We start from the raw sequence: 72,089 nt of genomic DNA, 5'->3' as shown, positions 1-72,089 counted from the left end.
AGATGTTTTTGCAGGGAAATGTACTATGGACATGTGGTCGATGTTCAAGGATCTCTTGCAGGATGTTAGGGATAAATTTGTCCCACTGAGGAAGATAAAGAAAGGTAGGGTGAAGGAACTATGGGTGACATGTGTGGTGGAAAATCTTGTCAGGTGGAAGAAGGCAGCATGCATGAGTTTTAGAAAGCAATGATCAGATGGGTCTATTGAGGAATATAGGGTAGCAAGAAAGGAGCTTAAGAAGGGGCTGAGAATAGCAAGAACGGGGCATAAGAAGGCCTTGGCGAGCAGGGTAAAGGAAAACCCCAAGGCATTCTTCAATTATGTAAAGAACAAAATGATGACAGGAGTGAAGGTAGGGCCGATTCTAGATAAAGGTGGGAAGATGTGCCTGATGGCTGTGGAAGTGTGCGAGGTCCTCAATGAATACTTCTCTTCGGTATTCACCAATGAGAGGGAACTTGATGACGGTGAGGACAATATGAGTGATGTTCTGGAGCAGATTGATATTAAGAGAAAGGAGCGTTGGAGTTGTTAAAATACATTAGGACAGATAACTCCCCGGGGCCTGACGGAATATTCCCCAGGCTGCTCCATGCGACGAGGGAACAGATTGCTGAACCTCTGGTTAGGATTTCTATGTCCTTGTTGTCCACGGGAATGGTAACGGAGGACTGGAGGGAGGCAAATGTCCCCTTATTCAAATAAGGTAGTAGGGATACTCCGGGTACTTATAGACCTGTGACTCTTACGTCTGTGGTAGGAAAGCTGCTGGAAAAGATTCTTAGAGTTCGGATCTATGGGCATTTAGAGAATCATAGTCTGATCAGGGACAACCAGCATGGCTTTGTGAAGGGCAGGTCGTGTCTAACAAGCTTGATAGACTTATTTGAGAAACTGACCAGGCATATGGATGAGGGTAGTGAAGTGGATCTAATCTACATGGATTTTAGTAAGGCATTTGAGAAGGTTCCGCACGGTAGGCTTATTCAGAAAGTCAGAAGGCATGGTGTCCAGGGAAGTTTAGCCAGTTGGATTCAGATTTGGATTGCCTGCAGAAGGCAGAGGGTCATGGCGGAGGGAGTACATTCGGATTGGGGGGGGGGGTTGTGACTAGCGGTGTCCCACAAGGATTTGTTCTGGGACCTCTACTTCTCATGATTTTTATCAACCACCTGGATGTGGGAGTAGAAGAGTGGTTTGGCAGGTTTGAAGACGACACAAATGTTGGTGGTGTTGTAGAGTGTGGAGGATTGTCGAAAATTGCAGAGAGATATTGACAGGATGCAGAAGTGGGGTGAGCAGTGGCAGATGGATTTCAACCCGGAAAAGTGTGAGGTGGTTCACTTTGGAAGGACAAACTCCAAGGCAGATTACAAAGTAAATGGCAGGATACTTGGTAGTGTGGAGGAGCAGAGGGATCTAGGGGTACATGTCCATAGATCCCTGAGAGTTGCCTCACAGGTAGATCGGATAGTTAAGAAAGCTTATGGGGTGTTAGGTTTCATAAGTCGAGGGATAGTGTTTAAGAGTCGCGATTTAATGATGCAGTTCTATAAAACTCTGTTTAGGCCACACTTGCAGTATTGTGTCCAGTTCTGGTCGCCTCACAATCGGAAGAATGTGGAAGCATTGGAAAGGGTACAGAGGAGATTTACCAGGATGCTGCCTGGTTTAGAGAGTATGGATTATGATCAGAGATTAGGGGAGCCAGGGCTTTACTCTTTGGAGAGAAGGAGGATGAGAGGAGACATGATAGAGGTGTACAAGATATTAAGAGGAATAGATAGAGTGTATAGCCAGCGCTTTTCCCCCAGGGCACCACTGCACAGTACAAGAGGACATGGCTTTAAGGAAACGGGAGGGAAGTTCAAGGGAGATATTAGAGGAAGAGTTTTTACTCAGAGAGTGGTTGGCGCGTGGAATGCTCTGCCTGAGTCAGTGGTGGAGACAGATACAGTAGTGAAGTTAAGAGAGTACTAGACAGGTATATGGAGGAAGTTAAGGTGGGGGGGGGGGTATATGGGTGGCAGGTTTTGCGGGTCGGCACAACATTGTGGGCCGAAGGGCCTATAATGTGCTGTACTATTCTATGTTTTATATGTTCTATGTTCTATGGAATTCTGTGCCCAGGGAAGCAGCTAAGGTTTCCTCACTAAGTATATTTATGATACAGTTAGATAGGTTTTTACACAGAACTAGACAATAGACAATAGACAATAGGTGCAGAAGTAGACCATTCGGCCCTTCGAGTCTGCACCGCCATTCTGAGATCATGGCTGATCAATCTCTATCATTACCCAGTCCCTGCCTTGTCCCCATATCCTTTGATTCCCCTATCCATCAGATATCTATCTAGCTCCTTCTTGAAAGCATCCAGAGAATGGGCCACCGTCTTCCGAGGCAGTGCATTCCACACCTCCACAACTCTCTGGGAGAAGAAGTTTTTCCTCAACTCTGTTTTAAATAACTGACCTCTTATTCTCAATGAATAAGTACCCTCTGGTACTGGACTCTCCCAACATCTGGAACATATTTCCTGCCTCAATCCTATCAAATCCTTTAATTATCTTTAACGTTTCAATCATATCCCCTCTCAATCTCCTCAATTCCAGTGTGTACGAGCCCAATCTCTCCAATCTCTCTGCGTAAGACAGCCCTGCCATCCCAGGAATCAAACTAGTGAATCTACGCTGCACTTCCTCAATTGCCAGAATGTCCTTCCTTAAACCTGGAGACCAAAACTGTACACAATATTCCAGGTGTGGTCTCACCAGGGCCCTGTACAAATGCAAAAGGACATCCTTGCTCTTGTACTCAATTCCCCTTGTAATAAAGGCCAACATTCCATTTGCCCTCTTCACTGCCTGTTGCACTTGCTCATTCTCCTTCATTGATTGATGAACTAGGACTCCTAGGTCTCTTTGTATTTGCCCCTTATCTAACTCTACACCGTTCAGACAATACTCTGCCCTCTTGTTCCTGTTTCCAAAGTGGATAACCACATTTATTCACATTGAATGACATCTGCCAAGTATCTGCCCACTCACTCAGCCTATCCAAGTCTCCCTGTATTCTCCTAACGTCCTCTTCGCATGTCACACTGCCACCCAGTTTAGTATCGTCAGCAAACTTACTGATATAGTTTTCAATGCCCTCATCTAAATCTTTGACATAAATCGTATAGAGCTGTGGTCCCAATACAGAGCCCTGTGGTACCCCACTAGTCACCTCCAGCCAGTCCGAGAAACACCCATTCACTGCTACCCTTTGCTTTCTATCTGCCAACCAGTTTTCTATCCATGTTGAAACCCTGCCCCAATGCCATGAGCTCTGATTTTACTCACCAATCTCCTATGTGGCACTTTATCGAATGCCTTCTGAAAATCTAGGTACACTACATCCACTGGCTTATCCTCGTCAAACATCCTTCTTACACCCTCAAAAAACTCCAACAGATTAGTCAAGAGAGAGAATTAGAAAGAGAATTAATGGTTCTGGGGAAAAGGCAGGTAGATGGAGCTGAGTTTACGGACAGATCAGCCATGATCTTATTGAATGGCGGGAAAGGCCCGATGGGCCGGATGGCCTACTCCTGCTCCTATTACTTATGTTAAGTTTGTCCCTGCCTCCTGTCATATGAATCTCAAGTTCCATTACTCAATAGTATACACGCATTATAAACGTGTTTATTTCTAATGACCATATCATGTGTGTCTCTCGTCTCTGAACTGCGTTGGTGATTTCCGTTGTGAGTGGACTGCTCTCCTGAGAAACACGGGTCTCTCTTCTCTGAACAGCCTTGGTGATTTACGTTGTGAGTGGACTGCTCTCCTGAGAAACACGGGTCTCTCTTCTCTGAACTGCCTTGGTGATTTCCGTTGTGAGTGGACTGCTCTCCTGAGAAACACGGGTCTCTCTTCTCTGAACTGCCTTGGTGATTTCCGTTGTGAGTGGACTGCTCTCCTGAGAAACACGGGCCTCTCTTCTCTGAACTACCTTGGTGATTTCCGTTGTGAGTGGACTGCTCTCCTGAGAAACACGGGCCTCTCTTCTCTGAACTGCCTTGGTGATTTTCGTTGTGAGTGGATTGCTCTCCTGAGAAACACGGGCCTCTCTTCTCTGAACTGCCTTGGTGATCTCGTTGTGAGTGGACTGGTCTCCTGAGAAACACGGGCCTCTCTTCTCTGAACTGCCTTGGTGATTTCCGTTGTGGGTGGACTTCTCTCCTGAGAAACACGGGCCTCTCTTCTCTGAACTGCCTTGGTGATTTCCGTTGTGAGTGGACTGCTCTCCTGAGAAACACGGGTCTCTCTTCTCTGAACTGCCTCGGTGATTTCCGTTGTGAGTGGACTGCTCTCCTGAGAAACACGGGCCTCTCTTCTCTGAACTGCCTTGGTGATTTCCGTTGTGAGTGGACTGCTCTCCCGAGAAACACGGGCCTCTCTTCTCTGAACTGCCTTGGTGATTTCCGTTGTGAGTGGACTGCTCTCCTGAGAAACACGGGCCTCTCTTCTCTGAACTGCCTTGGTGATTTCCGTTGTGAGTGGACTGCTCTCCTGAGAAACACGGGCCTCTCTTCTCTGAACTGCCTTGGTGATCTCCGTTGTGAGTGGACTGCTCTCCTGAGAAACACGGGCCTCTCTTCTCTGAACCGCCTTGGTGATTTCCGTTGTGAGTGGACTGCTCTCCTGAGAAACACGGGCCTCTCTTCTCTGAACTGCCTTGGTGATTTCCGTTGTGAGTGGACTGCTCTCCTGAGAAACATGGGCCTCTCTTCTCTGAACTGCCTTGGTGATTTCTCCTGTGAGTGAACTGCTCTCCTGAGAAACACGGGCCTCTCTTCTCTGAACTGCCTTGGTGATTTCCGTTGTGAGTGGACTGCTCTCCTGAGAAACACGGGCCTCTCTTCTCTGAACAGCCTTGGTGATTTCTCCTGTGAGTAAACTGCTCTCCTGAGAAACACGGGCCTCTCTTCTCTGAACTGCCTTGGTGATTTCCGTTGTGAGTGGACTGCTCTCCTGAGAAACACGGGCCTCTCTTCTCTGAACTGCCTTGGTGATTTCCGTTGTGAGTGGACTGCTCTCCTGAGAAACACGGGCCTCTCTTCTCTGAACAGCCTTGGTGATTTCTCCTGTGAGTAAACTGCTCTCCTGAGAAACACGGGCCTCTCTTCTCTGAACTGCCTTGGTGATTTCCGTTGTGAGTGGACTGCTCTCCTGAGAAACAAGGGGAACAGCCGCACCCTTTGGTCTCAAGGGGCCACTTTGTATTCTGACAGGATCTTTTTGTTCAGGTTTCCCAGCGCCTGCCGCCTATTCAGCATCGCATCACTAGCGGTTCGCTGACTGTCATGCCCAGCCCGATTTCCAGACACCCCCCGGTCATTCCCAGGCAGCGCCCGTGTCAGTCTGCTCCATTGATATCTCTCCATTTCTAAAGGCAAAGGTTATTGTCTTTTACACCGGCCGACAGGATTTAGTTTCAGCCACCCCGAACATGGAGAACAGACGCTGACCGGAGCACCGCCTAATCTGGGTACAGGCGTGTCTGGATTTGCTTCAGGACCGGGAGAGGGTAGGGGAGGTGGAGGGGTGCCGGGCTGGATTTACCCCAGTGGATATCTTCTCCCCGGACCCTATGCCCCTGAAAGCGGAACTCACTGCAGAGCTGGAAACCGAGCCCCGGCTCCTCACCTGTCCTCAGAGTCGATGCGGCTGAGAGGCTCAGCGTCCGAAGACTGCCTCCGGATGACGTTCCCATTCTTTGCCACTGTGGCTGTTTATTCGTCTGTGTGTGTAGTTCTTTTTGTTCTTATTGATTCTGTTATAATTCTTTGTATCTACTGTGAGTGGCAGGAAGATAATGAACCGGAGACTCATATTGCGGTGTATATACGTACCTTGATGGGGAATTGATTCTGAACTTTGAAGTCTGAACATGATTTCCCTTTAGTCTTCCCCTCACTCGGCAGATCAAGCGGACACCCTCCCGTATACAGATACCCTACCGGTGAACTCCAGTTCGTCCAAATGACGAACACAACCCATCCTCCGTCGCTTCAGGCTCCCCCTTGAATCTTCGTGTTGTTGGATAACCGAATCCATCTAAACAAGCGAATGCCGGACCTCTCCACGTCATCATTCCCAGCCATTTATTCCTTTATCTTTCCCGTCAGTCTGTGCGATTCAGTGACCACACGCAGGGGAACGGGTTATTGGTCGGACAATGAGAAGGATGGGATAGACCTAGAGGGGGCGGGCAGAAACCCGGTGGGGGAAATGCCCACATCTGTGTGGTAACAATCCGTGGATGTGAAAGAAGACAGTTCAGCCTGGAGAGTCTGGGCACAATGCAGACGGGAGCCGGCACGGACCAAACAGGACAGTGGGCCCAGCAATGACAGAGAATTCCTATGAGAGAGAGACAAAGAAAGACTTTGGACTATAGAGTACTTCTTGTTGAAGGTATCTATTTTCCCGACTTGAGTGTCATTGCTCAGGCCTGTAAATATTCCGCTTAACCATGCAGGAATCCGTGGCACTAAAGGAACAGCGAGTCGGACAGCAGGAACGGCTCAGTGTTAGCGACGGCCGATACTGCAGGCGTCGTATCCATGGTAACAGACATTGTAAGTTGGTATCAGATAAAATGAGCGAAGATGAACCTCCGTCAGGAACGGTGGATGGAGCGTCGCCTCCACCGGGAACAAATGAATGAGGGTCAAATCTACTGGGAAAAGTGTATGGAGGGTCAGTCCGCCGGGAAAATGGATGGTTGGTTAACTTCCAACGGGAACAATAGATGGCTGGTCACCCACCGGGATTAGTGATGTGGAGCAATTGGACGGATGGTCAGCCCGGCGAGATCAATGGTTTGCGGGTCACTCACAAAGAACATTGGATAGAGAATCAACACCACATGGATCAATGGCTGAGGCTTCACTACCACCGGGAACAATGAATGGAGGTTCAACAACACACGGGTCAATGGCTGAGGCTTCACTACAACCGGGAACAATGAATGGAGGTTCAACACCACATGGATCAATGGCTGAGGCTTCACTACCACCGGAAACAATGAATGGAGGTTCAACGCCACACTGGTCAATGGCTGAGGCTTCACTACGGCCGGGATCAATGAATGGAGATTCAACACCACACGGATCAATGGCTGAGGCTTCACTACCACCAGGAACAATGAATGGAGGTTCAACACCACACGGGTCAATGGCTGAGGCTTCACTACCACCGGGAACAATGAATGGAGGTTCAACATCACACGGGTCAATGGCTGAGGCCTCACTACCACCGGGAGCAATGAATGGAGGTTCAACACCGCACGGATCAATGGCTGAGGCTTCACTACCACCGGGAACAATGAATGGAGTTTCAACACCACACGGGTCAATAACTGAGGCTTCACTACCACCGGGAACAATGAATGGAGTTTCAACGCCACTGGGATGGACGGGTTCTGGTCAACCCTACAATAGATGGAAGGTCAACCACCGGGTACAAGGGATGGTTGCTCATCCCTAACGGAACGAATGGATGCAGGGCCACCACCATCAGACATTACAAACATTAGCGAATCGCTGTAATTTGTAACCTTGCTTGGTAATAATTGAAAATTGTGGGCGCAGCGTCACCGTATCTGGGGACTGAGGAGAAAGTGGAAACTCCCCATTGACACTGAGAGGACGGGGTCTCCGACAGAGGGCAGTGTGGGGGGAGGGTCACTGTTCCCGGAGATTGCAGGATGATGTCATTCACCCGACTCATTGACCTGGGGGATGAGATTTCCGTCACCGATGGGAGATGGAAATACTGCGTCACGTTCCCTGACACGCGATCGAAGGAGTGTGACAACGCTGACTGTGTGGACACCGTAGCTGTACGGTCTGTCGATATTCAGCCAGCTGCGCCACCTTAGGGAAGAGAGGGTGAAAGTCGGGAGCAGCGGGTCTGACTGTGAGCAGGTTTGTGCTTCGTTAGGGTGTTGCTCTGTTAATGAACCGGAGTACTGAAATGAACGGATATTTCACCGCGCTTTTCACCTGCTCTCGGAATCTAGACTGAGTGACGGCGTAAATGAATGTGTTCGTGCAGCAGCTGAAATTCGTTAGCAAATATCCGGCATAGGCGGAAATAGTTTCCGAGTCATTCCCCTGTGTTCGTATCCCGGTGATGTGATGGTAGATAAATTTTGCAACTTTCGTCAGCCAGCGGAGGATGAAACTTCCGGAGAGGGTGAAGAGCAAAACCACAGACCCTCTGCAGGCACTCCATCTCCGGGTCACTGCTGTCCCCCCCACCCCCCCCCCCCTTGCTTTGACCCCTCAGCTCCCTACGGACCCGACTGGCCACTAAAATGTGCCTGACTGTCAGAGCGTTGAGCAGCAGAATTACGCCGAATGAAGGAACGGAGTCAAAACGATGTCACACCAGTCATACGCCACCCACGCCGGTTCAGTGAAGTAACTTGGCTTCGGATAACAGAGGCATGGTGCATTGTTAATGATCTCTCTGCAAGTGAAGTAGAGTGGGCCGTTTTTCAGACAGACCAGACCGCCAGATGGCGCTAGAACCACGGCCGCCGTTCTCCCCGTGCAGGACTTTGTTTTCAGTTTCCGACAGCAAATGGCAACAAACCGATCGTAGGTGAAAGTGACGGTGAACCAGACGGAACAGTTCACGGCAATGCGGGACAGGACACGGAGAATAGTGCACACAGAGGGGACGTTCAGGAAACAAACGGGAAAATAATGATAATTGAGTTGATACAAAACGACTTCCGTGATGATAACCAGTAGATCCGCCGCTGCCATGGCCACCAGATACCGCGTGGTGCAGAAGGAGAGGCAATAGACAATAGACAGAAGGGGCAGGAGTAGGCCATTCAGCCCTTCAAGCCAGCACCGCCATTCACTGTGATCATGGCTGATCATACACAATCAGTACCCCGTTCCTGCCTTCTCCCCATATCCCTTGACCCCGCCATCTATAAGAGCTCTATCTAACTCTCTTTTGAATGCATCCTGAGACGGCCTCCACTGCCTTCTGGGGCAGAGCATTCCACAATTCCACCACTCTCTGGGTGAAAAGATTTTTCCGCATCTCTGTTTTAAAAGGCCGACCCCTTAATCTTAAACTGTGGCCTCTAGTTCCGGACTCACCCATCAGCGGGAACATGCTTTCTGCCTCCAGTGTGTCCAATCCCTTAATAATCTTATATGTTTCAATCAGATCCCCTCTCATCCTTCTAAATTCCTGTGTATACATGCCCAGTCACTCCAATCTTTCAACATATGACAGTCCTTCCATTCCGGGAATTAAACTTGTGAACCTACGCTGCACTCCCTCAATAGCAAGAATGTCCTTCTTCAAATTTGGAGACCAAAACTGCACACAATACTCCAGGTGGGGTCTCACCAGGACCCTGTACAGCTGCAGAAGGACCTCTTTACTCCTATACTCAATACCTCTTGTTATAAAGGCCAGCATGCCATTAGCTTTCCTCACTGCCTGCTGTACCTGCAGGCTTACTTTTATTGACTGATGTACAAGAACACTAGATCTCGTTGTAAAGGCCGCACTTCCCCCGGGACAGGATGACAACCACCACTAAATTCACTGGAGAAAGAGAACTGAATGACTTTTAACAATGTGATTCGCAATCAGGCACCCGCAACTTAATCGCCCTCCACTACCCATCAAGGGTAAGGCTGAGTTACTGTTCACCTCAGATTCACTGCTATCGGATTCCAATGATTCACCGATCACGAGCGGTAAAGAATTTCTTCTGATATCCGTCGTGAACAGTGTATTCATTCTTCTGAAATTTTGCCTCCGAGGCCTCGACGGCACGGTGCAGGCAGGATGCATACTCCCTGCACCCAGACTCTCAAGTGATAGAATCCCACAATGTTGTGCCGACCATGTGAACTCAGACAGAGATTATTTGCTATTTTTGCAAATATTTTATCTTGCTCAGTGTAAATAAATGCACAGGTCATTGTTTGAATGAAGCAGCTTCGTGACGGAGCGTCCAGTCCACGTGATCCAATTCCCGTCACAGTACAGCCACGTCAGAAGCCAAGATGGTGAACATCCCTCTATTGCGAGCCGGTATTTCTTAAGCAAAGAGCACGTTGCACGCGATGCACCGCTTTTTGCCTCATAATGTCGAGACGAGGTTGGAGTAGGAAAACATGACTCTGACAGGGGGATAAATGTTACTTGCTGAGAATATCAACTGACCATCTCTGACTTTAGCTGGTTGCCCTAGTTACACGTGGACAGTGAACAGTGTTCCAGGCGAGCTGAGATTTGGCACACGAGAAATTTCCAATATATTATGTAAATCGCTATTTTGGTAGTGATTCGCTTTATTTTTCGCCGTACAGTACATTTATCCACGTTATTATTTTAATTGCCATGGATTTTCGCACACATCGAGATTCACTAAATTACACTGGATCATCCCAGTGTCCTCAGAATTCTCCACATCGCCCAATTACACCTCGCCCTAAAAAACAGGAAAAAAAAAACGTGCAAGCAATTATCCACATCGGCCAATTTCACCTCGCCGGGAACGCCATTAAAAATAAAACCCGTCCTCATAATTCTCACATCTCCCAATTTCACCTCGCGGGAACACCAGAAAAGAATAAAACGCCCGGTCCCGACCTAATCGACATAACCGATGCAGTCTATAATCATGATAGACGGAATTCAATTCTGTGCGGTACCGCACATGTGATTGTCTGCTACCCTAAAACGGAATAATTTTATTGACAACATCTGACAACGATTGTTCAAAAGCCAACTCACACTTCACTGTCTTTTCCACGGGGAAGTTTATACGGGATAATACTTATAATTTCATACTTTATAGTGAATAACAGATGGTGCAAAAAATGAATAAAAGGGTGGGGAGAGTGGTGGAGAGTGAAGGATAGGGTGGGTAGAGGGGTAGAGAGAGGATCGGGTGCGGAGTGTGGGAGAGAGGAAGATAGGGTTGGGAGAGGGGTAGAGAGGGGAAGATATGGTGGGGAGAGGGGTGGAGAGAGGAGGATAGTTGAGGTGGGGTGGAGAGAGGAGGATAGGTTGAGGAAAGGGGTAGCGAGAGGAAGATATGATGTGGAGAGGGGTGGAGAGAGGAGGATATGGTGGTGAGAGCGGTGGAGACAGGGCGATAGCTTGGGGAGGGGTGGAGAGTGGAGGATAGGGTGGGGGGAGAGAGGTGGGTGAAGAGGTGTAGAGAGAATAGCGGACAAGGAGGGAGGGGAGGAGGGAATTGAGGGAGAGAGAGGCTGAGGGAGTGGGTAGTGAGTCTCAGCTCTTCTCCTCATCCTCTTTCTCCCCTACCCTCATCAATCTGATCCCTCCCGCTCGACCATCCCCCTGCAGAATATGGTGGTGATCCACGCCAACCAGCCCGCACCGCCAGACATCGCCTCTGCCTTCTACGGCAGGCCGGCGCCCACTCGGCCCAAAAGAAAAATCAAGGCGGGATTTTGGAGACGGAGCGGGGAGGAGGGTATCGGTGCTAGCCACATTCCTCACTTTGGGAACCCCCCACCCCCCAGTACCAGCTCCCTTGTTACGATTCGCCCTCTCGCACCCTCGGCATCCCGTCACTCTTGAAATACTCCGCTGTCTACTCCCTTGCTTTCCCCTCTATCACCACCCATCTCACCCTGGTTGGCGGCCATTTTCTGATGGTTACCATTGACAACCGCTCTCCCAGCATCGTAGAATGGAACGCACTCTTTCCTCACCTTCCACTCACTTCCCTCCGCGGTTATTCAATCTCAACTCCTCATCCCACCTCTCCATCTCCTCCTTCATCTCTCTCCCAACCCTGCATTTAACCTTCTGCCGATAGCCATTTTGTGACAGTGTGAGACCCTGCCTCCCACCTCATCCACCAGGAAGAGCGTCACTCCCTCACACTCACCATTTTGTCACCCATCTCATCACTCGCAAACCCCTTCCCTCCCTCCAATCTCCCCATCACCTCGATACTCTGCATCGTATGCTGGTTGGCTGCCATTTTGCTATGTCAAATTTCGCCTCTCCTCATCGCTCTCTCTCTCTGTTACCGAGTAAGTCTCTCCCCTACTGACCCCATCAGCCATGACACCCTTTCCCCTCTCTGACCCATTGCCCTTTCTCCCGCCGTCCACAACATCCTGGGTAGTGAACATTTTCTGACGGGAAATTTCGCTCCCCCATCCAATCCCTTCCCTCTGATGTTGAGTCAGTTGCTCCCCATTCCCCCGTCCACGCACCCCGCTTTCTTGCAGCTCGGCTTATTTCCGAAGGAAATATGTAACCACTCATCCATCCTCCACTATTGAAAAAGTATCTCTTCCACACCCCCCATCGTGTTCCTCCCCACCCTGCCCTATCACACCGCTCCCTCCCTTCCCATTACCTCATTCCCCTCCCTCAACGTTTCATCACTTTCACTCCCTCACCATCCCATCACTCTCGCTCTCTTCCTATCTTTTCACTCCTCCTCAACCCGTCTTTATCGGCTACCAGTTTGTGACAGGAGCTTTCTCCCCTCCCCTTTCCGTCCCCTATTGAATACTTGACATCGCCACGCTCACCGTCTCATCAGTCCACTCCTCGTCCCATCACTCCTCTTCCTCCCAAACCCTTCACCCTCCTCCCCCAAATCCACATATATATGTGTATGTGTGAATATCTGAGATATATACATTAGTTTATTCAATGACAAAATTATTGGCCTTAAAACATATATACAATGCCCAGGACTGTATTAAACTCAAATTAAAATGCTGTTATTACAATCAATAACACACTCGATCCCAGGATAGTATCCATGGACACCGCATGTTCCTTCTCCATAGATTCTGTGTGTGACAGTGGCCATTGTATGTCAGTGTCTCACTCCATCCCTGGCGGCCATATTAACCAAGGATTCGCCCATTTTAAATCAGCGCGTCCCTCCCTCTCTTGTGCTCACTTCTACCAAAGCCGTCACTCCCTCCCCAGCAGACATTTCAAGTGAAGCGCCGGACATCCCCTCCCTCCCGGAAGTTCAGGGAATCTTCCGCATATTGACAGTGGACTCCTGACGCCCGCAATTTATATACTATATCCCGGAAATGGTTTTTTTGAGAACGAGAGAGCGAGAGTGAGAGAGAGAGAGAGAGAGAGAGAGAGAGAGAGAGAGAGAGAGAGAGAGAGAGAGAGAGAGAGAGAGAGAGAGAGAGAGAGAGAGAGAGAGAGAGAGAGAGAGAACGAGAACGAACGAAAGAACGTCATAGCAGAGTATTCCAAATAAAGAAAATATAAATCGTACTTCACCCCAGACTACAGTAAAGTGTTCCCCTGCTAATAGGAATCAAAAATAATGACCGTTTCAGACCTGCCGGACGGGGTGTCGTTCAGTCAGTACATCTCTCCCTTTTTATCAGCAAAATAAACGTTGCTGACGGCCGTTTTCAAGCGACGTCTCACCCCCTCCCTTCCCGGCGCTCACTTTAAATAAGTTATCACAACCGGAAAGTGCCCCGTCAGACAGTTTAAGCAAAGCAACGGCGATTTTATGTTAGGGCAATAGGTCATTTTACATCGACCCATTAGCCCCTCTCTCTTCTCAAAGTGTCACTGTCTCCATTTCGGCCATTTTTCCCGATGCGTCTCTCCCTCCCTTTTGGCCATTTGAATTCTGTCCCTCACTCTCTCTGTGTCGGCCATTGTAACAAAAGACTCAGGGGCTATTTCAGGTTGGGCCGCCTCTCCCTCTGATTTGTCACCTCCTGGTGTCCATTTTCTCTCGGTGCATCCCTCCCTTCCTCCCTGGAAACCATTTTCAAAGCGCGCGTCACCCCCTCCCGACTGACAATGTTATATTGGCGTGTCACTCTCTCCCTTGTATTCATTTTATATTCTTGTTTTAATACTGAAACCTATTTTTAATCAGCACATAAATCCGCCCCCGCCCCCCCAACTCCGGGTGATAATTTCCAGTCTGTGCACAATCCCCACCCTGTTGGTCATTTTAACTCTGCTGTCTCTCCCACTCTCTTGTCAGTGTATCACTCCCTCCCGGCCGGCCCTGAGAAACAAGGTGACCACGGTCATCTTAATTCTGCCCATCGCCCCCTCCCTGGCACCCATTGTCACTCAGCCCATCACTTTCTCCCTGGAGACCATTTTCAGTCAAAATTTCACTCTTTTCCCTGTGACCATTTTAATTCCTTCTGTCGTTCATCATTTTCATTCAGGAGCCCCTCCCAGGACAGACACACTCGACCAACCTCCACTCGATTGCGCAGACTGTTTATCACAAATAATAATTATATCACAAACAATAGAGACTGACCCGACATCCTCACCTCCGGATCCTGTGCGTCATCACTCCGAGTATCGTGGAGGGAGGAGGATACAGACACCAGGGAACGTGTGCGGTATTATTCCCGGTGTCGATACAGAGAGCCGACACCGTGTGCGATAAAACTCTCGGTGTGGAGACAGAGATCGGGAACCATGCCCTGTGTCACCTCCTGTGTGCTATGTGGACACCGGGAACCGGGTGCAATGAATCTCCCGGCGTGGGGACACGGAAACCATAACCATAAACCTCTCACACACGCACGCCCCCACACCATCAGGAAGGCGATCATACCATCTGCCAGAAGTGAGAACCTCGTCAATTCCAAAAAGTCGTCAATATCCACACGATCCTTGACTTTCCTTGTAACTAATAAACCTTCGGCGTTCTCGTCAAGTTTCAAGAAGGTATAGGCCCCACTGGGAGTTCGGACGATAGGAGTGAATGGGAAGCGGTGCAGACGGTGCGGTTAAATGGGAGGGGGCGGGTCCCCATTGGCAGGTAAACGGTGGAAGTGAATGGGAAAGGGTGAGGTCTATTGGAAAGTTGGAGGATACAAGCGAATGGGTAGGGGTGCGTCCCATTAGGAATGCGGATGGTTGAAGTGAATGGGAAGGGGTCGGGTCCATTGGCAGTGTGGATGGTGTAAATGAAGACGTGCTGAACATCCTTCAGTCAGATTCTATACACCGTCTCCGCCAGGAGATGAGCATCGTCAGTGTTACAAAGCCGTCAACATCCACACCACCCTCAACTTTCCGTGTGACTAATAAACCCACCGGCGTTCTCGTCAAATTTCCTAAACCCCGCTCCGAGTTCTGTCAAACACAGATTTCCAGGATCCCATTCCCGTTGGAAATGAACTGAAAGGCGTCCCATTGGGAGGCAGCTGGTGGGAGTGAATGGAAAGGGCCAGATCCCACTGGGAGATTGGACGACAGGAGTGAATAGGTAGCGGTGCAGACAGTGGTGGTAAATTGGAAGGGGCGCGGCCCACTGGGAGGCAAACAGTGGGAGTGAATGGGAAGGGGTGGGGATCCATTGAAAGTTTGGATGATACAAGAGAATGGGTAGGGGTGCGTTCCGTTAGGAATGCGGATGGTTGGAGTGAATGGGAGGGGGTGTGGTCATTGGGAGTGCAGATGGTGGGAATGAATGGGAAAGAATGGCATTAGATTGGAATCGTGGTCCGTGTGAGTGGACGGGAAGGGACGGCGTCCTGTGACGAGTGCGGACCGTGGGAGAGGACGGGAAGGGGTGGCGACCCGCTTTGCACAATTATCCTCAATTTCAATTTCATCCTGGACGACCTCTCGAACCTAGAATTCAAGTGTGATTGTTAACCGCTGTTTATCAATCCCATCTGTACTCCCGTGTCCGTTGGAGTCCCTTACCACCCACTCCTAGTCTGTGCACACTGCATCCCTCCTCGTCTCTACGTATATTCATTGTGTGTGTGTGTGTCTGTGTGAACACAATGGTAGTCTCCTCTGTAATCTCTTTCTACTCAAGAACAACAGACCTTTTTTTCCCTGTGTCTGTCCCCGGGATTGTCTGATGGGACGGTGTGAAGGGACAATCACTGCGTGTCTGACCCTGGGAGTGTGTGATGGAATGATGTGGCTCAACGCCGATATTCCTTCCTCCATCCCTATCGTACTTGGGATCCAAATGAAATCACATCTGACATTACAGTCGATTTTAACTGTTTTAACGATTTTAACAGTTAGCCATGATGGGGGTAGTGTGGAGATGAGATCCTGGGGACCCAGACTCTGAAACGCTGCTGTACCAATGTGAGGAGCCCAGACCCATTACTGCAGTTCATCGGGTGCTGGGGGCAGCAGTAACCCCAGGTCACTGTTTCCCCTCTAAAGAGACTCCAGTCTGACGCCAAGACAGGAAGTTACAGCCGTTTATTGATTTCATCATGGCAAATGTAAATAAAACTATGTGTGAGCTGCTGACGTGCGGGAGTAAATAAGCTGCTCCCGACTCACACACAGTCACACACAATTAACTGACCGGCGACAATGAGTGACAGTTTGAATAATCAGTCCCGTTTCTCACAGTCACTCTGCATCGGGGATCCAATGATTAGAAAATCACACTTCGGGGCCATCAGAGATCGCTGTAGATCCAGGGTTACCACTGAGGTATTTCTCAATTTAACATCATTATATTGGCCACAATGCCAAAAGCACCGTCCTCAGCAAAGGGAGCAAAAGGATTCTCTTCCCAGATAATCCCACCCCGGGACACCGGTTTCGCAGACTGAGCTCTTCCTGTCCTTGTCTTACGTGGGGGAGTCTCGAGCCCGTACATCCGGTGGAAACTTTGATAACAGACAGAAATACATCACTGTGGGATCGCTCCGGATATCACAGAGCGTGATACTGGAGCCAGTTCTGTTAGAAACGTTGGGATTTACACCTCACGCGCAGCCATGAAAGCAGAGTGCTAGAATTAAAGGGGAGGGCGGGGATTCGGCCGGAAGTTTACATTTGTCAGATGTTCACAGGTTCACTCTCAGTCCGGGTCTGAATTCTTGCACAGAGCTCAGTTCCTTCCCTCTGGTGTCACTGAACCGATTGTACCCCAGCCTGAAACAGATGGGAGAATAAAGATGAAATAAACAGATTACACAACAGTGTCAGTAACAGGGGACCGGGGTTAATATTTCAACAACACTCACAGACAAATATCACCAGAACATTAACACAAACACTCACTTGATCCGCTCCAGACTCGGGAGGGTCAGTATGAGGTGGCGGAGAGTGGGGACAGATCGGTCTGTGAGCAAGTTTGATTGCAGGTCCAGCCGCATCAGTGATGAGTTTGTACTGAGAGCGGAGGCGAGATCTTTGGCACCAGAATCTGTGAGACCGACATGAAACAGCCTGGAGATGAGAGAGAGTGAGGGTGAAGGGGACGGAGAGACAGCAGACGGTACAAATACCCAATGTTTATCAGTAACAAAATTACTGATCACATTAATGCTCAGTATCAGACACCCAGCGACTGTAAACCCAATCTCCCACAGTCTGGTACTTACTCCAGTTCCTGTATTTTACACTCCGGGTTCCTCAGAGCCGAAGACATCAGTTTCACTCCTGAATCTCCCAGTATATTACCACCCAGGTGGAGCCTCGTCAGTGATGGGTTTGTACTGAGAGCGGAGGCGAGATCCTCGGCACCAGAATCTGTGAGACCGACAGCACTCAGACTGCAGATGAGAGAGAGTGAGGGTGAAGGACACAGAGAGACAGGACACGGTACAAATCCCCAGTGTTTATCAGTAACACAATTACTGATCACATTAATGTTCAGTGTCAGACACCCAGTGACTGTAACCACAATCTCCCACAGTCTGGTACTTACTTCAGTTTCTGTATTTTACACTCCGGGTTCCTCAGAGCCACAGACACAAGTTTCACTCCTGAATCTTCCAGTTCATTTCCCCCAAGTCTAAACACAGAAAGACAAATTGATGAACAAAGTAATTCAAACCGTGGGTCTGAGGGAATTTCTCTCACTCGGAAACATTAAACACTTCAGTAAATCACTGATCGGAGTTCCCATCACTGTCAATGTCCCTCACTGACCAGCTCCAGGGAATTCACCGAATGTCAGTAATTTAGTCTGTCGGTGTGACGCTGTAAACTCCACATATTCTGTCCCATTCCCCAATGGTTAGAAAACGGTTCCTGTTGTGACAGGGTTGGGAGGGGCAGGGATGAAGGATGGGAGAAAGTCCCACAGTGAAGAAGATTTGTGAATGGGAAAGTGTCGATGATAGATGGTTAGGAGAGACCCCACCTGAGGAGAAAGGATAGGAAGAGAAAACCTGCAGGAGGAAGTTGATGGGGAAGAGAGTTCTCTCAGGAGGAAGGGAATAGGGATGAGTAGTCCCACAGTAGTATACCGATAGGAGAAGATAATCCAATAAAATGAGATGATCCAGAAATAGATTGCAAGGGAGGGGTGAGGTCCACAATCGGGAGAGGAGATGTGCCCATGGTGTCTGGATGTCTGGTAGTGAGCACAGTCACACAGGTGGACTAATGGTGATAGTCACACGTGGGGAAGGGCAGGGGAGGACAATCTCACAATAGTATTTCTTTCCTTCTCACAGGGACAGTCTGCTGACGGTCTCTTGTCCCTCACCGGGAAGGGAGTGTGAAGCTCTGACCCACCTGCTGCAGTCAGTGTCGGTCTGGGTGTCAGTATCAGTGAGAAGGAACATTGTCAATGGACGTGACACAGGCAGTGAGAAACACGGGCATTCCTGTGATTTACTACCATTAAACCACTGGCTGTTGTTCACTGATCTGATGAAGTCTCCAACATCCCTTCACAAGGAACCACAGAAACCTCGTGACCTCCTGTCCTGTCCTTAGAGAATTACTGATTGACCCCCTGCGCATTTGCCACAACTCTTTACAATCTGTTTTAGTAGAGTTTAACACAAATTCGTTTACATTGAAACAACAAATTGGAACAATTTCGCGGTTCAGAGTGAGAGATAAATCAAGTTACCTCAACTCCTGGCACTTGTGCAGCCCGGGTCCCAGCCGCTGGATTCCTTCACACTGAATGTTGCATTTCTGCAGGTCGAGGTGTTTCATTGTATCACAGAGTCCGATGACATGAGACAGGACGGCGCAGTCAATCGGGGTCAGTGTCATTCCACTGAATGAAAGTGTTTCCACAGATCCCAGTGCGGCCTGAGCCAATCCACGATTCTGAGACTCAAACAGGTAGTGCAATGTGTTCAGGAGGTTCCTTTTACCAGCTTCACTCTCTGCGTTTCCACTCTGGCGTTTAACCTCCTCCTTCACCCAGTCAATCACCCGGCAGGTTGTTTGATGAGGAAATGGACCCAGAAACTCCTCCAGGCCCCGAGCTGTGATTGGGTTGGAGAGACCAGCTACAAAACGGAGAAATACCTCAAATCGCCCATCTGTTGTGTTGTGGGCTTCAGTGAGGAATTTCAGAATATCTCTGGGATGTGGATTCAGGAACAGTGCGACTGCAGCTACAAACTCTTGAATGGTGAGGTGTGAGAATGTGTACACCACGCTCCGGGCAGAATCCTCTCTCTCAAAAAGCTCCATCAGGAACCCGGACAGGAACTGGGAAGGCTGCAGGTTATAGTTGATCAAATCTCCATCTGTAAACACAATCTTCTTCTCGGACACTCCTCTGAAGGCCATCTGACCAACCCTGAGAAACACATCACGGGGGTTCTCAATCTCACGGCCGTGGTTTTTCAGGATGTTGTAAATATAGTAGGAGTACAGTTGGGTGATGGTCTTGGGAACTCGCTGCGGGTCCCTGACTCTTTGTATGAAGAAGGGGCCCAGTGCCAGAGCGAGGATCCAGCAGTAGGAGGGGTTGTAGCTCATGGTGTACAGGATCTCGTTCTCCTTCACGTGTTTGAAAACAGCTGCTGCTACCGTCTGATCTTCAAAATGCCTGATGAAATATTCCTTCCGTTTCTCACTAACAAATCCCATGATTTCAGCCCAGACACTGATCTCAGCCTTTTCCAATAAATGTAACGCAGTGGGACGGGTGGTCACCAACACTGAACACCCTGGGAGCAGTTTGCCCTGGATTAAACTGTACACAATGTCAGACACTTCACACCACCACTCGGGATCTGGGCACTGGTGTTTGGGTTCTGTATCTCTCCGACTGTCAGCAAAATCGATTCTGTATTTGAATTCATCTAAACCATCAAATATAAACAGCAATCCCTCTGGGTTCCTCCAGACCTCTCTCAGGATATTCCCAAAGTAAGGATATTGATCCAGAATCAGTTCCCTCAGGTTTATCCTGCAGTTAATAAAGTTTAAATCCCGGAATTTGAAACTGAAGACAAACTGGAACTGTTGGTATATTTTCCCCGTGGCCCAGTCATAAACAATCTTTTGTACCATTATTGTTTTCCCGATCCCTGGGACTCCGGCCACTGCTGCCGAACTCCTAGATTTGGTTTTACTCCGGGAATAGCTGCTCTGGAACAACTGATCAGTCCGGACTTTTTCCAGCTCGGCATGGAGATATTTATTTCTCCATTTTTCATGGGTTTTGCCTCTTGCCAGTAGTTCATGTTCCACCAGTCTCCGATCTCGAACAGTAGAAATGATCGTGAGCTCAGCGTATCGATCAACCAGCTGGAAAACCTTCACCTTCTCCCTCATCAAGATCGTGTTCACTCTCAGTTTTTCAGTTTGTGCCCGCAGAGTTTCCTTGTGTTTCTGTTGAACATCTTAAATGGCAAAAGAAATAAAATGATCACCAGATTAAACTTGTCAAAGACACAACTTGAAAACTGCAACCAGATCACTGTAGTGATATTGCAAGAATTCAACGTTCCTACGGCTGATGGTGTGGACAATAAAACCTGTTGCAGAGACCAAGAAAATATAAGACTAGGGCAATCTAATATTCAGCGATCACTGAAGCTGAAAGTTCCCACTCCTCATCGTTATCTCCTGGTACTCTAACCTGCCCAAACGCAAAAGCCCACATGTAACCTCATCTCCTTCAGTTCAGCCATTCTGTCTCTCCACACTCTCCAAATCTCCACTGATACCCCTGGATCTGAAATACAATATCCATTCCCTTTACTGTTGAATTTGTTATCCGGGGTATTGCACGCATAATTTGGTACAGAATGTGAAAAATATGGCATAGATTCTCTGTGAAAATCCACATTGAATATGCTGGGCAACTATGCTCACTAGTTCACTGCAAAGTTTCCTGTTGCATTGCAAATATAGACGGATGTTTTGCAATGTTATAAATAGAAAATGCTAAACAGGAAAAGAAACCGTCTTACAGATTGGAAAAATATTTTGTAGGCAGCTGAAACTATGTAGCAAGAGGAGGTCATAAACATGTATGTCCCCCTGTCAATTAGGTTAATGGGACTGTGGTCAACCATGACAGGGTTGATAAAGGGATGTAAAAAAATGGAGTTGTTGGGATGTAAATGCACTTTCATGGATACTGGAGTCTGAGTGTGGCAGATATTGAATTAGATTTCTTCACTTGGACGCAGATTTCATTGGACCATGGCATGTTCTTATTCCCCTTTTGATTTCTGTCTCTGAAACTATGCCTGGATCCATAATATCAATGTTAACATATTAACCAATGACAGTTAGAAACATTGAAAGCCTACAGCACAATACAGACTGTTCAGCCCACAAGGCTGTGCCGAACATGTCCTGACCTTCAAATTTACCTAAGGTTACCCATAGCCTTCGATTTTCCTAAGCTCCATGTACCTATCCAGCAGTCTCCTAAACAACCGTATCGTATCCACCTCCAACACCGTCACCAGCAGCTCATTCCACGCACTCGCCACACTCTGCGTAAAAAAAAAAACACACCACTGACATCTCCTCTGTACCTACTTCCAAGCATCTTAAAACTGTGCCCTCACATGTTAGCAATTTCAGCCAGGGAAAATCCTCTGACTATCCACATGATCAATGTCTCTCATCATCGTATACACTATCACATCACCTCTCATCCTCTGTTGCTCCAAGGAAAAAAGGCCGAATTCCCTCAAACTATTCTTATAAGGCATGCTCCCCAATCCAGGCAACATCCTTGTAAATCTCCTCTGCACCCTTTCTAAGTTTTCCACATCTTTCCAGTATTGAGGCAACCAGAACTAAGCACAGTACTCCAAGTGGGGTCTGCCCAGGGTCCTATATAGCTGCAACATTACCCCTCGGCTCCTAAACACAATCCCACGGTTGATGAAGGCCAATGCACCGAATGCTTTCTTAACTACAGAGTCAACCTACGCAGCAGCTTTGAACGCCCTATGTACTCGTACCCCAAGATCCCGCTGATCCTCCACGCTACCAATAATACTATATTTTGCCATCATATTTGAACTACGAAAATGAACCACCTCACCCTTATCTGTGTTGAACTCCCATCTGCCACTTCTCAGCCCAGATATCCTATCAATGTCCCGTTGTAACCCTTGACAACCCTCCACACCATCCATAACACCCCCAACCTTTGTGTCATCGGCCAATTTACGAACCCATCCCTCCACTTCCTCATCCAGGTCATTTATAAAATTCATGACGACTATGGTCCCAGAACAGATCCCTGAGGCACACCACTAGTCACCAACCCATCTACAAACTCTCTTTGCCTTTTGTGGGCAAGCCAATTCTGGATCCAAAAAGCAAACCCCCATGGATCCCATATGTCCTTACTTTCTCAATAAGCCTTCCATGGGGTACCTTATCAAATACCTTGCTGAAATCCATATACACTACACCTTCTGCTCTACCTTCATCAATGTGTTTAGTCACATCCTCAAAAATTTCAATCAACTCGTAAGGTACGATCTGCCATTCACAAAGCCATGTTGACTATTCCTAATCATATTATGCCTCTCCAAATGTCCATAAATCCTGCTTCTCAGGATCTTTTCCACCAACTTAAGAACCACTGAAGAAAGACTCATTTGTCTATAATTTCCTGGGTTATTTCTGCTCCCTTTCTTGAATAAGGGAATAACACCGCAACCCTAAAGTCCTCCGTAACCTCTCCCTTCCCCATTGATGATGGAAAGATCATCGCCAGAGGCTCAGCAATCTCCTACTTGCCTCCCACAGTAGCCTGGGGAACATCTCATCTGGTCCCGGTGACTTATCCAACTTGATGCTTTTCAAAAGCTCCAGCACATCCTCTTTCTTAATATATAAATGCTCAAGCTTTTCATTCCGCTCTAAATTATCCCTGCAATTGCCAAGATCCTTCCCTGTAGTGAATACTGAAGCAAAGTATTCATTACGTACCTCTGCTATCTCTTCCTGTTCAATACAGAGTTTTCCACTGACGCACTTGATTGGTCCTATTATTTGATGTCTTATCCTTTTGTTCTTCACAGACTTGTAGAATGCATTGGGGTTTTCCTTAATCCTGTTCACTGTGGCTTTCTCATGGCCCCTTCTGACTCTCCTAATTTCCTTAAGCTCCTTACTACTAGCCTTATAATCTTCCAGATCTCTATCATTACCTACTTTTTTGAACCTTTGGTAAGCTTTTCTTTCCATCTTCACTAGCCTTTGTACACCACGTTTCGTGTACACTGTCTCAATGGAATGTACCTATTGTTACGTACCCGTGGGTATCTTGTACATGTCACGTAAGAGTTTTGTTGAAGCTATACTGGACTTAAAGTAGTGGTCTTGTGATGGTGGAGTGACGTCATTTTCCCGCCAGTAGAGGGCATGAGGAAGGTTTTGTTTTACACAGGGTATAAAAGGAGGACCCCTCCCTGTGAGGAGGGGCAGTTCGTGGCTGGATTTGCCATTTTGACTCCATGCCACTGCATGGTCCAATATTATGACGCAGTTTGGTTGAAAGGTGGAGATTTATTTAATGCCTAAAGTTTAAAAGGTCATTGCCGGCAGTTTCAGTATAATACTGCCAGTTAAAAATCAGTGGAGAGTGAAGATTGGAGTTTGGGAGCTAAAAGAGCGAGGAAAGTCGATTTCAACGGTGAAACAGGTTCGACCTTGTTTGATCCTCATTCGGAAGGAATTCGTTGGCTGTCCCTGTGGTATCCCCTGCAAATAATAGCAGAAAGGGTTGGGTACAGTTTTGTAAAGGAAAGGTCAGTGTCTTTAAGCCGTTTCATTTTCATCTTCGTAAATTCTCCAAAAAACTTATAGTTCGATTGGGAACCGCAGCAACACGACGTGAACGAGAAATTAAATCGTATAAAAAGTCTCTCTAATGGACTGTAAGCATTTTGAACTTTTGCAGTACTACTTTGAAGAACCGTTTTTGCAACATCGCTTTAAGAACTGTTTTCGCTTTATTCCTTTAAGAACTGTTTAAGCTGCCGCACAGCAGCTGATTTCCGGTTACGTTAGTGGCTTGTTTACTTTTGTGGGTTTGTTTTTCAGTGTTTAATAAATGTATAATTTGTTATTAAAAAAAACCCTGCCTCACTTATATACTTATTGTTGCTGAATCCGTAACACTATGCAGAGCTCCAGGCAAATATCCCCTGAACATTTGCCATATTTCTGCCGTACATTTCCCTAAGAACACCTGTTCCCAATTTATGCTTACAAGTTCCAGCCTGATAGGCTCATAGTTCTCCTTACTCCAATTAAAAGTTTCCCTAACTTGCCTGATCCTATCACTCTCCAATGCTATGGTAAAAGAAATAGAACTGTGATCACTATCTCCAAAATGCTCTCCCACTGAGAGATTTGACACCTGGCCAGGTTCATTTCCCAATACCGGATCAAGTACAGCCTCTCCTGTTGTAGGTTTATATACATATTGTGTCAGGAAACCTTCCTGAACACACCTAACAAACTCCACCCCGTCAAAACCCTTCACTCTAGGGAGATGCCAATCAATATTTGGGAAATTAAAATCTCCCACTTCAACAACCCTGTTATTAGTATTCCTTTCCAGAATCTGTCTCCCTATCTGCTCCACGATGTCCGTGTTACTGTTGGGTGGTCCATACAAAACACCCAGTAGAGTTATTGACCCCTTCCTGTTCCTAACTTCCATCCACACAGACTCTGTAGGCAATCTCTTCATGAATTCCTCCTTTTCTTCAGCCGTGACACTGTCTCTGATCCACAGTGTCACAACCCCACCTCTTTTGCTTCCTTCCCTGTCCTTCCCGAAACATCTAAAACCCGGCACTTGAATTAACCATTCCTGCCCCTGCACCCTCCAAGTCTCTGTAATGGCCATTACATCATATCTCCAAGTGCTGATCCATTCTCTAAGCTCATCTACTTTGTTCATGATACTCATGACATTAAAATAGATACATCTCAAATCATCGGACCGAGCGCGTCCGTTCTATATCATCTTCCTATCCTCCCTTTCGCACTGTCTCCAAATGTGCTACATTAGTGAGCCAACCTCCCTTTCCTCTATCACATCAGTTCCGTTCCCACCCCCAGCAATTCTAGTTTACCTCTCTCCAGTAACTTTAGTAAACCTCCCTGCTGTGATATTCGTCCCCCTGGTATTCAAGTGCAACCCGTCCTTTTTGTACAGGTCAAGCCAGCTCCAAAAGAGGTCCCAATGACCCAGAAACCTGGGTCCCTGCTTCCTGCTCCAATCCCTCAGCCACGCATTTATCCTCCACCTCATTCTATTCCTATTCTCACTGTCACGTGGCACAGGCAGTAATCCTGATATTACTACCTTTAAGGTCCTGCTTCTCAATTTACTTCCTAACGCCCCGTAGTTTGTTTTCAGGACCTCTTCCCTTTTCCTACCTATGTCTTTGGTACCAAGATGTACCACGACCTCTTGCTGTTCTCCCTCCACTGCAGGATATCTTGGACGTGATCTGAAACATCCCTGACTCTGGCACCTGGGAGGCAAACTACTATCCACGTTTCTTTCCTGCGTTCACAGAATCACCTCTCTGACCCCCTAACTATAGAGTCCCCTATCATTGCTGCCATCCTCTTCCTTTCCCTACCCTTCTGAGCCACAGGGTCAGACTCTGTGCCAGAGGCACGACCACTGCTGCTTCCCCCAGGTAGGTCCCACCCCCCAGCAGTACTCAAGCAGAAATATAGTTAACAGGGACAGCCACTGGGGTACTCTCTAGTATCTGACTCTTGCCCTTCCCTCTCCTGACTATTGCCCACTGAACTATCCACCGAGGCCCCAGTGTAACTACCTGCCTATAGCTCCTATCTATCAGCTCCTCACTCTCCCTGACCAGACAAAGGTCATCAAGCTGCATTGAAGTTAGATTCCCAACTCCTGTCCATTAACGTAATGAACAACACATCTGTTCAAGTAACAAATCTGAGATAAAATCTCAATCAAAACACCTACATTTTGAAGAGAATGATCATCTCTTTAACTGTGAAATGAAAGCCAACTTATAAACAAACTCGGTCCCTTCCTTGCAGAAAGAGTGCAACAACTTCGATTCAGACAGACCGCACACCACTGTGCAGTACTCAGGTGATACAGGAGTAGATAAATCATACAGGGCTGTTATGAATGACAGTGCCATCGTAGACGTGGATTCTGACTTCCCTAAAAAGGAATCTGGATTGCCTTTACTAAGAGCTTGAAGAGGATATAAATTTTAAAGTGTGTTGAGGAGAGATCCTGTTGTTTCATGTAGATAAAGCATCTTAAATATGGAAAATGAAGCTAAGCTTTCTAGCAGTCATGGAAAGGAGAACAGATGGATTGGACATAGATATCCTGACGTTGGGGAGGGATGATTTCGATTGTATACCATAGCACTGATTGAAGGTGATTCTTCACCCAGAAGGCTGGAGCCATTCAAAAGTGAATAGTGGGAGTTTGGTGCCAATGTGGGCAAGAAAAGAGTAAATTGTAAGGAACATTGAAAATCAAGGTATATCAATGGTTTTACTGATAAAAGGTGCTGTTCTCGGATTAAAGCCTATATAAAAAAACAAAGAAAATGTTCTGCGAAGAGTAGAGTAGAAGTAATTAAAATGAATTATGAGACCAGTACTGGACATGGCATGATGATGTTAATGCAAAAGTGCTTTGTGAATATATTACAGACAAGAGAGGTTCAGTGTATCTGGACACTGCCAGGAGTACATTGGAGTTCACTGTATGAGGAAACCTCCAGCGGCGTATTCGGGGTCGAGCATGTATCGGGAAACTCCAGGAAGTGCATGATGCTTCACAGTATGTTAAGATCCAGCCAGGGCTGTCTGCAGTTTTACAGTGCATCAACAAGCTGTCAGAGGTCTGTTCAGTCCATGGTCATAACGTGGAATAAATGAAGTACAGTTTAACATTCATGCGAATTGTGCTGAGTGGGACTCGGGCTGATGGAACTGCTTCATTAATTGTAGGGATACAACACAGTGACAGACCCTTCCAGTCCATGCTCCCACATGGCCCAATTATACCGGTGTGACCAATTAACCTACTGACCTGTACATCTGGACAAGGACCGACTGAGGATAGTCAGCATGGCATCATTTGTGATAGGTCATGTCTAACCAAACTTCTTCGAGGAAGTTACCAGGAATGTTGATAAAGGCCAGGCAGGGGATGTTGTCTACGTGGAGTTTGGTAAGGCAGTTGACAAGGTCCCACATGGGAGCTTGGTCAAGAGATTTCAGTTGCTCGGCATTCAAGATGAGGTGGTAAATTGGACTAGACACTGGCTTTGAGGGATAATCAAAGTTGCCCCTCTGACTCAAGACAGGTGACGTGTACTGCAGGAATTGGTGTTGGGTCTGTTGTTGTTTGTCATCTATATCAAAGATCTGGATTATAATGTAGCTAACTAGATCAGCACATTTCCGACGACATCAATATTGGGGGTGTAGTGGAGACCTAGAAAGTCCATCATGACTTGCAGTGGGATCTGAAACGTTAGGGAAAATGGTTGAACACGGCATATTCAGACAAGTGCGACATGTTGCACTTTGATATGGCCAACTAGGGTCTATACAGTGAATGGTGGGGCACTGAGGAATGTGATAGAACAAAAGGATCTGGGAATACAGGTACATAATTAATTGAAAGTGGCGTCACAGGTAGATAGGGTCATAAAGAAAGCTTTTGGCACATTGGCCTTCATAAATCAAAGTACTGAGTACAGGAGATGGGATGCTATGTTGAAGTTGTATAAGGCAATGCTGAGGTTGGAGTATCGTGTGAAGTTTCAGTGACCTGCAGGAAAGATGGAAATACGGGTCAAAGAGTTCAGTGAACATATTGCACGGACGGTGCCAGGTCTGGAAAACCTGAGTTATAACAAAGGTTTGAATAGATTAGGTCTGTAAACCTTGGAACGCAGAAAATCGAGAGGAGAATTGATAGAGGTTTACAAAGTTATGGGGGGTATAAATAGGAAAATTGTAAGTAAGTTTTTCCACTGACAATATGTGGGTCTACAACTGGAGTCCATGGTTAACATTTTAAGGGGAATATATGGGGAAACTTCTTCACTCAGATGTTTGTCAGAGTGTGAAACACATTGCCAGCACAAGTGGTGCATTCAACCTCAGTTTCAATATTTAAGAAGTTTGGATACGTACATGGATGGAGGTCAGTTGCAGTAGGCAGATTAAGTGGTTCAGCAAGGAATAGATGGGCTAATGGGCCTGTTTCTGTGTTGTACTTATCTATGACTCAATCTTTAGAATGTGGGAAGAAATCTTAAAATCCAGAAGATACCCGCACAGTCACAGAGACACAGTACAAGCTCCTTACAGTCTGCAGCGGGAACTGAACCGAGATCACTGATGCAGAAAAGCAGTACTCTAGCAGAAACTCTAGAATGTCGTCCTAACGGTGGAAGAAATTCCTGATTTTTCCACTCTCAGACAATCTGGGATTTGCTGCTGTATCAACAACCAGCATTGTTGGAATTCACACCACATCGGCAGACTGCCAGCAACGTCTGGGTGTTTCTTGGGCAGCACGACCTTGCTGGGTGTAAATGCCTGAGTGACTCTTATGGCTGAGCAGCCGAAATACTGAACAGAGTAATTTGCACAAAATGTCAGAAATGGACTGAAGTGTTTCAACTCAGATACAAATTCACTGATAGTGATTTCCATTCAAGAACATCCCTTTCCACAAACACTGACAGCTGGACTCCTACTTTCAGCAATCTGTGAACAATCGTTGTTCAACATCATTTCTTTCAAGTAATCAGTGTGAATCGTTTATTTCATCACTCACCCTTCAGTTGCGAGGATAACTCACAAAAGCCTCGGCTGACATTCATATCTTCATATGGATCAGGACCTGTTGACATCGAAAAACTTCCATGAAATTGAATCCAACATGCATTGCGAAATCTGGAAAGTTTCAATCTGATTTAGAGCAGAGTGCATTAATTCACGGTACCAAGTTCCTGGATTTCCTTCAGTATCCTTTCCAACTTTGGTAACTCCTTCCTCACTTTCACAAAGGATTTCCACATCACCCTCCGGGCCTGAGCGCCTTTCTCCATCACCAGGCTGAGGAAGAGTTTGGAACTCTCTGTCCAGTTTCCCCATTCCGCAAGCTTCTTGACTTCCTGTGAAGAACAACAGTGAAGATAGAACGGACAGACACAGAACGATGAGGAAAATATGCTCATTGATGAGATATTCAACTAGTCTCATTGCCCAAGAGCACCGGAGCAACCACTGGTCTGTCTCCTGGTCCATTCTGAAAATCTATGGGGTCAGGAAATGGAACCAAAACACGAACTGAAGACAATTACAAGTCGGTATTATTGTCGCAGAGTGACAAATGAGTGCCACATTTCTTCATAACGCTTGTAGAGCTGTTACATGCTTTTGATGGTGATATTTGATATATCATGATTTATTCATGTTAATATTCATGTTCATGATATTGACTGTCCTAAAGGATCCTCCCGGGTGACCCGGGCTGATGTGTCCTGATCTAAAGTGAATCTCCTGAGTTGGTTATCAGATTCTATATCATGAGTACATTCATACTGTCCTGGAAAAATGGAGCTGGTGAGACACAGCAAAGCTTTACTGGCAGCAAAGAAAACTCTAAATACTCATTCAATAACACTTTTCTGTGCTACCAATTATTGAAACATTTTTCATTTGCAAGTTGTTATTTTTGAACCGAGCTGGTGTATGTGTGGTGCTGTGGGGAAATTCGGCATGCTGGCGTCTTGAGTGTACACTTCCACCACTGTCATTGGTAATGAGAACTTGGGGCCAGATCAAAGTGGCAGGGAACGGGCCCGAAAGCGAGTAATCAGCCAATGTTTGGTCGATATCAGTGCTAGACCAGATCAAAAAGGTTCCGATGCCGCGGCTGCGAGCGAGGGTGTTTAGTTCACTGATTCACGAAGTTTACTCACATCTGCGGTACTGGTCTGGGCTCAAGGACTGGCTGCAGCAGTGAATGTGGCTCAGTGGCCGTGGACTCACTTTCCACGTTGGTGGTCTCTGCGGTTCATATTCTCGGTGTTAATTATTTACTTTTAGTGTTCGGACAATCTGTTCTGTTTATCAAACATTGGGTGTTTGGCGGCCTTTGTTATGTGAGTTTTTATTTTTTAAATGGATTCTATTGTGTTTCTTCAATTTCTGTAAGAAAGTGAATCTCAGGATTGTATACTGTATAGATATTTCGATAATAAGTGTTGTTTGAAACTATGGAATGCGGAAGATAATTTGAGAAACAGGTGATAGGGAAGCTTTAGGGTGATATGGCCCATTTTCCTGTTGTGTGATTCTAATTCTAGGGTCACAACACATTGGCGAAATTCCAGGCACCTGGCTGTGTTCGGGAGTAATGTGACCACATCGATGTTGTAGCCAGGTGTCCCTTCACACACGGCAGCAGCAAACTGGACATTTCCATCGTCCATGAGGAGAAATGAAATTAATCCCAATGTGACCAAAGGCCTTGATGGGTATTTTGATCAGGTTTTCATTTCTAATGCTGATTCATTGAATCACATTTCTCTCAGCATTGTGTTGAGCTCAGCCTATTTGGACTGATGAATTAAGTTTGAATCTGCAGTTCGGATTTTTCTAATTCACTGATTTTCACCCTGGTGGGAAGGTTTTGGTCACAAATTGTTCAGTGATCAATATCATCACTGCAGTGTACAGAAACAAGAGGATGAGCCAGCCTGACCGTTGTCTCTCATCCCTCCTTTCACTAAAATGAACGGGATCCCAGCTGTTACTCCCAATCACCTCGTGTTCCTGTTCACTGAATTGTCCCTCCTGTCTCAACGTCCAGCTGAGTCCTTCTACCCGTTCTTCAATTGCAAGTTTCAGTCTCTCTCGGTAGAAAATAGTCAGGTGGAGCAGCTGATAATCTTCGCACTGCGTCAGGAGATCTGAGATCGTAGATTTGGAATCTGGGAATAGAAATATAAAAATGCAGTACTGTGCAACATGGAGTGGAGAGCGAGTTGGTAAAGATGATGGGGAGCAAATTATGTTGGAAAAGGTGATTATGGAGCATGCGCCGCAGGAAGGGCATGAGACCCGTGGCAAAGATGGTGTGAGGCAGATTGCAGAGAAGGTGGGAGGGGTGTAGGACAGGTAGCAGTAAAAGAGTGCCTGGGGTGGGGTGTAGTGAGAGCATGGACACATTCCGCCCTGAGACACGAGACAAGGTCATTTGATTCCAAACAACTGGATTGTTGATCATTACAGAATATCTCTCTGGTGTTCTTTCCCTTCTCGTTTCCAAACCATGATTCCCCTCGCTCTGCCCCCTTCCAACATTGTACACAATAAAGACCCATATCAGAGTCAGGTTTATTATCACACATGTCACTTTTTTTTTTTGTTTTGCAGCTGCAGTTACATAAAATTACTACAGTATTGCGCAAAAGTGTTGGAGACATATAAACAGCTAGGGTGCCAAAGATGCAGCCAGTTAGAATGCCTTGCATGGTACGTCTAGAAATTTGCGCAATACTGATTTTGGTGACATACCAAATCTCCTCAAACTCCTGATGAAATATAGCCTTCTGAATAGCTGCATCGATATTTTGGGTCCAGGTTAGGCCCTCAGACATAGTGACACCCAGGAACTTGAAACTGCTCACTCTCTCCACCTGATCTCTCTTTGTGAACTTATGTGTGTTCCCTTGTTATACCCTTTCTGAAGTTCTTTGGTTTTACTGGCATTGAGCGCAAGGTTGTCGCTCGATCACGATCTAATGTATCTCGCTCCCGTTCGCCCCTCATCACCATCTGAAAGTCTGGCAACAATGGTTTTATTGTCAGCAAATTTATAGATGGCATTTAAGTTGTGCTGGCTACAAAGTCCAATTCTACATAAATATGAACCCTCCACTCACCCCTCCCCCCTCCGCACCAGTTCCTTAGCTATGCATTCATCTGCCAAGTCATCGTATATTTATCCCCACGCTGGCCAGTAATCCTGAAATTACTACTCTGGTAGTCCTGTTTTCTACCTAGCTCCCTGAAATCTCTTACCAGAACCACCTCACCTTTACTACCTGTGCTACTCGCTCCTTCTGCACTTTTTAAATGATGTGGAACTGAACCGAATCGTCCTTGGCGCCTGGGAGGCAACATAACATACGGGACTCTGCATCGTGCCCACAAAATCTCATCTCTGTTCCTCCGACTAAGGAATCTTCCATCATCACTACACCTCTGTTCTCTTCTGAGCCACAGCAGAAGAAACTGTTCAAGATATTCCTGTATTCTCCAGCTAAGCTTTTTTTTTACTGCATATGTAGAAGTGCCAGCAATGATCTTTCAGGAATTCATTGATTCTGGCATGGCTCACAAGGAATGGCAAATTGCAAATTTTGCTACTCTCTTCAATAATGGACTGGGTCAGAAGAAATGAAATTATAGGCTTGGTCGTCTGAAATCACTGGCTGCAAAAGTTTAGATGTCGATTGTTAAGGGTACTTGATACTCTTAAGGGTACCAAGGGTAGTTGGTTTCGGGTACTTGGAGGCACATGATAAAAGTACACCGTGGTCAGCATCGATTTCTCAAGGAAAAATTGTGCCTGACAAATCTGTTGGAATTCTTTGTAGAAATAACAAACAGGATAGACAAAGGAGAATCCGTGGATAATGTGTGCTTAGATTTTCAGAAGGCTTTTGACAAGTTGCCACCCAAGAGGCTGCTGAACATGTTACGTGCCCACGGCGTTACAGGAAAAGTTCTAGCATGGATTAAGGATTGGCTGATTGGCTGTAGGCAAAGAGTGGGACAAAGGGTTTCTATTTCTGGTTGGCTACTGGCGACTAGACGTGTTCCATAGACATCTGTGTTGGGAACGTTATACGTCAATGATTTCGATGACAGAATTAAAGGCTTAGTGGCCAGGTTTCCAGATGATATGAGGAGGAGAAGGTAGTTTTGAGGAAGTAGAGAGGCTATCCTCGGAACGCGGAAGTACTTGGACTGATTGGGAGAATGGGCGAAGATATGGCATGTTTAATACAGTGTCGGGAAATGTCTGATCATTCACTTTGTTAGAAGGAATAAAAGGGTTGTCCTTTTACTGAATGGAATGAAAATTCAATAACCTGAGGTACAAAGCGGCATGGGAGTGCTTGTGCAGGATGTCTTCAATGTTAATTTGCAGGTTGAGTCGGTGGTGATAAAAGCAAATGCAATTAATTTCGAGTGGACTAAAATATAAAAACAAGTATGTAACGTTGAGTCTTTATAAAGCACTGGCGAGGCCCCACCTTGAGTGATGTGAGGTTTTGGGTTCCTTATCGAAAGAAATGGTGTGCTGACATTGGAGAGGTTTCAAAGAAAGATCATAAGGATGTTTACGGGAATGAGTTGCCATATGAGGGGCATATGAGGAGCGTCTGACGGCTCTGGCCCTCTACACAGGAATTCAGGAGAATGAGGGTGACCTCATTGAAACCTGTCTAATTTTGAAATAATGGATATGCAGAAGATGATTTGTATGGTGGAGGAGTCTAAGAACAGAGAACACAGAGTCAGAATACAGGGACTTCTGTTTACAACGGTGATGAGGATGAATATCATTCACCAGAGAGTGGTGAATCTGTGGAATTCGTTGATATAGGCAGCTGTGGAGGTCAAGTCATTTGGTACGTTTAAGGAAGAGGTTGTTAGTATTCGTGATTAGTCAGGGCCTGAAGCAATAAGGCTAGAAGGCAGGAGACTGTGGCTGAGAGGCAAAATTGATCAGACATGGTTAAATGCTGGAGTGTGCTCGTTGAGCCAAATGACCTAGTTCTACTCCTGTATCTTATGGATCGATTCAAAACAGATTAGTATGAATTTATTCCCTATCGTGACTCCTTGAAATTCTCTTGCACAAACTGTTTAGGACTGGAATCTTAAACACATTCAAGGCGGAAGTATCAAAGATTCTGGAAAAAGAGCAAAAAAGTCATAGTGAGGACAGGCTTCATTAATTGTGATCTTACTCAATGGTGCAAGAGGATCAGCAGCCATTTGCCCCACCTAGTTCCTGCTTGCATTCACCCTAAATATTCAAACCCACCAATGTCAAAAAGTACCTCTGGTCCTTGGCAGAAATGCACTGCAGATATTTGCTGGCCAGATTTCAACAGCATCTCTGAAACCCACAGTCAAAAAGATAGCAAGTGCAACACGTGCAGCACTGCCCTGTGCACGAAACACACTTAGAGAAATAGCCTTCCCTTCCACATAACCATCAAAATTCTGAATCATCTTCGAAACTGCCCCGTTCTCATGCGGTTTGGCTTGATTGGAATCAACAGCTCACTCACCGGGCAACTGACAGACAATACATTACATCCTTACTGGAGACACAGATCCCTAAATATTTCAATATACAAAGTTCCGAGAAACAAAGCAAGAGTGATCTGAGATATATATGCCAGAAATTCTTCAAATGATAAACTCTGGAAGGACAAGGTTTAAGGAAACTGGGGTGGTTTCTTTGGAAATGTGTGATTCTTTCAAGGTATTATTTAGAACAATTATTTCGAGGTAAATGAATTCAGACATGCCATGCTGAATAACTAGGTGAGAATATCCTTTGGCATTTCAGTCAAATAGCAGGAATCAAGAGTTTCAGGCATTTGTGGAAGGATTAATGAGAAAACGAATATTCTGACTTTCCATTTCTAGGGTGGTACAAGTTTACATCCCTCTTTTCCAAGAATGAACATTTTCTGTCTGATTCACAGCACACTACAAATGGGAGTACATGTCCTATCTGACAGACACCACACTGTGATGGGAGAACATACACCGTCTCAGAGACACCACACTGTGATGGGAGGACAGCCCCTGTCTGAGAGACACCACCCTGTAGATGGGAGAACATTCCGTCTCAGCGACACCACACTGTGATGGGAGAACATTCCCTGTCTGAGAGACACCGCACTGCAGATGGGAGAACAGACCCTGTCTGAGAGACACCACCCTGTAGATGGGAGAACATTCCCTGTCTGAGACACACCACACCGCAGATGGGAGAACATTCACAGTCCGACAGACACCACACTGTGATGGGAGAGCATTCCCAGTCTGAGAGACACCACACTGCAGATGGGAGAACATTCCCTGTCTTAGAGACACCGCACTGCAGATGGGAGAACAGACCCTGTCTGACAGATACCAAACTGCACCTTCTCTATTTCATTCCCCATTTGCCCGGCTCACCTTAATTCATTGCCTGCCTATCACATCCTTCTGGTTCTCTTTCCCCCTTTTTCTTTCTTCCATGGGCTTCTGTCGTCTCCTATTAGATTTCCCCTCTCCAGTTCTGTATGTCTACCACCAAATAACTTCCCAACTCTTTACTTCATCCATCGCAACCCCTTCCCCACCCGATTTGACCTACCTCTTTGTGTTTCTCCAGTCACTACCCCATCCCTCTAACTCTGACTCCTCACATTTTTCTTTCCTCCTGTCCTGCTGATGGGACCCGGCCCAAAACGTCAAATGTTCTTTATTCTTAGTGGATTCTATATTGGGTTTCTGGGAAAAGTTAAGGGAGTGGTAGTACATGGTTACCTCTCCGAGTGGAAGTCGGGACCAGTGGAACGTTACGGTAATCAGTTCTGAACAATTTGTTGTTTGTCATCTGGATGAAAATGTGGTTACCTAGGGTCACAAATTAAAGCATCCTGACTGAATGCATCAGTGCCTGGTATGGGAGCGGTACTTCCCTCAGTCAGAGGACACTGCAGAGACTGGTGCAGACAGTCCAGTGCATCTGTAGACGTGAACCTCCCACTTTTAATGACATTTATTAAAAAAAACTGGTGTGTAAAAAGGACCCGAATGATCATTGGGGACCCGACTTAACCTAATGGCAAACTGTTCCAGCTGCTACCATCTGTGAAACGGTACTGCAGCATAAAAGCCAGGACCAACAGGATCCGGGACAGCTTCTTCTTCAATCAGACCATCAGACTGATTAAGTCAGAAACGTTAAATAAACATTTTTACTCCTCTTTTTTCAAGGTAGTGCATCGGGTGCATATGTCACAGGCCAAATTAACCTGTATTTTTTTTCTAATATTAATCCTATTTGTGATAGATGTAATATTGAGGTGGCTATATTAATACATATGTTCTGGTCTTGGATCAAGTTAGATAACTTTTGGAAAGAAGGAAACTTTGTCAAAGGTTCTAAATTTGGATTTACAACCGAAATTACTTACAACAATTTTAGGGATCATTCCTTCGGAACCAGAAGATATTCCTGCTTCCACTCAACGGATGATTGCTTTCACAACTATATTGGCTAGAGAGCCATTCTGCGTTAATGGAAGGATTCTAATCAACCTACTGTTATTTATTGGCTTACCTCCATTATGTTTAAGTTCAGAGAAAGGAAGAAGTCGGTCATTTGATACATCCTCTAAATTAGAGGAAACTTAGAGACATTTTATTCAATATTTTCATATGCTCTGAATTATAGCCCTTCCAGTTACTTTTTTGAAGTTTTGGATTTGATCAGAAATTATTCTTTTTGGCTTTCACTCAGTTTGAGCTTTCACTCACTTTTGGGTTTACGCCAATTATAAAGGTTTCTTTATCTTTGTTTTCCTTTTATGGATAAGAGGAGAATCAATTACCTTTCTCTTTATCATATACTATTAGATTAATACTTTGTTTGATCTTGATAATGCTTATTTTTCCTTTTATTCGAACTGACATTGATATAGACATTCGTGATCATTGTCCTCCCGTTTATATATATATATACACACACACACAGATACATATATATATTTTTTCACTTAAATAATAAAATTGATAAAGAAGATTTTTTTTCACTCCTCATGTATATTGAAATTTAGCTACAAATTGGCATGTATGATGTTGTGGCCATCTCTGAAACTTGTCTAAAGGATAGCTGTCATAGGGATCACAACGTCCAAGGATATATGGTGTATTGGAAAGATAGGTTAGTAGGCAGAGGGGGTGGTGTGGCCTTGTGCATAAAAAAGTTATTGTATCATTAGAAAGGGATGACATGGGATCGGAAGCAGCAGATTCTTTATGGGATGAACTAAGAAATAGCGAGGGTAAGTGGACCCTACTGGCAGTTCTATATAGGCCTCCATACAGCATCCAGGATGTGGTTTACAAATTACAGTAGGAGATAGAAAAGGGGTGCGAGAAGGGCAATCTCATGATAATCATTGGGAATTTTAACATGAAATTGGATTTGGAAAACCAGGCCAGTACTGGACCTCAAGAAAGAGAGTTTGTAGAATGCCTAAAGGATGGTTTTTTAGAACAGTTTATTGTTAAGCCCACAAGGGCTATTCTGGACTGGGTGCTGTGCAATGATGGGGAGGTGATAAGAGAGCTTAAGGGTAAGGAGCCCTTAGGGAGCAGTGATCACAATATGATCGAGTTCACTTTGAAATTTGAGAAAAAGAAACTAAATTCCAGTATGTCGGTATTTCAGTGGAATAAAGGAATTTACAATGTATGTGAGGACAAATGGCCAAGGTTGACCTGAAAGGCACACTAGCAGGAAGGACAGCAAAGCAGAAATGGCTGGAGTTTCTGAAAAATGTAAGGTAAGTACAGACAGATATGTTCCAAATAAGATGAAATTTTCGAATGGAAGTAAGACACCACCATGGCTGGCATGTCAGAGCCAAAGTAAAAGTAAAAGATAGAGGATTGGAATGCTTTTAAAAATGTGCAGAAAGGAACTAAAATGATCATTAGGGAGGAAAATATTGTTTATGAAAGGAAGCTGGCAACTAATACCAAACAAGATAGCAAATGTTTTCTTTAAGTATATAAAGAGTAGATATAGGACATTACAAAATTACGCTTGTGGTATTGTAATGAGAGATACAGAAATGACAGAGGAACTGAATGTGTATTTTACATCGGTCTCCACAGTGGAAGACATCTGCAGTTTACCAGATATTCAAGAGTGTCAGGGAAGTGAAGTAGGCGCAGTAAAAATTACGACTGAGAAGGGGCCCGGGAAGCTTTATGCTCTGAGGGTGCGTAAATCTCCTGGACCTGATGGAATGCACCCTCGGGTTCTGAAGGAAGTAGCGGGAGAGACTGATGAGACAATAACTAAGATCTTTCAAAATCGATAGATTCTGGTATTGTATCAGATGACTGGAAAAATTGCAAATGGTATTCTGCTACTTAAGAGGGTTGGGAGGCCTGACTTCAGTGATTTGAGAAGTTGTTGGAATCGATAGATAGGGATGACACTACGGAGTACCTGGAGGCACATGGCAAGACAGGCCAAGTCCAGCATGGTTTCCTGAAAGGAAAATCCTGCCTGACTAACCTACTGCATTTTTTTCTGGAAGTTACCAGCAGGGTAGACAAACGAGATGCAGTGGAAGTGGTGTACTTGGATTTTCAGAAGTACTTTGAGAGGTGCAACACAGGAGGCTGCTTAGCAATATGCAGACATCGCATCCTGCAGAAACTCATTTCAAGTCAAGTCAAGTCACTTTTATTGTCATTTCGACCATAACTATTGGTCGAAATGAGGTCCAATACTGGCATGGTTTTCTCAATCCAATTTCATGTTAAAATTCCCAATGATTGCTATGCTGGTACATAGTAAAAATGAGACAACGTTTTTCAGGACCATGGTATTACAGGGCACAGTACAAAAAAACTAGACTGAACTACGTAATTAAAAAAATACACACAGAGAAAGCTAGACTACAGACCTACACAGGAATGCATAAAGCGCACAAAAACAGTGCATACATTACAATAAATAATAAACAGGACAGTAGGGCAAGGTGTCAGGCCAGGCTTCGGGTATTGAGGAGTCTGAGAGCTTGAGGGAAGAAGCTTGGGGACTGTCACATAGTCTGGTCGTGAGAGCCCGAATGCTTCGGAGCCTTTTCCCAGACGGCAGAAGGGAGAACAGATTGTGTGACGGGTGCATGGGGACCTTCATAATACTGTTTCCTTTGCGGATGCAGCGTTTAGTGTAAATGTCCGTGATGGTGGGAAGAGAGACCCTGATATTCTTCTCAGCTGACCTAACTATCCGCTGCAGGGTCTTGCGATCCAAGATGGTGACATTTATGAACCAGGCAGTGATGCAGCTGCTCAGGATGCTCTCAATACAACCCCTGTAGAAAGTGATAAGGATGGGGGGTGGGAGATGGACTTTCCTCAGCCTTCGCAAAAAGTAGAGACGCTGCTGGGCTTTCTTTGCTATAGAGCTGGTGTTGAGGCTCAAGGTGAGATTCTCCGTCAGGTGAATACCAAGAAATTCGGTGCTCTTTACGATCTCTACCGAGGAGCCGTCGATGTTCAGTGGGGAGTAGTCGCTCTGTGCCCTCCTGAAATCAACAACCATCTCATTTGTTTTGTGCACATTCTAATACAGGTTGTTAGCCGCTGCACCTCCTATCTGTACACTGACTCATCGCTCTTGCTGATGAGACCCACCACGGTCGTGTCATCGGCGAACTTGATGATGTGGTTCGACCTGTGTGTTGCAGCACAGCCGTGGGTCAGCAGAGTGAACAACAGTGGACTGAGCACACAACCCTAAGGGAAGGATTCAATTCAGGGAGCAATTCAGCGCGGTAGCACAATTAATTTGCGGTAGACTGCCGGAACTTCCGGCAGAGGTGGGATGTTTGCAATAGAGTAGCTCCTTAGCAGCTAGCCAGCTAGTTTAAATAACGTTTGCTCCGCTAATGAACGAATGACACCTGTTAAACTCACCTCAACAGTGATTTAACCCACCATCGGCAATAGAAAAGTCACTGTTGCAAACAGTGCCGCGTGAAACTCTGTCATTATTTCTGACCCCTATTAGGCAGTGTCTAGGGTGAAGTACCTTTTGCATTTTCTTTTTTGGATACTCTGCCATGGCGCTCTCTCTCTCTCGCTCGCGCGCGCACTCAAAAAAAAAAACAATTTCCGGGATATCGTATATAATTTGCGGGCACCAAGAAGCCGCAATCAATATGCGGGACACTTCCAGAACTTCTGGGAGAGGTGGGATGTCTGAATATGAGCCCATGGAATTACACGGAAGCTACTAGCAAGGGTGAGCATTGGTTGATCGGCAGAAAGCAGAGAGTGGAAATGAAGAGATCCTATTCTTGCTGGCTGCCGGTTACCCTTGGAGTGCCACAGTTGTCGCTGCTGGGATTGCTGCTCTTTACGATGTATGTCAATGATTTGTACTATGGTATTAATGGATTTGTGGCTAAATTTGCCCATGACACAAAGATAGGTGGAGGAGCGGGTAGTGATGAGGAAACAGAGAGCCCGCAGAGAGACTGAGATAGTTTAGGGGAATGGGCAAAGAAGTGGCAAATGAAATACGAAGTTATAAAGTGTATGGTCATGCATTTTGGTGGAAGAAATAATCGGGTAGATTATTGTTTAGATAGAGAGAGAATTCAAAATACAGGGATGCAAAGGGACTTGGGAGTTCTTCTGCAAGATACCCTAAAGATTAACCCCCAGGTTGGTGAAGAAGACGAATGCAATGTTAGCATTCATTTCTAGAGGTATAGAATATAAGAGCAGGGATGTGATGTCGAGGCTTTAGAAGGCAGTGGTGAGACTGCGCAGAGTATTGTATGCAGTTTTGGGCTCCTTATTTTAGAAAGGACATACTGACATTGGCGAGGGTTCCGAGAAGATTCAGAATGAATCCAGGAATGAAAGGGTTAACTTATGAGGAATTTTTGGTAGCTTTTGGGCTGTATTCCCTGGAGTTCAGGAGAATGAAAGGAGGATTCCATAGAAATATTCTGAATATTAAAAGCTCTGATCAGATTAGATATGGCAAAGTTATTTTCCATGCAGGGGCGTTTAGGACAAGAGAACACGACCTCAGGATTGAAGAATGTCCATTCAGAACAGAGATGCAGAGAAATTACTTTAGTCATAGGGTGGAAAATCTGTGTAATTGGTTGCTACGAGTGGATCTTCTCTCCAATGTCAGTGTATCCTTTCTGAAATAAGGAGCCCAAAACTGCGCACAATAGTGCAGTCTCACGATTGCCTCAGAGAGCCTCAACATCACATCCCTGCTCTTATATTCTATACCTCTAGAAATGAATGTCAACATGGCATTCGCCTTCTTCACCACCGACATGGAGATTAGCCTTTAAGGTACCTTGCACAAGGACTCCGATGTCCCTTTGCAACTCTGCATTTTGAATTCTCTCCTTATCTAAAAAATAGTCTCCCTGATTTTCTTCTTCCACCAAAGTGCATGACCATGCAATTTCCAACTTTGTATTTCATTTGCTACATCTTTGCCCATTCCCCTAAACTATCTAAGTCTCTCTGCAGACTCTCTGTTTCCTCAGCACTACCAGCCCCTCCACCTACCTTTGTATCATTGGCAAATTTAGCCACAAATCCATTAATACCATCATCCAAATCATTGACATACATTGTAAAAAGCAGCGATCCCAACATTTGACCCCTGTGGAACCTCACTGGTAACCGGCAGCCAGCCAGAATAGGATCCATTTATTGCCATTCTCTGCTTTCTGCCGACCAGCCAATGCTCCACCCACGCTAGTGACTTCTCTGTAACTCCATGGGTCCTTTCTTGCTAAGCAGCCTCATGTGAGGCACCTTGTCAAAGACCTTCAGAAAATCCAAGTATACCACACCTACTGCATCTCCTTTGTCTACCCTGCTTGTAATTTCCTCAATGAATTTAAGCAGGTTTGTCAGGCAGGGTTTTCCTTTCAAGAAACCATTCTGGCTTTGGTCTGTCCTGTCCCGTGCCTCCAGATATTCCGTAATCTCATCGCTAACAATGTATTCCAAGAAATTCCCAATTACTGATGTCAGCCTAACAATTCCATAATTTCCTTTCTGCTGACTCCCACCCTTCTTAAATAGCGGAGTAACATCTGCAATGTTCCACTCATCTGGTCCAATGCCAGAATTTATGAACTCTTGAAAGATCATCGTTAATACCTCAAATTACTCCAGCTACTTTATTGAGAGCCCGAGGGTGCATTCCATTAGGTCCAGGCCATTTATCCACACTCAGACGTTAGCCTTCTCAGTCATAATTTTCACTGCACAGACTTCACGTCCCTGACATTCTTGAATGCCTGGTATACCACAGATGTTTTCTACTGTGAAGACTGATGCAAAATACGCATACAGCTCCTCTGTCATCTCTGCATCTCTCATTACAGCATCTCCATCGTCATTTTGTATTGGTCCTCTGTTTACCCTTGACTCTCATTTACCTTTTATATACTTAAAAATACTTTTTAGTATCTTCTTCGATATTAATCGCCAGCTTCCTCTCATAATTTATCTTTTCCCTCTTACTGACCTTCTCAGTTTCCTTCTGCATGTTTTTGAAACTCTCTAATCCTCTATTTTCCCGCCAGCTCTGACTTCCTTGCATGCCCTCTCTTTTGCTTTTACTTTGGTTCTGACTTCACTTGTCAGCCATGGTAGTGTCCTTTCTGCCTTTGAAAATTTCTTCCTATTTGGAATATATCTGGCTTGTTCTTCTCTCATTTTTCGCAGAACCTCCAGCCATTGTTGCTCTGCTGTCCTTCCTGCAAATGCCCCTTTCCAGTCAACATCGGCCAGTTCCCCTCTCATGCCATTGTAATTTCCTTTACTCCACTGAAATTCTGACAGATTGGATTTTATTTTTCCCTCTCAAATTTCAATGTGAACTTGATCATATTGTGATCACTGTTCCCTAAGGGTTCCTTAAACTTAAGCTCTCTTCACCTCATTGCACAACATCCAATCTAGCACAGCCAATCCCCTAGTGGGCTCAACAACGAGCTATTCTAAAACACCCTCCTTTAGACATTCAACAAATGCTCTCTCTTGAGGTCCTGAACTGACCTGGTTTTCCCAATCCACTTTAATGTTAAAATCCCCAACGATCATCATGATATTGCCTTTCTGACATGTCTTTTCGATCTCCTGCTGTAATTTGTAATCCACATTCTGGCTGCTGTTTTCAGGCCGGAATACAACTGCCATTAGCGTCATTTTACCCTTGCCATTTCTTAACTCAACCCATAGAGACTGTACACCTTCCAATCCGATGTCATCTCTTACTAAAGATTTGATATTATTTCTTATACACAGAGCCACACCACGCCCTCTGCCTACTAATCTATCTTTCTGATTCTTTGTATATCCTTGGACGTTCAGCTCTAAAGCGATACTTTAGCCAAGTTTCAGAGATGGCCACAATGTCATATTTACCTATCTGCAGCTGAATTTCAAGATCTTCCATTTTATTCCTTAAGCTGCGTTCATTCAAACACAACACTCTCAGTCCAGTATTTGATGCTTTCTGTTTTAACTGCACCATGCCTTTATCGCCCTGTAACTCATGGCACTGGCTATGATTAAGGCTCATTTCCTGCCTGCTCTTTCTTTAATCTCTGTTGCACGCTATATTTGATTTATTTCTGTTTTCCCCATCCTCAGCCCAATCACTCCGGTTCCCATTCCCCTGACAAATTAGATTAAACCCTTCCTAATAGTCTCAGAGAGTGTCCGGACCCTGCCAAGGATGTGTTGGGTCTCACACTGTGTCTAGACCTTGCCAAGGATGCACGGGGTCTCACAGTGTGTCAGGAACCTTTCAGGGATATGTGGGTTCTCAACGTGTGCAGGACCATTACAACAGTGTGTGGTGTTTCCCCAGTGTGTCAGGAACTGAAAAAGGAGTGCAGGTAGTTAGGAAGGACGAAAGCTGGGAAGCAGGTCCTCAGTGGTAGTAATATCCGGTTTGCTGTCTATGCCACGCGACAGTCAGGACAGGTATACGATGGGGTGGTAGATAAATGCATGCCTTGAGTTGGGACAGGGATTCAGTTTCCTGGAAAATTGGGACCTCTACTGAGAAACGTGGGACCTGTATAAACGGACAGGTTTCACTCAAATCCAAGGGGTACCAAGATTCTTGTGGCAGGTTTACTCGAGCTGTTGGAAGTGGTTTAAACTAGTATGGCAGGATGATGGGAACCAGTATGAAAGAGCTAAGGATGAGTCAGCAGGTGGATGATGGGTGCAACATGAATGTAAGGAACGACAAGTGCATGACTAAGTACAAATGCAGTCAGAGTAAAGGTTTAAATTGTACCTCAGAGGCAAAATTCAAAAGGGCGAAGAATGCAGGACTGAAATTGCTGTATTTAAATCCGGGTAGCATTAGGAATAAGGTGGATGAACTCGTGGCGCAATTAGAGATCGGTCGGTATGAAATTGTGCGCATCACTGAGTCATGGCTGAAAGAGTTAGCAGCTTAATCTCAAAAGATTAACTTTGTATCGATGGGAAGTCTTATGTGGTGATGTGTTTCTGTTGGTAAGAGATGGAATTACATCTTTAGAACAAGGTATCATACGGTCAGAGAGTGTTGAGTTTTTGTGGGTTGAGTTAATAAATTGCAGTGGTTAAAATGCCTTATGGGATTCTTACACAGGCCTTCAAATAGTAGTCAATATGGAAATGAAATTGGAAAGGGTGCTGGAAAACGCATGTTATATGGGGAATGACACAATTCTAATGGTGGGCTCAACATGCAAGTGAAAATTAGATTGATGTCAGATCACAAGAGACTGAATTTGTTGAATGACTATGAGGTGACTTTTTAGAGCAGCTTGTGCTTGTGCCTACTTGGGGAAAGGCTATCTTAGATTAGCTCAGATATTTGTAACGTAATGGGACCCATAGGAGGCAGTGTTTACAAGATAATTAAATTCATACTTCAGGTTGTGAGGGAGTTGCATAGCTCACATATATCTGTATCACAATGGAATGAAAGTAATTTCTGAAGCATGAGAGAGGAGCTTGCACCGGAGGATTGGAGAAGGACACTTGTGTGGATGACAGCAGAGTAGAGATGGCTGGAGTTTCTGGGAATAGTTCACAAGCCTCAGGATAGATATTCCCCACAGAGGAATAAGTTCTCAAACAGCAGGGGTAGGGAATCGTGGCTGACAAGGGAAGTTAAGGACTGCATTAAAGCCAAGGAAAGTACATATAAGGCAGCAAAAATGAGTGGAAAGTTCATTTACAGGAAAGCTTTTAATATCTAACATAAGAAGAATAAAAGTTAATGAGAGGCATTGATCACGTGGATAGTCAGAGGCTTTTTCCCCAGGGTTGAAATGGCTAACACGAGAGGGCATAGGTTTAAGGTGCTTGGAAGTAGGTACAGAGCAGATATCAGGGGAAAGATTATTTTACGCACAGAGTGGTGAGTGTGTGGAATGGGCTGCCAATGGCGGTGGTGGAGGCGGATAAGATAGGGTATTCGAAAAGACTCCTGGACAGGTACATGCCGCTTAGAAAAACAGAGGGCTATGGGTGACACCAGATAATTCCTAAGGTAGGGACATGTTCGGCACAGCTTTGTGGGCCGAAGGGCCTGTATGGTGCTGTAGGTTTTCTGTTTCAAAAAGGCTTCTAAAAAAGATTAAAGAAGGGAGGGAAGCAAAAGAAAGGAATTGATCGGCCAGTTACCCTAACCTCAGTGGCAGGAAAAGTATTGTGAAGGATGAGCTTTCAAGGTTGGAGACTAATGATGAAATAAGTAAAGCCAGCATGGTTTCTTAGATGAAGTAACAAGCACGGTAGACAAAGGAAAGACAATGGATGTCACTTCCTTACATTTCTGAAGGCGTTTGACAAGGTGTCAAATATGAGTCTCCTTAACAAGATAAAATTGGAGAATGAGCAAAGATGTGGCACATGGAATGCAGTGTTGTGGAAATTATAAGATTTCATTTTTGGTAAAAACAATAACAATAGTGCAGACGAATATCAAAATGGGGAGAAGTGTCAAACAGCAGAGGTGCAGAAGGACTCAGGAGTCCTCATGGAAGGCTCCCGGAAGGTTGAGTCTGTAGTAAAGAAGACCACGCAAGCACATTGTCTCAGGAACTTGCCAGGGTTGTGTGGTGTCTCCCAGTGTGTCAGGTTTGCTCAGAGATATGAGGGGTCTCACAGAGTCTCAGGACCGTGCCAGTGGTACGTGTCGTTATCCAGTGTGTAGGACCATGTCAGGGGTGTGTGGGGGTCCAACATTGCGTCAGGGTGCCTACCAAGGGTATCGGGGTCTCCCAGTGTGTTGGGACACTGCTGGGAGTGTGCAGGCTTTCTATTCAGTGTATTCGGTTGAGATAAGGAGCGTAGGAAAACGTTGATTGTTGAAATAGTTACTTTAGAGAATGTGACAGTGGTAAAAATGATGCTATTCAATAATCAGGGAGAGAAACTGTTCCGTATTCAGAAGTAGGTGTGGGTATTTCAATGCGGTGTCTGATCCCTCAGCAAATAACATAAAGAACAATGCAGAACAAGTTTACAGGTAAATTGCCGCAATCCCACAACACTCAGTTTCTCTGTCCTATTTCTGATCTCACCCTTCCACAGTGTCCATCACACAAACCAACACACCTGAATTTCAGTTTCTATGTACAGAGCTGAGGGTTCTGTTCCCCATCTCAGCATCTCTAACCCTGTCTCCGGATGGACTCCCCAGGATTATTGAGTGGGAAATTAAACTGGATAACTTTAGCAGTGTTTGCACTAAGGGAGTGCAGATGTGAACAGAGTTGGGTTCATTTACTTTGGGGTTGAACAGGGCAGTTGGGTTTTATCAGCTTTTCTCATTAAATGGATGCTCTCATTATTATTCTGTGACTTCAATGGACTTACGGTTCTAAAAATGATAACCTGTGTGTCTGAGGGAATTTAGTACAGTGATCCAGAATGAGGTCTGTTCCACAGGTTGTGTAGCTGTAGGGGAAGGATTTCACCTTTCGGAGTGAAGAATTTCTGAGAACTTCACTCCTCCAGATCGGCCTTTTCTCCACTCTGGCCACGGTTGAGGGGCCTGTCATTGCAGGACTCCGAGCGGAGTGATCCCTTTCGGAAAGCTCCCCAACTCTCCGAGTTGTTCCTCATACTATCCTGTGAAAACATTCCCTCCAGCAAAGATTTACCATGTGCCTTAATATGTTTTGTGTCACGCTGCCAACATTTACCTGGTCAAATCCCCATGGCTCTACGAAGATATGTCCCTGCACAATACTAACATTTGTTGGAAACAGCGGTTTCTTCACTTACCTTTCAGCTCTCTGGGAATCTCCGGTACGGGTCGATGGACCGGAACACAACCTGTTCGAATTTAAACAATTTAAAGAATTGAAATGTGTAAAATTATTAAGTGTATAGTTTGAATCCAAAATTAAATAAATCTCTGATATTATCTCACCATGTTCCTGTATTTCTTTCAGTATTTTGTCCAACTTTGGGACACCAATCCGCATTTTCACAAAGGTTTCCCACATCACCATCCGGGCGCGGGAGCCTTTCTCCATCACCAGGCTCAGGAGGAGTTTAGAACTGTCCGCCCACTCTCCCTTATCAGCGAGATCGGAGATTTTCTGTGAAGAGTAACGGTGAACATATTGGGGACTGACAGATTCACACAGAGAATGAGAAGTAAATGATGCGCTCTGTAACGGGATCACACTGAGCAGTCACCCGGATCCTGTCTAGACATGGACTGTACATTCTGTGTGCAGAGCACACGGAGGGACATTCACCGTGAACCTGGTCCACCAGTCAGTGAGATCCTGGCTCGTCTGTGGCCGCTCCATTGATGTGGCTCCAAATCCATAAATGATTCCTCATCGGATTTGACAGTGTAAAACAGAAATCAGAAAATAATGAATCACAAATGAAGAAAGAAGTCAGGAGGGTTTTTATAACAGAGTGAGCAGTCTCGGAGAAGTTGCAGAAAAGATGATGTGATTCATCTTCTCAGTCCGCCAGTGTCCAACATGACAGCGGATTACCGGCTGACACCTGATGCCTTTCCTTTGCCTTTTCCAGTGGAGGTTTATTCAGTAATTGCACATTACAACATAACAGTAATCACCGATCCACACTGTTTGCAGTTACAGATTGTAACACAATCATCTCCACCCAGAACAGAACACACTCGAGCTCCTGTGACACCCACTGATGATGTCCCGGCTCTCACTGACGTCCTGCCGTCATGATGCACGATCTTTTCAAAATGAAAATTCCTACTGTATTTCCATTTAAACTTTATTGCAACCGCAAACAATTGTTACCTGCTCCCCTCGCTATGAGCCTTAAGCTACCACTGGAATATTTACACCTCTTTCAATCATTCCTTCAGAGTCACAGTTTTAAGAATTATATATATTTATTTCTGATTTGTTTTTATGCTCTATTATCTGATGAGTGAGAGTCCCGACACCCATCAGTCCTGTGATGTGTGAAAATTCAAACCCATTCTCCCTCCCACTCACCCGATGTTCCTCTCCGCTGAACTGATTCTCGGCCGTTAACGCCAGGCTCACTCGGTGCACCCCTCCTTCCATCGCCTGCTCCAGCCTGTCCCGGTAAAAGTCTGTTAACTGCAGCAGCTGGAAGTCATTCCAGCTTGCCAGTAGCTCGGTGATCGCTGTGCTCGGAACTGTGAAGGAAAATGGGGAAAATTAAATAAATTATTGACCCACACTTTCCCTCTGGAGCCTAAAGATCACCAAACACAGTCCGAAATGTATATATATGGTGGGGTGGAGAGGTAATGGGCTTGGACTGGGGATGGGCGGCGCCGGGTGGTGTAAGAGGGGGGTATACCTCCATCCGTTGAAGGCTGCTCTTTCGTATCCCCGGGAATATACCTCTCTGTTTTGGAAAGGACTCTGCTTATTCCTGTGAAAATAGTAACCCACCACCATCACTCTACTGGTACTGCCCATCAGCACCGCTTTGTTGTTATTCTCCTCCAGAGATGTTGCCTGATCTGCTGAGTACCTCCAGTATTTTGTGAGAAATCCCAGAGATTTGCTGAGGAAGGGGTTGACCAGGCAGGCAGACAGTAACCCAGAGCGGCACGGATGAGAGCCGGGATCAGAGGAGGGAGGGGGAGGGAGGCTGATTGAGTCATTGGAGAGGGGAGGGTTGGGCTGAGAGAAAAATGGAGGCTCCGAGTTTCCAGCGGTTAACGGTGGGATCTGAGGGGCAGTGGATTGTAGAGTGCTGGTGGTGGAAGGGGAGACGAGAGTCACAATCGAAGCTTATGTGGAGTCGTTGGAGGCTGCTCCCACCCCCAAAGATGACCCCCTTCTCCTGCTTAAATTTCCAGCATTTGCGGATTTCCTCGTATTTCTGTTATCATTACACCTTTCCAAGATCTGTTTCCCTATCTGCTCCTCCATATACCTGTTACTATTGGGCGGACTATAAAAACACCCAGTAAAGTTATTGTCCCCTTGCTGTTCCTAACTTCCATCCGCAGAGACTCTGTAGACACCACCTCCATGGCCTCCACTTTTTCTGCAGCCGTGACACTATCTCTGAGCAACAGTGCCATGTCCCCACCTGTTTTGCCTCCCTCCTTGTCCTTTCTGAAATATCTAAGACCCGGCACTTGAAGTAACCGTTCCTGTGTCTGAGCCAACCAAGTCTCTGTAATGGCCATCACATCATATCTCCAAGTACTGATGCACGCTCTAAGCTCATCCGCTTTGTCCACAACACTCCTTGCAGTTAAATGGACACATCTCAAAGCGTCCGTCTGAGCACCTCACTTCTCTATCAGCTGCCTCTCGCACTATCTACAAGTTTTGTCTATTTGTGAGCCAACCTCCTCTTCCCCAGTCTCTTCAGTTCCGTTACCACCCCCAGCAATTCTAGTTTACACTCTCCCCATCAGCCTTTGCAAACCTCCCCGCCAGGATATTGGTCCCCCTGGGATTCAAGTGCCGCCCATCCTTTTTCTACAGGTCACACCTGCCCCAAAAGAGGTCCGAATGATCCAGAAATCTGAATCCCTGCCCCCTGCTTCAGGGCCTCATTTATCCTTCACCTCATTCTATTCATATTCTCAATGTCGCGTGGCACAGGCAGTAATACCGAGATTGCTACCTTTTGGGGTCCTTCTTCTCAATATGCTTCCAAACTCCCTATAGTCTTTTCTCAGGACATCTTTCCTTTTCCCACCTATGTCATTGGTGCCAATATGTACCATGACCTCTGGCTGTTCTCCCTCCCACTGCAGGATATCTTGGACGCGATCTGAAACATCCCAGACCCCGGCACCTGGGAGGCAAACTACCATCCGAGTTTCTTTCCTGTGTCCACAGAATTACCTGTTTGACCCCCTGACTATAGAGTCTCCTATCACTACTGCCTGAGTATAGGCGATGTTTCGGGGGTGGAGGGGGGGGGGTAGTGAAGCAAGGAGCTGGAGGTCGGTTGGCTAAAGGACTGGAGAAGGGAGAATCTGATAGGATTCTGACAGAAGGCCTTGGATGAAAGGGAAGGAGAAGAGTCACCAGAGGGAAGGGCAGGTTTGAAGATATAGTGAGAGAGCCTTCTAGAACTTCCGATAATTATACCCCTCCACCATTTTCCTTTACCAGCCCGACTCCCATTTCCGTCTCTCACCTTCCCATCGTCTTCCTCTGATGTTCACCCCCCTCCCTTCCCATTCTTCAGTGAAACTGAGAAAAGAGGCATTTCCACGTCCAAAACCGTTTCTTATTGTCAATCTTGTGACATCTGTTTATACGATTTCACAATATCTGGCACGGCCGCAGATTTACAGTTTGACAGAGATCCGTTACTTCAAACTGAAATGAGGAAAGTCAACACCATACACTAACTTACACTAAAACTGAATTTCCACTCAAACTTTGCCTTTGCACTTCGCTACAGATGCATATGATATGGAGAATAGGTTCCCACTACCCAAAACATGTATGTCCCTAATAACGTTTGAATGAAATAACTCCCACTCCTCCACTTGAAGGAGGCTATGGCAGATTATCCGCAGATAACCTGAAAAGCCGCACGTTCGGCAACAGACTGGTGAAAACCCCTGTGTATAGGCTCCACTGAGATTACATACATTTCTTATGGGAAGCAGGACCAGCAAGATACTCTAATCAGGCCAATGCTATATATAATTGCATCATGACCTTTCCCGTCAGTGAAGGGAGGTATTCGGAACGTATTAAACACAACGTTATGAATCTGCTTGTATACATTCACTGGCGTTTGAAATTCCATCACCTTGTCTTCCTCTACATCAACTCTCTCGAGACCCCCGACACTCATTGCGAATATATCAGCCCTACTCATCCATATATGGTAATCAGCCCACACCTTAATATTGATCTTTGTCTGCCCTTCAATATCCATTTGACAAATTGATCAGTTTCATTATCAGTTTCATTCCAGAACTGATAACCTTCTACTGCGACGTCAATCTAGACACAGTGAAATGCTTTTCTTGCGTGCCATTCGGTGCAGACAATTCAATACATAGGTATATCAAGGTGCTGCGTCAGGAAAAACTAAAACAATGTTGTGTTGTATTTATAGAGCAAGTGCAGTTCAGATTGCGTAATAAATAAATCCGACTATCTACCTCAACGACACAACGAAATTCCCCAATATTCATTGCTGCTGGTTTCACCACAATGACAGTGACGTTTTCAGCAAAATTAAAAGTGACATTGGAGCTGTGCCGAGCCTCAAAGTCAGAAGCACAAAAGAAATGAAGCAGAGGGAGTAAACATAAACCCTACGGTATACACGTACTGATGGCTAATCTGGCGATTTGTTTGCAAATCTGTACTGACTGGCGTCTGCAACTGAAGAAATCGAGGATCCAATTGCAGAAGGATGTACTGACACCAGGTTCTTGCAACTTATTGATTATATTTGTTGCCTGACTTATTGAATGCTGAGCTGCACTGAACAGCATCCTGATGTATGCGTCTTCACTGTCCAGATGTTCCAGAGCTTGAACCTTGTTTGACAAGGGTTTGACTATGTTCCGTACGGAAGGTTGGTTAGGAAGGTTCAATCATTAGGTATTAATATTGAAGTAGTAATATGGATTCAACAGTGGCTAGATGGGAGATACTAGCGTGCAGTGGTGGATAATTGTTTGTTAGTTTGGAGGCCGGTGACTAGTGTTGTCCCTTAGGAATCTGTATTGGGTCCAATGTTGTTTGTCATATACATTAATGATCTAGATGATAGGGTGGTAAATTGGATTAGTTAGTATGCAGATGATACTATGGTTGGTGGCGTTGTGGATAATGAAGTAGGTTTTCAAAGCTTGCAGACTGATTTAGGCCAGTTAGAAGAGTTGGCTGAACGATGGCAGATGGAGTTTAATGCTGTTAAGTGTGAGGTGCTGCACTTTGGGAGGAAAAATCCAAATCGGACATACATGGTAAATGGTAGGGCATTGAAGAATGTAGTAGAACAGAGTAATCTCTGAAATAATTCAAAAAGTGGAGCATTTACTTTGGGATTTGTTCCGCTTTGACAAATTTGTTCGTGGCGGGAGTATGAGATGTCCTCAGCGAGGGTAATGCCCTCTTGGCTGGTCCATCTCTGTTATTGGGTGTAACTAGTGACTGACATCGCTTTGCACCAATGGGAAGAGTGTAACTCCTCTGTAGACTGTGGGGTGGTGTGGGTGATTCAGGGAATTGTTACCTTAGTCGGTAAAGCTCAACCGTCTGTTGAAGGCTGCTCTTTCTAGTCCCCGGGGATATACCTCTCTGCTTGCAAAAGACTCTGCCAATTCCTGGGAATATAGTAACCATCAACTACACTCTCCTGGTACTGCCCATCACCTGCGCTTTGCTCTGCGCTACTGTCTGCCTGCCTGGTAATCCCCTTCCGATGCAAATCTCTGGAATATCTCACAAGATGCTGGAGGTACTCAACAGGTCAGGCAGCATCGATGGAGGAGAATAAACAATCAACGTTTCAGGCCAAGGTCCTTCATCGGACTGGAAATGAGGCAACATAAATTCTAGATATTGTTACATTACTTTCTGTTCTCCGTGGTCCTGATCCAAAATATCATACGTTTATTCTTCTCCATGGATGCTGCCTGACCTGCTGAGTTCAGCCAATATTTTGTGTCTTTGTGTTGCCCAAAACTGTCATCTTTCGGAGAATGTCTTGTCTTCCGGAGTAACTCGCCATTTTAGTGTGCATCACAATCTGTCCGAGGAGCAGGAGCAGACGGTAAATGTACTCCTTCCACGTGTGAGTGTGTTTCCCCAGAGATGTTAACGCTCTCTCTCATCTCTCTGCTCAGTTTTCACGAATATTTTGTGAATTGCCAATGTTGAATTAAACCCAGACATAGAATCAGCAGTGTGTTTATAAATTAAAATAATTCGCCAAAATACCCGTGTCCTTTCCCGATGTTGACGCCACTGGAGCTCCTCCACTGCTTGAACCTTGAACCATTTTGGTGAGAGGTGTGATCAGTTTGTGCTGCTCGGTAACAAAAAAAATGACAGGAGGGTCAAACATTAATTGAAAAACTCGGTTTTATTTCTAAACGGAGACAAACACTTCCAAACATCTTGGGCCGATCCACTGAAGCTTTGTCATGGACTGATCCACCTGCGCCCATCCACCCACAGTCACACAATGTCCATTTCCGATCTCCCCATGCGTTGTACACTGGGCCAGGATTATCCAGGGTATCTACTCTCTGTATTGCAGGCAATTCCCTTTTAGGAACCAATCTTGTGTCCTGGACCGGGAGTGATGTGTCAACGTAAAGGCAAAGCAGGCTGAGCAGACAGCACCCGCTGCTTTGGTCCTCCTACCACTGGTGGCGCTGCGGTGAGTAATGGACAAGTGTGACAGCAGTGTGGGCTGAAACATTTCTGCTGACGATGAGGCTTCCACTCCTCTTGTCACTGGATTATACAGATTTCTCAGCCACACCTGATTCTCACCGTTTCTTTCATTTTGATATCCCCTTGCATGGACATCTATGGCAATATATGATTTGAGTCTATATAGAATCACTCTGACATCCTGAACAATGCAATGTCACACTTAACATTGTGACATCTTGTCCAGAAACACTACATTTTCTCCGGAAGGATTTTAAGATCATTATTATCTCCTAAACTCCGGTCAACATGTTATTGAGTATTTAAAGACAAATACACTGCAGATGCTGTGGTGAAATCTAGACGTACAAACAGGCTGGATGTACTCAGCAGGTCAGGCAGCATCCGTTGAAATGAGCAGTCAACGTTTCGGGCCGAGACCCTTCGTCAGGACTGAGGAAGGAGGGGGCAGTGGTCCTATAAAGAAGGTAGGGGTAGGGGGAAGGTGCAGGTGAAAAACCAATCAAAGGAAAGATCAAGTGCTGGGGGAGGGAATAGGCAGGACAAGTGAAGAAGGAATGTAAAGGGTATGGGCACCCTTTACTACTACTATGGGTAGTAGAAGGAGGCAGAATTATGAGGGAGGTGAATCCGATGTTCGTACCAATTGGCTGGAGAGTACCCAGACGATATATGAGGTGTTGCTCCTCCAACCCGAGTTTGGCCTAATCATGGCAGTAGAGGAGGCCATGTATGGTCATATCCGAATGGGAATGTGAAGCAGAGTTGAAGTGGGTGGCAACCGGGAGATCCTGTCTGTTGTGGCGGACCGAGCTGAGGTGCTTGACGAAGCGGTCCCCCAATCTGCGTCGGGTCTCGCTGATGTAGAGGAGGCCGCAATAGATTACCCCAACAGGCTCACAAGTGCAGTGTTGCCTCACCTGGAAGGACTGTTTGGGGCCCAGAATGGTGGTAAGAGAGGAGGTGTAGGGACAGGTGTAGCACTTACGCTTGCAGGGATAAGTACCCGGTGGGAGATCTGTGGGGAGGGACGTGTGGACCAGGCAGTCACGGAGGGAATGATCCCTGGGAAAAGCAGAGAAGGGTAGAAAGGGAAAAATGTCCTTAGTGGTGGGGTGATTCCCTCACACGCATGTCCTCCATTTCCCGCAATTCGGCCCTCACCCCATTTTCTCGTCGCCACAACAGGGACCGTGTTTCCCTTGTCCTCACCTACCACCCCGTCAGCCTCCGGATCAAGCATATTATCCTCAGCGACTTCCGCCACCTTCAACAGGATCTCATATACCTCATATACCTCTCTCATGATTCTGCCTTTTACTACCCATAGTGCTTTCACCTTACATTCCTTCTTCACCTTTCCTGCCTATCCCCTCCCTGCTTCCCCTCCCCCACCCCTTGATCTTTCCTCTGATTGGTTTTTCACCTGGCACCTATCAGCCTTCTCCTTCTCACCCTCCCCCCACCTTCTTTATGGGGCCCCTGTCCCTGTCCTGACGAGGGCTCTCGGCCCGAAACGTTGACTGTTCCTTTCAACGGACGCTGCCCGACCCGTTGAGTTCATCCGGCCTGTTTGTACGTGTTCTTGAGTGTTTACCTGGCTATAAGCAGCTTGTAACATCGCACCTTTGTTAAACACAATGTAGACACGCCATACATACAAAACAGCAAGTTGACAAAACATCTTTAACATAATAAAACAAAAATGCTGGAATTATTCAACAAGACAGAGAGTATGTTAATATTTCAGGTGGAGGACCCGGTATCAGAGCTGAGTTCTGTGTCGGAGTCAGGTATTGTTCTCTATCTGCACTGCAGTCTGTGTTGCATATTAATGATTTTTTTTGTTGTTGCTCAATCTGTTCCACAACTCTCCGTGCCCTCCCATTCACTATACCAGTCCCACCCTGGACTGACTGTCCAAATGCTCCAACCCTCTCTTTTTCGAGTTGAAAACCATTCGCCATTTCTCAGACCATCTCCATCACTAACCAAGATGTCTTTGAAATTTATTGTAACCTGTTGCAATATCAAGCATACTCCCGAACTTTGTATCAAACTTGATACCGTGCCATGTACATTCATATACAAATCAATGGCACGAATAACACATTAACGAGGTCTCGACACTGACACGCACGTCCCACTTGTCACAGGCCTCCATTCGCTAAATTCATCTTCAGTGATCACCCCCTGCTTCTTGTTCTCGAGCCCGGTGTGAATCCACCTCGCCAGCTCCCCGTGAATCCCACGTGACCGAACCTTCCCGATCAACTGCCATGCGGGATCTCGTTACAGACTTTACCAAAGTTCAGATGAACATCACTGCCCAACTTCGCCCAACTCCCTGGTTAACTCTTAAATAATCTCCAAAATACTTGACAGATATGATCTCCTATTGGGCAGTGTAGATGGTGACTTCCCCATAACCAACGTCCAACCGCCCGGGATTTCAGCCTTACCGCAGACTGAGGAAATTCCGATCCCAACTGCAGAATTACCAACCTGGACTGAAGCCCGTATACTGCCAGTTCCATATCCTCAGAGTCACCGGCCCAATATCATCACCCATACAAAGACGCTTTGGTGCCGGCGATTTGCCGTGGTGTTCCTGCCATTTCCGATTGACAAAGTACGATGAAATTGGAACCTAATGACCCTCTGCCGGGGTGGGTGCTCAGGCTGGTTCCCCGGTCTGTATAGAGGATGCGGATACACTTCAGCCTGACCCCAGCAGCTAAACCGAGCACATTTGATCACAATCTTCCTGCTGTGTGGGATCTTGCCCAGCAGAGCGGGCTGCCATGTTTCCTGCAATGTAGCAGGAACAAAATGTGAAATTATAAAGCAGAAAATGCTGGGAACTCAGTACATCAGACTACATCTCTGAAAGGAGAAAAGGTGGAAGACCCAGTTCCAGAACTGAAATTGTCCAAGATGCTGCCGATCCGCTGAGCGTTTCCAGTATTTTCTCCTCCTCACTTTAAATTTCCTGCAACTGTAGTATTTCTGCCTCTTCATTTTAATGCACCGATAGTAACTGATTGCTACCCTAGCCTGTAAATATCACCTCACCCCAACAAGTTTGCTAGTTCTCAGTTATTTCAGACCCTGGTGTAAAACATCCCATACAGTCAATGCTCACAGCATCCTTTCCTCCCGCTATCACTCTGTTACATTTGCTCCCTAGGCCACTCTCTCTGCGCTGAGAGGCGGTGACCACAGAGCGATAAAAAGTGCAACACTTGCTGCAGCCCTGACAGGCTGTTACCCTGGAAACAGAGGAAGTGGCTCACCGAAAATAACCGAGAAAGGAAATAGCAAACTCAACTTCAGATGCTATGAGCTCCATTATTATGAAGGTTAACACTGCAGCCATTTTCTAACGGTGAAACTAAATTTGAAATGGCTGTTTTTACCCTGCCACATGTTGTGTTCAATTAAACCTCTGATATTTCCAGCTAGTGAAAAACTAATTTTGGAAAAGATGCAAAAGAAAACTTCACAATGAAGGCAAAGTTTGAAAGAGAGTTTGTTGATATATATCATTGCAGCATTGGAGTTCAGACTGGACAGAGGTTGAACAAGATGGTTGATATGTATCATTGAGGTGGTGGGATACAGATTGGACAGAGGTTGAACAAGATGGTTGATATATTTCATTGAGGTGATGGATACAGACTGGACAGAGATTGAACAAGATGGTTGATATATATCATTGAGTTGGTGGGATACAGACTGGACAGAGATTGAACAAGATGGTTGATATATATCATTGAGGTGGTGGGATACAGACTGGACAGAGGTTGAACAAGATGTTGATATTTATCATTGAGGTGGTGGGATACAGACTGGACAGATGTTGAACAATGTGGTTGATATATATCATTGAGGTGGTGGGATACAGGCTGGACAGAGGTTGAACAATGTGGTTGATATATATCATTGAGGTGGTGGGATACAGGCTGGACAGAGGTTGAACAATGTGGTTGATATATATAATTGAGGTGGTGGGATACAGGCTGGACAGAGGTTGAACAATGTGGTTGATATATATCATTGAGGTGGTGGGATACAGGCTGGACAGAGGTTGAACAAGATGGTTGATATATATCATTGAGGTGGTGGGATACAGGCTGGACAGAGGTTGAACAAGATGGTTGATATATATCATTGAGTTGGTGGGATACAGACTGGACAGATGTTGAACAATGTGGTTGATATATATCATTGAGGTGGTGGGATACAGGCTGGACAGAGGTTGAACAAGATGGTTGATATATATCATTGAGTTGGTGGGATACAGACTGGACAGAGATTGAACAAGATGGTTGATATATATCATTGAGGTGGTGGGATACAGACTGGACAGAGGTTGAACAAGATGTTGATATTTATCATTGAGGTGGTGGGATACAGGCTGGACAGAGGTTGAACAAGATGGTTGATATATATCATTGAGTTGGTGGGATACAGACTGGACAGAGATTGAACAAGATGGTTGATATATATCATTGAGGTGGTGGGATACAGACTGGACAGAGGTTGAACAAGATGTTGATATTTATCATTGAGGTGGTGGGATACAGGCTGGACAGAAGTTGAACAATGTGGTTGATATATATCATTGAGGTGGTGGGATACAGGCTGGACAGAGGTTGAACAATGTGGTTGATATATATCATTGAGGTGGTGGGATACAGGCTGGACAGAGGTTGAACAAGATGGTTGATATATATCATTGAGTTGGTGGGATACAGACTGGACAGAGATTGAACAAGATGGTTGATATATATCATTGAGGTGGTGGGATACAGACTGGACAGAGGTTGAACAAGATGTTGATATTTATCATTGAGGTGGTGGGATACAGACTGGACAGATGTTGAACAATGTGGTTGATATATATCATTGAGGTGGTGGGATACAGGCTGGACAGAGGTTGAACAATGTGGTTGATATATATCATTGAGGTGGTGGGATACAGGCTGGACAGAGGTTGAACAATGTGGTTGATATATATAATTGAGGTGGTGGGATACAGGCTGGACAGAGGTTGAACAATGTGGTTGATTATATCATTGAGGTGGTGGGATACAGGCTGGACAGAGGTTGAACAAGATGGTTGATATATATCATTGAGTTGGTGGGATACAGACTGGACAGATGTTGAACAATGTGGTTGATATATATCATTGAGGTGGTGGGATACAGGCTGGACAGAGGTTGAACAAGATGGTTGATATATATCATTGAGGTGGTGGGATACAGGCTGGACAGTGGTTGAACAAGATGGTTGATATATATCATTGAGTTGGTGGGATACAGACTGGACAGATGTTGAACAATGTGGTTGATATATATCATTGAGGTGGTGGGATACAGGCTGGACAGAGGTTGAGCAAGATGGTTGATATATATCATTGAGTTGGTGGGATACAGACAGGACAGAGATTGAACAAGATGGTTGATATATATCATTGAGGTGGTGGGATACAGACTGGACAGAGGTTGAACAAGATGTTGATATTTATCATTGAGGTGGTGGGATACAGGCTGGACAGAGGTTGAACAAGATGGTTGATATATATCATTGAGTTGGTGGGATACAGACTGGACAGAGATTGAACAAGATGGTTGATATATATCATTGAGGTGGTGGGATACAGGCTGGACAGAGGTTGAACAATGTGGTTGATATATATCATTGAGGTGGTGGGATACAGGCTGGACAGAGATTGAACAAGATGGTTGATATATATCATTGAGGTGGTGGGATACAGACTGGACAGAGGTTGAACAAGATGTTGATATTTATCATTGAGGTGGTGGGATACAGACTGGACAGATGTTGAACAATGTGGTTGATATATATCATTGAGGTGGTGGGATACAGGCTGGACAGAGGTTGAACAATGTGGTTGATATATATCATTGAGGTGGTGGGATACAGGCTGGACAGAGGTTGAACAATGTGGTTGATATATATCATTGAGGTGGTGGGATACAGGCTGGACAGAGGTTGAACAATGTGGTTGATATATATCATTGAGGTGGTGGGATACAGGCTGGACAGAGGTTGAACAAGATGGTTGATATATATCATTGAGGTGGTGGGATACAGACTGGACAGAGGTTGAACAAGATGTTGATATTTATCATTGAGGTGGTGGGATACAGACTGGACAGATGTTGAACAATGTGGTTGATATATATCATTGAGGTGGTGGGATACAGACTGGACAGAGGTTGAACAAGATGTTGATATTTATCATTGAGGTGGTGGGATACAGACTGGACAGATGTTGAACAATGTGGTTGATTATATCATTGAGGTGGTGGGATACAGGCTGGACAGAGGTTGAACAATGTGGTTGATATATATCATTGAGGTGGTGGGATACAGGCTGGACAGAGGTTGAACAATGTGGTTGATATATATAATTGAGGTGGTGGGATACAGACTGGACAGATGTTGAACAATGTGGTTGATATATATCATTGAGGTGGTGGGATACAGGCTGGACAGAGGTTGAACAATGTGGTTGATATTTATCATTGAGGTGGTGGGATACAGACTGGACAGATGTTGAACAATGTGGTTGATATATATCATTGAGGTGGTGGGATACAGGCTGGACAGAGTTTGAACAATGTGGTTGATATATATCATTGAGGTGGTGGGATACAGAATGGACAGAGGTTGAACAATGTGGTTGATATATATCATTGAGGTGGTGGGATACAGGCTGGACAGAGGTTGAACAATGTGGTTGATATTTATCATTGAGGTGGTGGGATACAGACTGGACAGATGTTGAACAATGTGGTTGATATATATCATTGTGGTGGTGGGATACAGAATGGACAGAGGTTGAACAATGTGGTTGATATATATCATTGAGGTGGTGGGATACAGGCTGGACAGAGGTTGAAAAAGATGGGCAGGGGATGGGCAGATGGAGCCAGATGGGAGAAGGGGATGACGGGCGATCTCTGATGGTCCTGAAATAATAGTACACACTAGTAGATAACAGATTCCAATATAACAAAACCAGAACAAACAATAAGAACTTTGGTATATGCCCTTTTCTACTCTACACACTTTATCAAAGCACCGCAGAAAGTATCCCATCGCGATACTTCACATCTTCATCCGGCTACTGCTCCTCCTTCAACTGAATGAAATAGCGGAGAACTGTGAACACAGCTGAGCACATCATAGAAACCAACCTCCCCTCCATGGACTCTGTCTATACTTCCCTCTGACTCAGTAAAGCAGCCAACATAATGAAAGATCCTCAGAACTGTGGCACTTCTAATACTCCCATCGGGCCGAAGATAAAATAAAACAGAAACACACCACCAGGCTCAAGGACAGTGTCCATTCTGCTGTTAATAAGCGAACAGCATGATGAGTAGACTCCTGACCGCACAATCTAAATCAATGTGACCTTGCACCACATATCTACCTGCACTGCACTTTCTCTGTAACTAGAATGATTTGTTACACCTCTCACCTGCCAGCCTTCTCCTTCCCACCCTCCTCCCACCTTCTTCATAGGTTCCCTGCCCCTCCTTCTTCAGTCTTGACAAAGAGTCTCGGCCCGAATCGTTGACTGTCCTTTTCCACGGATGCTACCCGACTTGCTGAGTTGATCCAGCTTTGACCCCAGCATCTGCAGAGTATTTTGTGTTTATGATGATGGCTCCTCTCCTATTTCAGCCACAGGTTTTTCCTCGATTCATCCGTTCTGCTGATCCCTGTTTCCCTCCAGGAAACAGGGTGCTGAATCTCTAAAATAAATACTCTCTAACCTCTTTGCTAATCCTCTATAGAATTAAACGTCATCTTCTGCTGCCCCGTGTTGCCCAAACCACTCATGTTCCACTCCCGTTACTATTTCCAACTTCCCATCTCCCCCCTCACCTGGATCTACGTCCCACTCCCTAGTTCTTGCCCCATCCCGAACCCGCACTTGTTTTCTCTGACTTTTCCCCGTCTGCTCTCAGTCCAGAGGGAGGGTCTCAGACCAGAATGTTGACAGTCCATTCCCCTCCACAGATGCTGCCCGAACCACTGAGTTCCTCCGGCAGTTTGTTTTTTGGTCTGTATAACCCACATTATTATGGGCAGCTGGATTTCACACCATATTCCAGGTACAGTCTCAACGAACCCCAGATGTTCAACACTCCTTGCTCTGGTGGTTTGTTACCCTGGTGATGTAGGAAGCAGAACTAACTGAAAAAGGAAATAAGGAACTCAACCTCACATACTCTGAACTTCATTATGACAAAGATGAATACTGAGCTGTCAGCCATTTTGTAATGGGGAAGCTAAAATTCCAGTGGCTGTTTTAACCCTGTCTCGAGGTGCATGCAGTAAATATATTGGTAGTTCCATATCTACAGAACTTTCAGCAGATCCAAAATCAAACAAGTTGTTGGATGTGGCCTATCTGTTCCAAATGTCAACTGTGGGATATTTACAAAGGGCATCAGACAATGCATTCAAAGGCAATACGAGTGAATCTGCTGATGCTGGAAATTAATTTAAAAAATGAAATGCTGGCAGAACTCAGCAGGCCAGGCAGCATCTATGGGAGGAGGTAATAACGACGTTTCGGGCCGAAACCCTTCCTCAGGAGTGAAGTAACATAGGATGGTCGAGGTGGGATAGGAAGTGGGGGGAGGGATAAAGTAGAGAGCTGGGAAGTGATAGGCTAGAGGGAAATGGTGGAGAATTATGGGAAATAAAAGAGAAAGAAAGGCAGGGCTGGGGGGAGAGATTATAGTGAGGGGGAAAGAGAGAGAAAGAGAACCAAAGAGAAACATCTCTCCCCCCAGCCCTACCTTTCTTTCTCTTTTATTTCCCATAATTCTCCACCTCCCCCCCCCATCCCATTTCCCTCCAATTCTTATTCCCCCTCGACTTCCCATGTTATTTCACTCATGTTGAAGGGTTTCAGCCCGAAACGTCGTCACTACCTCCTCCCATAGATGATGTCTGGACTGCTGAGTTCTGCCAGCATTTTGTGTTTTTATTTATTTCACACAATGCGTTGTTGTGATAACCATGAAGTTTCCTTCTTTGTTTAATTAAGTGGTTAAAACTTTCGTCACATTCCTGTGTCTGCAAATATCTTCTAACTGCGATCAACCCCCGGCATTGATACAGGTGGACTTCAGATCCTGCTACTGGACAGAATGATGAAAGCGAAGTTCCTCAGATACAATTAAATGGATTGAGATTGTGACCTCAGGTTCCAGATTCCCCTACTGTTGAAAACATCTTGTCCCCATCGACTCTATCCAGAACATAGGATTTCACTGAGGTTCCTGTTCCCAGAGTCACCATCCCTCCATCGATAATAGGAGCAGAGACTTATCCAACTTCCGTTAATGCCCCTCCCCCCTTTCTTACCCCATCCCTGCAATATATATTATCCCCCCTCCCTTTTTTTTCTGTCTCTGCCCATCACTCTGCCTGTTCTCCATCTCCTTCTGGTGCTCCCGTACCCCTTTCTTTCTCCCTAGGCCTCCCGTCCCATGATCCTTTCCCTTCTCCAGCTCTGTATCCCTTTGGCCAATCATCATTCCAGCTCTCAGCTTCACCCCACCCCCTCCGGTCTTCTCCTATCATTTTCACCTCCACCCCACTACTTTCAAATCTCTTACTATCTTTCCTTTCAGTCAGTTCTGACAAAGGGTATCGGCCCGAAACGTCGACTGTGCTTTTCCTTATAGATGCTGCCTGGCCTGCTGTGTTCCACCAGCATTTTGTGTGTGTTTGAATAAGCAGCATCTGCAGATTTCCTCCTGTATTCCTCATACATAAAGCATTTCATTCCAGAATCACTCTTGTGAACTTTGTAAACAACAACTGTAATGAGCACATTCTCATAAATAGCAGACAATGTGGTAGTAGGATAAATTATTGAGAAAACCTGTTATTTCCTCCCCGCTCCGCTAACAGTTACAAAATAACATCTGACGTTCAGCGTGCTCATCTGCGCACGAAGCCGTAAGAGATGGGAGAGATCGTCTATGACATCTCTGTGCCTGTGTTTACTTGGGAGACAGATAGAGACTATAGAAATGAGGAGAGTCAGTCAGGACACGGATTGTGTACAGATTACACGACAGGAGTTTGCTGCCTTGAGGAGAATTAGGATGGATAAATCCCCAGGGCCTGACAAGGTCTCCCTCGGACCCTGTGACAGGTTGGTGCAGGAGGCTTGGCAGACACGGATGTTGCTGTCATTTTAGGAACTGAGTTACAGGGGTAGTTTGAACAGATTAGTTATTGATAACCTGGAGAACATGAGAATCAGGAGAGATGCTCGCAGGGGTTCGGGACCATTTTCTGCTATGCTCAACGGTGGGGCCTGCGGACACCAAGTTGGAAACCCCTCCTAGAGCATACAAACCTATAATTGTATAAATAGGGCGAATGCATGTAGGCTATTGCCCTTCGGGATGGGTGAGGGCGTGGATTTGGGCCGAAATTTTAAATATTTAAGGGTAATTTGAAGGTGCTTCACTGAGAGGCCGTGATCACGGAGCGATAAACATTTGCAACAGGCCTTGCAGCTCTGGTGGTTTGTTACCCTGGAAATGGAGGAAGTGGCTCACTAAATGTAACCGAAAAAGGAAATAACAAACTCAGCATCAGATGTGTGTTTCATCGTGACAAGGATTAACACTGCAGCCATTTTGTAATGGTGAAACAAAAATTGTAAAGGCAGCTTTTACCCTGCCACGTGTTGCAATCAATTTAACCTCTGGTAGTTCTAGCTAATTAAAAAAAAATGCTGGAATAAATGGAAGACAAAACGTCACAATTGAGACAATGTTTAGTAGAGAGACTGCTGATATATATCATTGAGGTGGTATGACGCAGGCTGGACAGATGTTGAACAAGATGGACAGGAAATAAACAGATGAAACTGGGAGGGAGATGGAATCAAGGGCAATGTGTGATGGTCCTCAAGCAATACACCGTACTGAAATAATAGTACACTCTGATAGATAACAGATTTCAATATGACAAAACCAGAACAATCAATAAAAATTGTGGTATATGTCATTTTCCACTCTACAATCTTTATCAATGCTCCACAGAAAGTATTCCATCCCGATGCTTCACATCTTCATACGGCTATTGCACTTCGTTTAAATGAATGAAATAACAGAGAACAGTGGGCACAGCTGAGCACATCATAGAAGCCAACCTCCCCTCCATGGACTCTGTCTATATGTCCTGCTGCCTCAGTAAAGCAGCCAACATAATGGAAAACCCCCTTCACTTCTCAGTCTCCGATTGGGTCGAGAATAAAATTAAACAGAATCGTAACACCAGGCTCAAGGACAGTTTCCGTTCTGCTGTTATAAGCGAGATGAATGTTCCCCAGTGTGATGAGATGGACTGCTGACCTCACAGTCTAACTAGATGTGACCTTGGACCACTTATCTACCTGTACTGTACTTTCTCTGTGACCATAATGATTTGTTACACTCTGTTATTGTTTTACCTTATATCACCTCGATGTACTGTTGTAATGCTTGATCTACGTGAGTGATGGCAAAGACAGGATTTTCACTGTGCCTCGTTTCATGTTAAATAAAAATCCCCATTTCAATCGTGTGGGAATATTAAACAGCCTGGGTTGCTCCTTTGGAATTCCGGAGAGAGTGTACACATTTCCGAGAAACTCAGATAAATGAGAAAGACTTAATTCTCGCATTAATGGGGCCAGATATCGGGAACACTGTCAGCATTTCGGCGACCCGTAGAAATGGAAAGAAGATGGAAATAAACTTCCCAGTCCCCCGAGAGGACGTGAGAGATCTGGATCTCACTGTCCTCCCTGAACGGGGAAAGATGGAACTACTCATACACGTGGAGGAGTCTCCCGAGGGTGCGATTACTCTGTTTAACCCTCTGTCTGCAAGAAAACAACGGGCCTAACGGCCGCTTCCAGTGTGCTGTAAAACCATTATCGACACCAGGCGTCGATCCAGGTGAAGTTTGGATCGGCTACCGGGCCGGATGATGGATGTAACGTTCCCCAGGTACAAGTGAACGGATGGGATCAGTCTCGGCAACACCACCTCATCCCGCTCCTGGGACCCGAGCAACAGAGGCGGAGCGGCGGCTCATCTCTCCAGCGGTTCGGTGTGAAGGACCCGCAACCCGTTCCAACCCCGGGCAGGTTGTGTCCAGGAAGTGGGACGCGGCTGCCCTTTGGGGAAGTTAACGGGACTCACTGAACAACGTCAGGTCTCCCCCCAGAAGTTGTCGGTCCCGTTCCCTCTCAGGACCGGCCTCAATACTCACCGGTAGGAACTTGATCAATTTGTCCCGCAGACAGTGATCCGACCCCCGGCTCTACTCCGACTATCCGCTTCAACACTGGAAGGAAAGAAAACCACCGCCCATCCGGGGACTGTGAGAGCGGGGGCGGGGCCTCGAAAAGCCGCAGATGCTGCAGATCTGCGTTTGAAATGGGAGCGAGAAGTGGATCACGTGACGGGTGGAGGTTCTCCCACCTGAACCGGTGTCACACGCTGCCCGACCTACCTGCCGGATTTTACACATCATTTCATATTTACACCAGCTAGTTTTTCCCTCAGTGCCTTCGCCGTCCCCTCAGCTCCACCTTCCGGTTCTCAGGGTTACGGGTTCGATTCCCATCCCGGTCCGATACACAATTCAAACCCAAACCGGAATTGTACTTTTTACATTCAAATCAGTTCTATAGATACAAACACAAATTCCAATTAACATTCCTGCAGGACTTCGCTGTACAGGAACACTGAAATATCAAGTGAGAAACAGGAAGAAGTGGCCATTCAGCCCCTCTAACCGTCAACAAGATGGCGACTGCTCTCCCATCTCAGCCTCATGTTTCTGTCCGATCCTCATTTCTTCGATCCCTTCCTTCTCCACACATTTGCCGGTCTCTGTTTTATGTGAAGACGATCAGTGAGACTTCATCGTCCTCCAGGAATCAGTCTGGTGAATCTCTAAAATAAATACTCTCTAATTTCTTGTAATCCTCCGTGGAATTAAATACAATCTTCCGCATCCCCGTCTTGCCCCAACCACTCTCATTCCACCCCTTGTCTCTATTTCCACCTTCCCACCTCTCTCTCACCTGGACCCACCTCTCACTTACCAGCTCTTTCCCCGTACCCACCCCTCACCTCTTTTCTCTGACTATTTCCCGTCCACTCTCAGTCCAGAAGGAGGGTCTCGGCCCGAAATATTGACGGTCCATTTACCTCCACAGATGCTGCCCAGGTATTGCCTCACCTAGAAAGATTGTTTTGGACTCTGAATGGAGGTGTGGGAGGGGGTGTACCGGTAGGTGTAGCACTTAGGCCGTATGCAGGGATAAGTATCTGGAGGAAGATTAGTGAGGAGGGATGAATGAACAAAGGGATTGTGGAGGGAGTGATCCCTGTTGACCACTGAGGGGCGATAAAATTGTTCAACACTCTGTAGTTACCCTGGTGATGGAATAGGTGGCTCAGCAGAACTAACTGGAAATAGGAAATAAGGAACAACCTCACATGCTCTGAGTTTCATGATGACAAAGATGAATGTTGAGCACTCAACCATTTTATAAGGGGGAAGGTAAAATTCTAATGGCTGTTTTAATTCTGTCTCGAGCTGCCTCCAGTAAATCTGTTAGTAGTTCCATCTCTACAGAACTTCCAGCAGTGCAGAAGCTGTTCCAAAATCAAAACACATTGCTGGATGCGGCCTGTCTGTTTCAAATGTCAACTATAGGATATTTACAAAGGATATCACACAGTACATTGTGCGATAACCATTAAGTGTCCTTTTTTGTTCAATTAAGTGGCTAAAAATTCCATTATATTCTCGTGTCTGCAAAATGACATATAACTACGATCAACCCTGGCATTGATACAGGTGATATTCAGATCCTCCTACCGGACAGAAGTATAGAAGAGAAGGTCCCCAGGTATAAATAAATAGATTGAGATTGTGATCTCAGATCCTAGACTCTCCTACTGCTGAAAACATCTTGTCCCTATCACTCTATCCAGTCCTCAGGAATTCATTGATATTTCTGTTCCCAAGTCACAATTTTGCACAGGCCCAGAGACATCAGATGCCCCTTATACATAAAACTTTTCATTCCAGAATAATTATTATGAAATTTGTAAACAATAACTGTCATGAGCACGTTTCCAGAATAATAGACAAGTTGGTGGCAGGATAATTTATGGAGAGAAATTGTCCTTTCCTTACTGCCCCGTTGGCGGTCACAAAATATCTCCCGATGTTCAGTGTGCCAATCTATGCATGGAGCCGAAAGAGATGGGAGAGATTTTAAACAAATTCTGTGTGCCTGTGTTTCCTTGGGAGACAGGAAGGGACTGTGGAAATGACGAAAGCCGGCCAGGTCATGGATTGTGCACGGATTACACAACAGGTGCTTGCTCTCTTGAGGTGCATTCGGATGGATAAACCCCAGGAACAGGGTAGAGACTGCAGTAGCCCTGTCGGACACGGATGATGCTGGTATTTAAGGAGTAGAGTTAGAGGGGTAGGTTGAACAGGTTAGAAATTGTTTCGCTGAAGCACAGGAGAATGAGGGGAGATGCTAGCAGAGGTCCCCAAACTTTTTCATACGGTGGATCCCTACCAGTCGGCGGGACTGTGGACCCCAGGTTAGGAACCACGCTAGAGGTAAACAAAACTATGATGGTAGAAATAGGGTGAATAGGTTTCGCCCCTAATGTTCGGTGTGCTCTTGGTGTTAGGGCAAGAAGTGGAATATTTAAAGGGAATCGGACTAGGAACTATCTCACTCAGAAGGTGACATGAAAGCGGATGCAGGTTTCAAATGTAGTATATAGGAGAAGTTTGTATGGTTACATGGATGAGGGAGGTATTGAGGGATATGGACTGGGTGCAAGTGGATGGGTCCAGGCAGAGGAAGACACAGACTAGATGGGCCGAAAGCCCTGTTTCTGTGCTGTAAGATAGCGAATTTAAATTGAACGTCCCACACAATTCTATTTCCCAGGAGACTAAATAATTTCAACGTAATGTTCTAAAACGTTGCAAATACAAGAAACACTCAGGAGATAAAGAATATCTGTGGAGAGGAGCAAAGTTAATGATTCAGCTCCAACCCCCTGTGTCGGAATGGCTTCAAACATTTTCTGATCTGATTTCAGGTCTCTAACAATATGATCGTTCCTTTAATTTCCAGCTGCTGACAGACAGGCGACAGGAGCGGGAATTTCCAAATACGGTGGGAATATTGATCCCCAGGTCGATAACCAACGATGCAAACACTGAACTGCTCGTTCCAGACACTCACTCGCTCTGTGTGTTGAGATTTCCTCTCCAGTGTCTCTCATCTTTGCTCCATTGTATCTGGGTCCTTTGGCTTCGGACTCCCCGACACTGGGGAACAATCATTGGTATATTTGACTGGGCATTAACGGCATTGCAGACTACCATATAACCATATAACAATCACAGCACGGAAACAGGCCATCTCGGCCCTCCTAGTCCGTGCCGAACTCTTAATCTCACCTAGTCCCACCTACCCGCACTCAGCCCATAACCCTCCACTCCTTTCCTGTCCATATACCTATCAAATTTTACCTTAAATGACACAACTGAACTGGCCTCTACTACTTCTGCAGGAAGCTCATTCCACACAGCTATCACTCTCTCAGTAAAGAAATACCCCCTCGTGTTTCCCTTAAACTTCTGCCCCCTAACTCTCAAATCATGTCCTCGCGTTTGAATCTCCCCTACTCTCAATGGAAACAGCCTATTCACGTCAACTCTATCTATCCCTCTCAAAATTTTAAATACCTCGATCAAATCCCCCCTCAACCTTCTACGCTCCAATGAATAGAGACCTAACTTGTTCAGCCTTTCTCTGTAATTTAAGTGCTGAAACCCAGGTAATATCCTAGTAAATCGTCTCTGCACTCTCTCTAATTTATTGATATCTTTCCTATAATTCGGTGACTAGAACTGCACAGAATATTCCAAATTTGGCCTTAACAATGCCTTGTGCAATTTTAACATTACATCCCAACTTCTGTACTCAATGCTTTGATTTATAAAGGCCAGCGTTCCAAAAGCCTTCTTCACCACCCTATCTACATGAGACTCCACCTTCAGGGAACTATGCACTGTTATTCCTAGATCTCTCTGTTCCTCTGCATTCCTCAATGCCCTACCATTTATACTGTATGTTCTACTTGGATTATTCCTGACAAAATGTAGAACCTAACACTTCTCAGCATTAAACTCCATCTGCCAACGTTCAGCCCATTCTTCTAACCGGCATAAATCTCCCTGCAAGCTTTGAAAACCCACCTCATTATCCACAACACCTCCTACCTTAGTATCATCGGCATACTTACTAATCCAATTTACCACCCCATCATCCAGATCATTTATGTATATAACAAACAACATTGGGCCCAAAACAGATCCCTGAGGCATCCCCACTAGTCACCGGCCTCCATCCCGATAAACAATTATCCACCACTACTCTCTGGCATCTCCCATCCAGCCACTGTTGAATCCATTTTATTACTCCAGCATTAATACCTAACGACTGAACCTTCTTAACTAACCTACCATGTGGAACTTTGTCAAAGGCTTTGCTGAAGTCCATATAGACTACATCCACTGCCTTACCCTCGTCAACATTCCTCGTAACTTCTTCAAAAAATTCGTTTTTCACCAAACTACGTCAGGGACGTTACGTACTCTGAACAATGCTTCGAGGCACCCAACACAATCCAGCCACGAACGCTACCCCATCCTACGTTTGAATAGATTGCAATAGGTACATTTAATATCAGGCAAATGTATACGATATAAATCCTGAAATTATTTTTCTTCGCAAATATCCATGAAAACAGAGGAGTGCCCTAAAGAATGAATGACAGTTAAATGTTAAAACCCCCAATCCCCCCAACCTACCCCTCCCATGCATGAGCAGCAGAAAAGCAACAACCCCCCCCCCCCACCACTGGCAAAAACAAACATCTGGAACCCCCACCGAACACTCAAACGTGCAGCAATGCATCAATAAAAATAAAGATTTGCAGGACCATCTAAATACAGCCCTGCATTTAGGGCTGTTTCAGCCCTGTTTCAGTGTTGGACTGAAACAACCTGCTTCAGAAAGTCAGGATGTAGAACCGCTCATCACTCCCAATCATCCTCAACACGGGCTGTGTGCTGAGCCCATTGCTGTACACTCTGTTCACACATGACCGCACGGCCAAACACCCGGGGAATCACATTGTCAAGTTCGCCAGTTGTGGGGTCCATCACATAACAATGAGATGACATAGAGAGAAGGGCTCAAGGCCGGGTACACCTCAACCCACAAACTCACCCCACCACACCCTCATTACCACGAGTTTAACATTTCCTGGCATTCTCCATATGTACAGATACTCCTGTGCCTAACCTCACTTTATGGACATATCACCAATGTTTTAAGCTATGAGATGCTTTTATATAATGCTGATATGTTTTTCTGCGATTTTTGTTCCTGCGTGAGATCCACAGCAACAATGATTTATGTTCCCCTTAATTTGTCGATTTGAGGAGTTTGTTGCAACAGATGGTGATTGAGGCTGTTACTGGGTATATTCACCGCAGTGGTTAATATATTATTGATCGTTAAGTATTGATCATTTTTGTTAGCCAGAGCTACTAGACGATTAATTGAATGCAGCACGTCAAAAGCAGACGTCACAATTTTAGATTCTTCATTTCAAAATGGCTGCAGTGTTAAACTTTATCATAACGAAACTCACAGCATACGATGTTGAGTTTGTTATTTCCCTTTTGGGTTATTTTTGGTGAGTCACTTACTCTGTTTCCAGGGTAACGCCCCACTAAAGCTGTAAGAAGAGTTGCACATTTTTATCGCTCTGTGTTCACTGCCTCTCAGGGCAGGGAGAGTGGCCTCGG

The 72,089-nt window shown here is 45.6% G+C and overlaps 1 protein-coding gene across 1 annotated transcript; it reads right to left on the bottom strand.

Moving 5' to 3' along the window:
• Window positions 1-16,275: 16,275 nt before the first annotated feature.
• Window positions 16,276-53,684, bottom strand: LOC132390228 (NACHT, LRR and PYD domains-containing protein 3-like). The gene is made up of 12 exons (XM_059962837.1): window positions 53,624-53,684; window positions 48,701-48,867; window positions 47,632-47,803; window positions 47,484-47,534; window positions 31,116-31,282; window positions 29,287-29,458; window positions 29,119-29,184; window positions 18,916-20,653; window positions 17,758-17,844; window positions 17,432-17,602; window positions 17,109-17,276; window positions 16,276-16,979 (listed from the first exon to the last, which is right to left on the bottom strand). Exons 1-12 carry the CDS (start codon window positions 53,682-53,684, stop codon window positions 16,892-16,894), a joined length of 3,108 nt encoding a protein of 1,035 aa, XP_059818820.1. The 3' UTR covers window positions 16,276-16,891.
• Between the last annotated feature and the right edge of the window lie 18,405 nt (window positions 53,685-72,089).

This window comes from Hypanus sabinus, unplaced genomic scaffold, assembly GCF_030144855.1.
Source record: "Hypanus sabinus isolate sHypSab1 unplaced genomic scaffold, sHypSab1.hap1 scaffold_808, whole genome shotgun sequence".
In the NCBI taxonomy this organism is placed as follows: Eukaryota; Metazoa; Chordata; class Chondrichthyes; order Myliobatiformes; family Dasyatidae; genus Hypanus; species Hypanus sabinus.
Note: the sequence above shows the minus strand (reverse complement) of the source record. Positions and strands in the feature narration are given on the sequence as shown.

Excerpts from the sequence above, each read along its gene's own strand:
- LOC132390228 (XM_059962837.1), bottom strand. The coding sequence starts at position 53,684 with ATGGTTCAAGGTTCAAGCAGTGGAGGAGCTCCAGTGGCGTCAACATCG. Across the intron at positions 29,459-31,115 it reads TCAGTGAACAGGAACACGAG|GAAGTCAAGAAGCTTGCGGA; the intron begins GTGATTGGGAGT and ends TGTTCTTCACAG. Across the intron at positions 17,845-18,915 it reads CACAAGTGCCAGGAGTTGAG|ACTTGGGGGAAATGAACTGG; the intron begins GTAACTTGATTT and ends TTCTGTGTTTAG.